We start from the raw sequence: 55,650 nt of genomic DNA, 5'->3' as shown, positions 1-55,650 counted from the left end.
AGGAGATCAGGGACAAGGTCGACCAGCTGCTCGGTGATGATGGGATCAGAGCGAGGGCACTGTCTTTGAAGAGAGCAGCGTGCGAGAGCATCACAGATGGAGGGTCCTCGCATCAGGATCTGCTCAAGTTTGTAAACCTGCTGAGAGAACAATAATCTTTAGCTTGTCAGATTTTTTTTTTTGGTCATTCAGAGGTCATTTGGTTAGATAAATATTGTCTGCAGTCGCATTCAAAGTTGGATCGACAGACATGGCGAAAAAGATCCGCCGTCAGTGTTACTAGCAAATGAATTGTCACCTCATGGGCCACATACTGATGAAAGTGACACCTGTATATCTTAAGAAATTGCCTTTTGTATATATCAATCTAGAAAGTTTTTAAAACAATCTCTAGGTGTGCAAAGTGCCTATGGAAGTTGCAAAGTATAACGGATTACTAAATTAAGCAGAGGAATGCTGAATGCCTGCCGCCGAGCCACCAAAACTGAGCCAGCAGAGCACTACAAGTTTTTTTGAATTTCAGAGCACTACAATTAGAAGTCGACCTTGACAAATGTTCACCAGACTACCAGGAACGTTCATGATTCAGAGTCACTATCTCAAATAACTAATTATTATTAGGTAAGGAATTACACAGCCGGATAGATGCACGCTTACCTAAAATAATGGAGATGTTCCATGAGACAAGGCCATGGCATTGAAGTTATTTCCAAGACACAATCTGACTGTTACTATTTCAGCAGAGTATGCAAATCAGCGTGAGCTTTCTGCACAAGTAGATGAACACTAAACATCAAAACAAGAAAAAGTTTCCAAACAGAATGTAATAGGTTAACCATGATTGTGATTACCTTTTGGACATAATGGCGTTTCAGACATATGCTGATTTGAACTTTGAAGTTATAGCCAATATCCAAGAAATAGCTGTTCTAAAAAAAATCTTATTTTTCAGATGTTGCCATGTCATCACCTTAGTTGGTGAAATTCCAAGGGAGAATTGTAATTTCCTTTATATGGAAGGCCAATATCTTTTTATGCATATAACGGATAGGCACAACCAAAACTAGTAGAAGAGTTCGGCAGCAGGCATCTCAGCCACGTGCATATAAGCGAATATATGGCGGTTATTTTGCTTGCCCAGCAAGATAGACAAAAACAAAGTGGTCAACCGTGGACTGAATGATTGTGAAGATAACCTTTTCTTTGGAAAAGATGACCTATATTCAGCAGGCTACAAATTTGCTGATGTATGGTCTGATGTAACAACGATGATTTTGGCACCCTTTATATGCACACTCGATGGACCAATCTGGTTATACTACCCACAAGGAGCAGCAAGCATTGACCCCACAAACTGTTTGTAGCCACAACAGAAACAAGAAACAAGCTTCATGGCTTTTGCTGCTCCTAAACCTCATGTCATGGTGCTACCCTTCCCTGCACAAGGTCATGTCATTCCACTCATGGAGTTGTCCCATAGGCTAGTTGATTACGGATTCAAGATTGACTTCATAAACACCGAGTTCAACCACGATCGTATCTTCAAGTCCATGCAAAACAAAGGAGCAATCCCTGAGGGTTTACACATGCTCTCAATTCCAGATGGTATGGACCCTGATGATGATCACACAGACATTGGCAAGATGGTCGGGGGCTTATCGGCTGCCATGCTCAGCCCCCTTGAGGAGATGATCAGAAGCAAGAAGATAAAATGGGTGATAGCAGATGTGTCTATGAGCTGGGTGCTAGAACTGACAAATACAGTGGGAGTACGTATTGCTTTGTTCTCAACTTACTCAGCATCTGTGTTTGCACTAAGGATGAAACTGCCCAAACTGATCGAGGATGGTGTTATTGATGAAAGCGGTAAGAAAGAATCAAATCATCTTTAGCATAAATTATTCCATACTGTCATGTTCCTCTTTACATCCTATGTCTTAGTGACCAATCCAAGAACATTTTGAATTTAATGCAGGGAATGTGAAAGTGCATGAGATGATCCAACTGATGCCACCCATTGATTCAACTGAGATCCCCTGGGTCAGCCTGGGCAGCACCCCAGAAAGACGCAGAGTGAACATACAGAACGTGATTAGGACTAACAGATTGATAGTGCTTGCTGAGGCCATCATCTGCAACACATTCAGAGAAGTAGAACCTGAAGCGTTGGCTCTCATCCCCAATGCATTACCCGTAGGTCCACTGGTAGTGCCGATGTCAAAGCCGACTGGTCATTTTTTGTCTGAAGATCTGACTTGCCTCACCTGGCTTGACAAGCAAGCCCCTAGCTCTGTCATTTACGTGGCATTTGGGAGCTCTACTGTCTTTGACGTGACAAGATTCCATGAACTCGCCACTGGACTTGTGTTATCGGGCTGGCCGTTCGTATGGGTGGTTCGGCCAAACTTCACCAAAGAAATCAATGAGGACTGGTTCAACCAATTCAAGCAAAGTGTCAATGGGAAGGGACTGATCGTTACTTGGGCTCCCCAGCAAAGGGTACTGTCACACCCCTCAGTCGCTTGCTTCATGACACACTGTGGGTGGAACTCGACGATGGAAGCTGTGCTGCATGGTGTCCCATTCTTGTGCTGCCCCTACTTTGCTGACCAGTTCTGCAACCAGAGCTACGTGTGCAATGTGTGGAAGACAGGCCTGAAGCTTTGTTCCAATGAGCAAGGGGTCGTCACAAGGGAGGAGATCAAGGAAAAGGTTGTGCAGCTGCTTAGAGATGAGGATATCAAGGCGAGGGCAGTTATGTGGAAGAACATGGCATGTGCAAGCATCAGAGAGGGAGGATCCTCTCATGCTAACTTGCTCAGACTTGTGAATTTGCTACGAGAAGGATGATGTTCCACAATTTAGACTCAGTTTCCTCATACAGTTTAGTGCAATAATTCAGAGTTTGGTTCTGTGATTAATCGTTTGCTATGTCAGTATCTATATATATGTGTAACCCATAAAGCCCTTCTTTCAATAATTTGGAGGCAACCAGTCCAGTCCAATAAAATGCAGTCATCCTGTGCATGCTATTCATTATTCAATAGAAATTCCACAGGTTGTGGAGTTGTTGATATGTTTAATTAACATGGTAATAGCAATTCGTAAAAAATGAAACAGGACACGATGACAGGCAGTTGAGATCTGAGTGTCGTAGCCAATTCATGGGATTAAACATTGGAGGCAGACACGCTATGTAAAACCTCTAGGTGTTCGGAGATTATTGTAGATGCTGAACTGCGCTAGTTATTGAAAGTTGGCATTTCTCCCAGCACGGGTTCGTCCCAAATTTCATTATCGAAGCAACGAAATTACAAATTTCAACCAAGTACATTTGAACCAATAAAACAACTATTATTACGAACTAGGTTATCCTTTCACTGATTAAAAAAAACTACAAAAACTGCGGCACACAGCGTTGCTAGACAAACTTCACCCAAACAGTTACTGAAAGTGACACTGGAAAACAACTTGGTAAACTGCGGTTTTTTACGTCTCTCGATTTCCCCAATGCCAAATTGCCAATACCTTTCCAAACAAAACAAATCTCGAGAATACTAATGCAGCAGCGCATGCCATAGCGTACCTGTCTGCTCGCTGCCGGTGAACGGGAGGTGTTCGATGGAAAATGCCGAACCCCGATGACAAACACAGACAGGGGGCAGCGCCATCCTATGCAGGTCATGGGTCACGAGATCCTTACCGTTCCGACCACCGGCGTGCGGTCCGCGGCGGCGGCGGCGTGCTCGCTGCCCCCATCGGCCCATCCTGTCTCGACTGCATCGGCGGATGATGCAGGCGGGGGTGGTATGGTATGACCCCGTACGCCGGCGCCGGTCCGCCGCACCCCAAGTTAGAGTTGGGCCGTCGAGCGGGGATGGTTCGATATCGGATCGGCCCAGGGTATGAAAGGGAAGTTTGGACCAGGTTGGGCTTCAATTAGATTTGGGGCTCTGTGGGGCCTGGTCAATGGTCATTTCCTCGGTCAGATCAAATCATTGACGACGCTCCAATGAAAAGATGAAGCAGTCTGATGATCTCGCGCATAGTTCACGGACTCACGGAGGACGGTTCGGAGGATGTCTCTGATGTTTGTTCTTTGATTTGAGAGACACTCGGCAGTCGGCACTAACCAATCACTACTTCGTTGACACGCTTGCTAATCTGACCGAACCCAACAGCAAGCAGTTCTCGATCCCTCTACCCGTCCGTCCACCCGCACCGCACCCAGTACGTGCCAAACTACCAGCAACCGGCCAGGCAGATGCGGTCCATCGGCACGCCACGCGTAAATAATTGGAAAGACGCGTCGTCGATCGGCAGCCAGCCCGGCGCCGGCGAAGCGCGCGCCGCACGTTGGAAAGTCAAAATCCTCGCGTGGGGGTGGGGGTGGATGAGGTGTTCTTGGGTTCGTTCCGTGCCCCTCCTGCCCGGCTCGATTCCCGTGCACGCACGCGGCCGCGCGGTGGCCTCCCCTGGATGGCTGGACCGCATCGATAGGTCCATCGACCAGCTCACCCGGCGTCGCTCGCGACGCTACACGCCGCCCATCGCCCACGCAGGGCGCTGATCTCGTCGCCGTCGCTGTCGCGCTCCCGTCAAAGGGGTCGGCCGTCTCGGACGTGACGTGATCGTGGGCTGGAGGTTTCAGGTGGTGCCGATCGATGCGGTAGTGCCGTGCCCGGATCGCCGGATCGGAGCCGCGGCTGCTGCGAGGCAGCTTCCGACGGCCAGCCTGCAGCGTCAGCCAGCCTATGCGCTGCCCGCCTTGGCCTCGAGGCTTGTGGTCACTTCCTATGCTTCTCATCTCAGCACATGCACAAAAACACACGTTCGTTCAAATCGTGGTGCTACTACTGGTGTCCGTATTCATCTCATCTAATCATGCTGTGCACGTAGGTACACATGCTCGCCTAACCTTTTGTCGTTGCAAGGTCTGGTTCCCCGTCCCCATGCCCGACAATTGCTTGTTTCTTGGCTACATCCAGGTCATGTGATTCAGAACCCCCTTTTCAAACAGCAAATACTCTAGTTTCCAAGGCCTTGTATAATACTAGCAGCAAAGGAATTGGATACGCCGCGTGGTGCGGGTCCTTGAACAACATATAGCGGAGTGCGGTGCAGCTCTAGTCAGCGAAGGCCAACGACAGTTCAGAGAGTGGCAAGGTAGCCGTACCACGCGTTCCGTTCGGCGTCGGTGCAACAAATCGCGTTCCGCTCCAGCAACTTCGACGTCTCCTTCGCTGTTGCAAACCTGCAGTCCACCGGAGAAGGTGGGGGCTGGGGGGCCCAAAAAAATCCAAAAAAAAGGACATGCCCTTTTGCAGCAAGTATGATGCTCCCCTTCCCTCCCTGCCGGGGCCCGCGGGTAGGTGAGCCTTTCACACAGCACCAGCACGCCCACGTGTTCACGAGCAACCTGGTAACGTGCCCAAAGCGGGCACACGCCATGTTCGCCATCATAGGGGACGGGAGAAAGGCCCAGGAAAAGAAAGAAAAAACAGAAGAGCGAGTAGCCTCGGCTGTCGGTTGATGCGTCATGCCATCCATGCCTGCCCTTTGGCCGCCTAACCGATTTGTGCGTTTGGACGAATGAATCGACGCCCGCTCCTAACTCTGCCGAACCGGGCGTACCGGAGGACAGACAACGAGAAGACTTGCTGGATTCGCACGACAGCTGCGCGAACCTCCCGGCTCTTAGACGGAATGGCTCCGGCCGTGCGTCTCGGCTCCAGTCACGGCAGCCGGCAGGTCGTCGTCGTCTTCGGGTCCAATTTTAGGTAGGCTGCGGTTCGTTCTTGATGGGGGTGTGCACGTATTACCAAACATTCTGGTCCCAGGAGACAAGCCCTGTTCGCTCAACTTTTCAGTCTAGCACTCTAGCTTATCAAACATGATATAGTATTTTTTTTATAATAAATTAGCTTCAGTTGGCTTACCAGCTGTAAAACCCATGAGCCGAAGAAGCTTGTAGGAAATGTGAGTCAGAGTTTGGTGCAACGCAGTGGCGGATCTACGTTATAGCGTCGGGGTCGGCCGACCTTGCGCTAACGTCCCTATCCTGCGATCTTTCACCGCTTATGACACCGGTCAAAAATATTCCTGACCCCGGCAGCCCGATAGCCCATCAAATCACAAGTTAACGATGTCAAAAACGCATGCAGCAGGCCCAGTAGTAGTCCAATTTGTTCCCCTTCCCTTCTACTCTGATCGTTGTCCAACGCTCCGAGTCGGCCTTGCCTTGACATGTAGTGATGTCGTTCTTGCCTTCTCTGCTTCTCGCGTCTGTGCGCCTAGCTTTGGGTCCGTGAATGCCTGTGGTGGCTTGGACTTTTGACGGAAAATGCTGAATAGGAAACAGAAAGCGACAGAGGCATAGGGATAGACTTAAGCGCCAAGATTTCTGGGATGTTCTTTCTAAAAGAAAAATATTTTAATTACTCCTATTTATTTATTGCATGCATTCTTAAAAGACAAAAATCAAGAGTTATGTTTTATTTGAATCTTACCTCGTAGGTGAAACGGGAGTACAAAAATCAAGAGTAATATATAATCGTAGGCAAACATGTCATTTTGTTGCTTGTATTGGATTAAAAAACTTTCTCCTACTTCTTATTCCAGCAAAACGTTAAAGTAATAAATTTAGCGATTTTTTATGTATGGCTGCTTGCAAATTCTCAATGTAAAAAAAGATTATTAGACCACCGACTAATTTAATAAGCAACCAAAGTACATTATGATTTGTCATGAAATGTCCTTTGTTATTTTATCGATTATTAGGGTTGTGTTATGCATGTTATTTTATTATACTATTATCGCAATAGATCCCGTTTGACAGAGTTCTAGGCTCCAGCTTTGTGCAGCTTCCTGCAAGGAGTTTAGAGGAACCGGAGCCGTTTTTTTAAGGAGCTAGAGGCGAAAAAAGTGGATTCTCTTCGCAAACGGTGTGTTCAGTTCAGCTCTGAAACGACACGGGCTAGTAGCACTGTAGCAGCCGGCGTCTATTGCTACTCTCCGATCCATCTGCACCAAGGGACATTCCCCCAGTGTCACACATGCAGATGGAGAGTCCTTTTGGTCCACTGACACTTCAGCACTTGACTTCGATCTGTGGAATGCTTCTCTGTTTCGCAAGAACCATATGATTCGCATGGGCGTGGGTTTCTCCGTTTCACCTTTTTTCCCCTTCTCGCCATGTGACCGTGCTTGTTTCTTCTGGCGATCGTTAGAGTTTGGTAGGAGGCGCCAATGCAAGGCGGAGGGACCTTTTACGTGGCCACGTGGTTAACAGTTACCACTGGATTCACAGGGCCAATGTAGCATCGTTAATTTACCACGCCTTGTTCAAATATGAACCATGCTGAAGACCTTGTATGTGGTTCTGTTTGCTTCGCTCAGAAGACAGGCTGAAAAGTACCGTTCGCTGATTTATTATGATGAAAAAATATTACATCATGGGTGATAAGCCAGGCAAAGTTCAAACGAACAGGATAAAAGTGGAAAAGGTAGTATATGTTATGCTTGGGATATATAAAAAAACATGAACTACGAGGGGTAAAACAGCCTTAAGCATTGAGAAGGAAAACTCTCTCACACAAAAGAAAAAAAACCTTTAAACCCATGTTCCACCCATACACGGTGGAGCCGTTGTTTATACGAGACTAGACCAGTCCTTAGAACCATGTTTTGGCACTCACGCCATGCAGAATCGAAACAACCCCGAACTCTTGTCCCACTCATACATAGTGGCACCATTGTTCATATGAGATTGGATAACTCTTTAGACCTATGCTTTGACGTACGACAAATGAGAGAACTCACGACCCCTCCATCTGCCTCAGCCACATGCCGCACGAGGACTCACGACCACTCCACCGTTCCGGCCCTTGAGAGGAATGGGGAAAGATCGAGTCTAGCCAAGCGTGCCTCCTCAGGCAGGAGCAGGCACGCCGCACTGACCCGCAAGAGCGGTCACCTCGGTCCGGTCAGACGCCATCCCTGCGCCACACAGCAGAGAAAAGATAGCACCGCCAATCGGTGACGGCAGGTACGGAGAACTACTGTCCAAACATGGCCCGACAAGACGTATGTACGATTCCACCCACCACGGGATGGGTGTTGACACCAAAAATTGGCTCGAGATAAGAAGGCCTTAAAGACAGAAATTGTCGAGGAAACCCAAAATATTCAACCAAATTGGCTAACCATATTGCCAGCAAGATCAACTAAAAGATGATGTCACCAGTCCAAGGGAGTAGTGTTGACGCAGAAATTTGGTTTAAGATAGGAAGTCCCTGATTATCAAGGAAGGCCGAGGCCCCCAATCAAATTAGATTGCCAGATCAGCTAACGAGATGACGACACCAAGGGAATGAGCCCTACCAGGCAGAAGCAGCAGGACACAAAACGAGAAGACGTGCTGGACTCCATAGAATGGAAAGATTGGAGCCCAAGTTATCCTAAATTAGGAAATTATGTTTCTTTTCTAAATTATGTGGTTAGTCTTGTTCGACCAGGACTCGTAGTCAGGTCTTAGGTATAAATATCGAACCTCGGCCATTGTAATGGACATCTTCAACGATCAACACAAACAAGTACCTTTACTTTTCGGCTCACGCCACCCCTTAGGAGTAGGAGTAGAGTAGATTTCGACGAGTTCTCCGACAAGCAGGGCTGCCCTTGGTTAGGTCCGATCTACGGTTTGTCTGTGAGTATCCGTCATGACTTATATTATGTTTGTAAGGCTGTCCTTGGTTAAGTCTGATCTCTTGCAAGCTTGGTATAAGTTAGTTATCGTTAGTTAATTGTAAGGCTGCCCTCGGTTAGGTCTGATCTCTTGCAATTGCTGATAGTTATCCTCGATTTTTATCAAAATCCACACGGCTGTCCTCGGTTAAGTCTAATCTTGTACGAATTTTGATACGAATCCCCTGCCCGGTTAAGATTGAGATAGATCGACTTTTATATCTTTTTTGAATCGTCATCTCGTCACACTATACTGTTTACATCCTGCTTTGACGATGGTTTTTGCTAGTCTAGCCGTTCTAATCCGATCTTGATCGAAGATAGCATGTGGTCAGGGCATGTTTAGCCCTAGGTAAGGCTTGCTAGTTGATGAGATCCTGGTCTAGAAGTGCTTTTATGGCTGTATCAGTTAGGTCTGACCCCACTGCTAGCATCATAGATTGGAAATCATCAGGTAGTAAGCCTTGCTTATGGCCAAGCATAGTCTTCGGCTGCATGCTATGCCTGCATTAGCTATTTAGCCCATTGCATGAGCTTTCACGATCATAGTATGTTCCCGTGATCTCGTTAAGCATTTATAGATTTATATGCTTTGAAGGTCTAATGTGTTATCCTTATTATGACTGCATCGGTTAGATCTGACCCTCACTGATAAAGATAGTAGATTGGATATGATAGGTGTACGGGTTTATACACGTTTAATGGTTGAGTGGTTGCATGTTATGACCCTTCTTTTGCTAGAATTGGCTATTTAGCCAATAGCCTGTCTTTTGAGAATATATATTGGTTATTTACATGCTCTTTACTTGTTTTTGTCTTGGTTAAAAGCTAGTATGTTTCTCAATCAAATCATATGCTTTCACGTCTATCTTTGTACATCTTTTGCATGCTTTCATGGTAATCGACAGGTTAGATCTATGTAATTGAGTAACTAATGATTGCCGATATGCTTGTTATACTTATCATACATCATGAACATAATGGATATCGACTATCTAGTCGATAGCCTTGTCTCACTAGCCACTTGGCCACACATTTGAAACTGTCTGGACAAATGACCGACATCTTCCACCTTAAATTACTGATCAATCTTACTCCCTTATTAATTGCAGGTCAAATTGACTGGCACGCCCCCAAGGTCACGACCGTCTGATCTGGTGGTGCCCTTCCTAAGCCCGAAGAGAGCTCAGGATCTGCTCCGCACGGTCTCTCCCAGGTGTTGATCACCGTGTTCCCAGCGTCGATTTTTGGTGTCGACAATGGGATCCACGACGATGGCCTTGATTTATAGGCCATCCAAGCCAGCGCAGGCCATGACCCTGGAGCTCAGAATCGTGGCCACCAACTCCATATGCAGCAAGACGATCGATGACCCAGGGCTGCTACCTACTCTTGTACGATGCCCCTAGACAATTAGGAGGCGATGACAAAGACCATACCAAGACGACGTCACGCAGGACGACTGGTAGAACACCATCGTGCCCACAGTACCGCCATGACAGGCACTGTGGCACCACGTCATGCCATACCATGACGTGAGCACAAGACCATGACGACAACTATGCCAAGGTGTACACCACAAGATGGCGTTACTTGCAAGCCAAGTTAGCTAGGCCTCTTAAAGGTCCTAATGGCTAGAGGGGGGGTGAATAGCCTATTAAAAATTTCTACAACAATACTTAACAAACCGGTTAGATAATTATGAGACAAAACAAGTGTTGCGCTAGCCTACTAAAATAGCAAGCCACCTATCATAATTCTAGTTTATATAGTTTCTATCCACACAAAAGCTATGACACTACACTAAGTTAATGTGCTCTCAAAGGCTAACTAAAGAGCCACACTAACCAAACTAACAAGCTCTCACAACTAGCTACACTAAAGAGCTTGACAACTAGTTTGCGGTAAAGTAAAGAGAGTGAGCAATTTGTTTATACCGCCGTGTCGAGGAAGGAGCCAATCAATCACAAGAATGAATACTAATGAAGACCAATCACCTTGGAATCAAATGATGAACACAATGATTTTTTTGCCGAGGTTCACTTGCTAGCCGGTAAGCTACTCCTCGTTGTAGCGATTCACTTACTTGGAGGTTCACGCGCTAATTGGCTTCACACGCCAAACCCTCAATAGGATGCCGCACAACCAACACAAGATGAAGATCACACAAGCTACAAACAATCCACTAGAGTATCTTTTGGCTCTCCGCCGGGAAAAGGTCAAGAACCCCTCACAATCACCACAATCGGAGCCAAAGACAATCACCACCCTCTACTCGACGATCCTCGCTGCTCCAAGCCATCTAGGTGGCGGCAACCATCAAGAGTAACAAGCGAATTCCGCAGCGAAACACGAACACCAAGTGCCTCTAGATGCAAATACTCAAGCAATGCACTTGGATTCTCTCCCAATCCCATAAAGATGTTGAATCTATGATGGAGATGAGTGGGAGGGCTTTGTCTAAGCTCACAAGGTTGCTATGTCAATATAAATGGTCAAGAGAGTGAGCTTGAGCTGACCATAGGGCTTAAATAGAAGCCCCCACGAAATAGAGTCGTTGTACCCCTTCACTAGGCACAACACGGAGTGACTGGATGCTCCGGTCATATTGACCGGACGCTAGACCTCAGTGTCCAGTCACACGATGCGTGCCATGTGTCCCCTCTCTTCAAATGTTGATCACCCGATCTCAACGGTCAAGTGATGACCGGACGCTGGACCCTAGCATCCGGTCATTTCTAGTAAGCATCTAGAGATGACTTTTCATGACCGAATGTGTCCAGTCATGCTTGACCGGACACAGCCAGCATCCGATTAGTCATCCTCAATACTGTGTGTTGCCACGTCAGTAGGACCAGACGCAGCCTTCCAGCGTCCGATCAGTTTGTGACCCAGCGTCCGGTCAGAGACTGATGCTGCGCTCCCTCTGCTGCCACTGATCGGACGCGCCGGTCCAACCAAGACCAGCGTCCGATCACTTACAGTGACCTCCGTCTTTTCTATCTAGGGTGCCGGTGGCATCATCGGACTGTCCATACTCTACGGGCTGACATTTCACCGGTGAAGTTCCTATCCCTTGCTCAAATATGACAACCACCAAGTGTATCACCTTGTGCACACATGTTAGCATATTTTCACAAACATTTTCAAGGGTATTAGCACTCCACTAGATCCTAAATACATATGCAATGAGTTAGAGCATCTAGTGGCACTTTGATAACCGCATTTCGATATGAGTTTCACCCCTCTTAATAGTACAACTATCAAACCTAAATGTGATCACACTCTCTAAGTGTCTTGATCACCAAAACAAAATAGCTCATACCATTTATACCTTTGCCTCGAGCCTTTTGTTTTTCTCTTTCTTTTTTTCAAGTCTAAGCACTTGATCATCACCATGGCATCACCATCATCATGTCATGATCTTCATTTGCTTCACCACTTGGAATGTGCTACCTATGTCATGATCACTTGATAAACTAGGTTAGCACTTAGGGTTTCATCAATTCACCAAAACCAAACTAGAGCTTTCATCCTCCTCCCTCAGACTCATGACCCTTCGGTCGGGAGAACCTCCTTCTTTGTAACCTGACTCCGGACTCTATATAAGGGCAGCTAGGGCCTCCTTTTGGGGCTCGAACACTATGATCGAATCATTCTCATTCTCATCGGGCTCTCAAAACTTTCCTTCGGGTGGCCCTTCTCCTAGCTCTAGCTCTTCTACCTCTTTCACTATTCTTGCACCACCCGATGTAAGAACTTCAGAGCATTTAAGCGAGGAACACGCACTTGATCATCACTGAGACTGGACGTAGGGCTCTGGCCTGAACCAGTATAAATCCTTGTATCTTTTGAATGCTACCATCGTCTTTCTAGAGCAGTGTGACATTCGTATAAATTTACTAGTTTGGTTTACAAAACATCGACAATAAGTTAAGCTAAATACATGTCACACTAAAAAGATAAATCTAAAAAATTCTAACTAGAGGTGCCTAATGGAGCATTTACACTAATCTTTATTAGACCAGCTAAGGAAAAAGATAAATATTTTTAACTCTCACGAAAATAATAAGTTCTGGTCATTAATTTGGTAGACTATAATAATAATAATCATTGAATCTATTCTATTTTCTAAATGGAGGTGGGATGATGCTAAGGAATGGATGAGTAATTACCACTTCTATCCTTTAAGATTTCATTAGAGTAAATAGTCATTGTAAAGCTTAGATTAATATCTTCTTGATATTAGCACCGCTACCCCATCCTATATCTCAACTTCAAGCTCTAGCATTGATCTTATGCGATGCGATGCAAGTTATAAATGATTATTTATGCCATCATAGTACTTAAGAGTGTAATTTATGACCAAAAATTATTATTTGTAGGAAGTACAAAAGGAGAGTTTATAATAGATATTATAAGCGCAAGAATTTCAACTTCATTTGAGAAAAATATGTAGGAATTAATAAGATTAAAATTAAAATTTAAAAAAAATTAGATTCATTATGTCATATAAGATATGGGCTACAACAAGAGTCGTTATAGTTTAAGCTAAGCTGCTGCAATTTCAACTAAATGCACATTAAAGTTACACAAACATTTAGTTAAAGATAAGTTTATCACAATTGGATAGGGACTATAGAGTATCTCCTATTGTATTAGAGAATAAACAAAAAAACACTAACTAATGTTGATTCTGGCATGGGTTGATGGACTAGTACGGATAATTGTGATGCCATGGCGATTTTTCCCTATAATTAAAGATATGAAGGCACGCCGAATCGGCGGCCTCCCAGGGTGTCTACGTACGTTTTTTATTTGGTGCATTAGATAGAGATTCTACGGCACAGATGAGGCGCGTCACAACCGGCCTTCATCCATGCGGTCCGCAGTAGATAGATGAAGCAACTGCACGCACTAAATGAAGTACGACTTCCTCTGATCCTAGGTGGCATGCAAATGGACGGTGGCGCGTAACAGAGAATGGTGGATTCTCGACATGCATGATCGGTGCCTAACTAGTGGGCGGCACGCATGCGTGCATGCATACTGCTGGGCCTTGTTTGCTTTGCAGAGCTGGGCTAGACCGTGGTCGTCACACGTAAAATGGTGCTCCTTCCCCTCCTCTCTCCTCTCCGCGCTCTCGCTCTCTCCCTCGCTCCTCATTGCCACCGCCGAGGCTCCCCGCACCCTATGCGTGGCGCAGTGGTGTCCCCCGACACGGCGCCATGGTGCTCCGTCCAACGCCTGTGGCCACGGCGGCGTTCGAGCCCCTGCTCTCCCCCGGCGCTGCTCCGGTGACTCCGTGGCCATATCCGTCGATCTACCCACCAGATTCGATGCCAGTGCCGGTGAGGTCATCGCTGGCAGCTAGGTTTGAACTTGCCCAGGTCAGGTATCACACCATCATCCTCGTTGTCCTTCTCTGCATCTTCACAATACATGTGCTTCAGTGATTTGGTTTTCTTTAATGTGACTGCGGTAGGCTGGCTGGCAGTGACGGCCTCACGTTCTGCAGTGGAAGGGCCGAGAGTCGCAACAGCTGAACCCTAGCCTCGACCTCTATCTCCCTCCGACCACAACTGTTCAGGTAGGAATCTCCTTTCCTCATCGTTCCTCGGGTGGTTCGTGCCCCACTGCCTTCTAGATTTGTTTTCTTGTGGGGTGTCATGTCGGGTTGCGTAGATGCGGATGCGGACGCGGATGCGTCGGGGGCTGATTTGCTGATTAATTCTTCCCTTCTTGCTTTGTTGGTAGGTCAACGGTGAAGGATGAGCAGGCACTAGAGCCGCATGATCTACGTCGGCAACCTCCCCGACGACATCTGGGAGAGGGAGGTGGAGGATCTGTTCTAGAAGGTGGGGAATTTTTTTAATTATTTGATTCCTTGCTACCCTATTAATCATTAGCAAAGAGCACAACCCGTCTTACCGTATTAGGCTAGGCTCACTTGCCGTGTGCTTCTTAGATTCAGTACCTTCGATGCTTATACTACTTTCCTAATGCAATAGGATGCGATGCACTGCCGTGCTCTTATGGCCTTACCCATAAATCATAGAAAACTGGTGGCTTGGATAACCTTGTGCTATCAGGGTCCACCAAGTTCCTCTGCTACATTCACTATGAACCTCAAGCTATGGCTTGCGCTTGAGAATGTTGCTTATAGTTGTTGTTCATTTGAAAGGTTGCATGGTTTTATACTAATAATGTCCAATTTTATAAAACTTGTGAACGCAGTATGGTAGAATTGTTGACATTGACCTGAAGGTCCTCCCAAGGCCACCTGGTTATGCTTTTGTTGAGGTAAGATTCATCTGAATGTGTTTGAATAACATGGTCATCTTTCCCCCTCAAAAGATTATCGTGTTTTGGTTGATGACTTTGGTCACGAACAACAAATTTAAGGTACTTTGCTAATCTTGTAGTTTGAAGATCCTTGTGATGCTGAGGATGCAATTGCTGGGCGGGATGGATACAACTTTGATGGACACCGTCTAAGGGTAAGCTAATCAGTGCTCTGATAAGCTACATGATTGCTCTCTTTCTCTTCAATCTGTTGATCCAATGCCTACTTCTGTGGTCAGGTGGAGGCTGCTCATGGTGGTAGAGGTAATACTTCCTTGTATGATCATTCAAGTGGCTTTGGTGGTGGTGGTGGTGGAGCACGTCGTGGTGTGTCGATACACTCAGAGTATCGTGGTATGGTTTCTATTCATGTTGAACATCAGTGATTTCTCTTCTCTTCTCTGTCTGCAACCTTTAACTTGAATCATGGCAATAGTTGTTGTCACTGGACTGCCTTCTTCTGCATCATGGCAGGATTTAAAGGTCTGAGGCAAAACTTTTCCCTCGTGTTCTTCCATAAGACTGTATCGTTTGTCTCGTTAGCACCAAATATATTCTTCCCAGGATCATATGTGGAAGGCTGGTGATGTTTGTTTCTCTAAAGTGTATCGCGAAGGCGGTGGTAAGTAGCATTTGGGTTAAAGCCGCTGCCTTTATTACAATTTGGAAATATTCAAGAGAAATATTTAGAAGCAGAGGTGCACAAATATTTTTGGGGTGCATTTTTTTCAAAAGCAATAAGGTTTGATCTTTCTGCCCCTTTGGTGTCATCGTCGTGACAAAACTAATGGCACATATCCTGTTACATACTGGGGATCCATATATGGCTATACGAGGTGCCCTATGTTCCATTTTATTTTTCTCTTAGTATTTTCATTTCTCAGAACAGGAAAACTATTAGCTCTTGATATTTTTAAATATTGATTGATAAAATACTAACTGTTTAGTTAAAGGTAATTTAGGAATGGTTGAAAAATGCTTGGGATTTCAAGAATGATACTGCCACAAGAAAGTTCAAGCTTGCTTGGGTACATAATAACCCAATGTACCACAACAACAATTTTAGCATGCTAGCACCACTTGAATGGATCAAATGTATTGGGACAATAACTAAAGCTCATAGCTATTATTGAAGTAATGTGCTTGCCATACTTAATCCCTATGATTCAAGCAGCTTGAGAACTGAATGCTTGAGGATATTGCGTTCAAAATTTGCAAATGGACTTATTTTGTTGGTGAAACTGTAAGCTGGCCACAATTTATAGGGACATTCACCACACATCCTATATTCTCAATCCCCATAAAAGACCATCGTTTCATCAATAATCTCTCTCCCCTTGATCTGGAATACGGACACATCCATTTTGATGACTTCTTATCAAGTTTTAGAAAGAGCACCTACTTAGCCTTCCCATATCTGATGTGTCCAAAAAAAGTACTCATCGTTGCTGTTTATTCTAGGATTTGGGCGCATATAAATGCCACATTACATGATTACTAGCATCTCTTATTATTTATTGTGAAGGTTTATTTCATTCGGTTGCTTGGTTTTCAACCTTATTTTCTTCAAGGAATATGATGTAAAGCTATCTATGTTGTTAACACTTCTTTTCTTTTTCAAGTTCTTATCATATATTTCTATTTTGTTACAGGCACCATAGGAATTGTGGACTACACAGATTATGATGATATGAAATATGCTATAAGTCCATAATACATTCCCTTCTGTCTTAGGGTGAATCATTTCATTCTATAGTTTTTTTCATGTATCTACTTTTGACCTTCTACAATCCCTAATCTTTGATTGCTTCCCTATCTGTCATTGTTAGTTCGATCTCTTCTACAATAGCCCTAAAAATGTGCTCTTAATGCTTTGAGCTATGCTCTTGTCATTGACAGCCCGTTGTAGATAAAGAAGCTAGATGATACTGAATTCAGGAACGCCTTTGGGCGAGCCTATATAAGGGTAAGCATCGCATCCTGTTGCTGGTTTAGTCCTGGGGATCATTTATGTAGTTCGTTGTTAATCATGCACCTTATTCTTTACAGGTGAAGGAATATGATGCCAAACATGGTTGCTCCTACTCACGTAGCCGAAGCCCAAGTCGTAGCTACAACAAAAGCAAGAGCCCGAGGTATGCTGCGGTACTGATATGTCATGGGTAACCTTGTTGATAACTAATACTAACACGAAATATACTTTGCAGCAAACCACCCAGGACTCGCCGTTCAGCATCTAGATCCCGGTCGAGGTCCGTTTGTTCTCGTTCAAGGTCTGCATCAAAAGGACGTTCTCCATCTAGGTAACATACACTGTTCCAGCTTTTGCGCTTTGAATCCTTATGTGTCAAGTTCTTTTCTACTGTTTTGTCAAAAGCACAATATATATGCATTAGTAGAATATCTGGCCAAATTACAAATATGCCTACCTGTTGCCTACTCTGGGCCCTTTTTCCCCCCAAAGATTGCTGCTGTTTTAGCCTAAAACAGTGGTTAACAATCTTTACCGAAGTATCATCTTTGTCCTGTAACCTTCATTGGTCTGAATATTTGGTATCTAATCATTCTCTAATAAGCAAATTAGTTAAGTTCAGGTTAACACAGTTACACTCCTAGGCATGTATCAATGATGATGGCTTGCTGTACAGTCTGATTTCTTTGGGGTTCCTTCTCAAGTGCTCAGACTCTCAATGAATGATATGAACTGCTTAGTCTGTTCTGTTTTGTTTTTGAAGGCTCAATTATCTCGCCCTTTTATCTGGGATTGTGCGGACATCTGGGGATTGCGCATTAGGATATTGAGGATGGGATTTCCACGATTTGCTACAGCTCAGTTGGTTTTGTAATGTGTGGTTATTAATTGAGAGCTTTTATGGAAAGCTAAAATCGTCCCATTATTTTACCTAGTGTCCTGTAACTGATTGACATCAGAGCTTGGGCATAACCGCATTGTTTGGAATACTGGACATAGGAGCGTTAAGGATTGGTGATCTGGATTATGGTGGTACAGTGACTAGGAATGTACTTGGAGTTCAATGCTTGGGGAATGAGTTTTCTTCCTACCTCGGGCACACTTTAGATGGTTGTTGTAGTTCATATATGCACTTTTGACATTATTATACAACAATGTTACATTTGCATGGAACTGAACGCTTCAATTTTCGTGAGCTTTGATTGCTTTCGTTCCACGCGGCGTCATGGCTTTTGGAACCAAGTTGTTCAAGATGCATTTTGGATATTGAATCAGTTATTTCTGGAACGTTTTGCAGATCACCAGCAAGATCCAAATCTCCTAATGCTTCTGTAAGTTCCCTTCATCATTTTGATAATATTTTTTGTTATTTTTGTTGGTTAATTTTATATCTGCTAAAATGTCTATATAGCCCGCAAATGGTGAAGCAGCAAGCCCCAAGAAGCAGAGTCCAAGCAGGAGCCCATCTGGCTCATGCTCTCCTGATGTAAAATGATTCTATTCGTATTTTCTGTACTTGTTAATAGCAAACACAGCTGAACTGACAACAATTTGATTAAATTTTGCAGGCGAAACCTGAATAAAATTGATATGCTGTCGAGGATTGCAGATGAAGTCCAGAGATCTTCTTTTCTGGACACTTGTCCTCCATATTGTTCTACTTCCATCTTTGTCTTAGCAACAGTACCAGATTCGATGATATTAACTATCAGTATCAACTTGTATCGATGGACCCCTGTGTTGTCACTGTTGTGTTGAATAGTGCGCTGACGTGCCCATTTACTTTTGCTTAATTTTATATTAGTGATTGTTGGATGCATGCTAAGTGGATTTGTGCTATTGTTGATAGAATCATGTTGTTCTGGACCTCATGCATGTTTTCTTCATTTCTGTAATTTACTTGGCAGTTGCTACAGATTATGCTTTTTGTAAAAATGTTGAAATAGGTTGGCATTTGGATAGGGGGCTTATGCGGGTGATTGGTGTTGAGTGTGGAGTGTATTGTTGTGAAGGGGGAGCCAGGGGGCTTTTCATAGGCGGTTGATGGCGGGTTTAGAGGGTGGGTGCACGCCATTATCATCGACACTGAGCAACACCGGGGCCTGAGGGAATCAGGTTTGTAGGGGACAACAGCGGCAGTATCGGGCCAATGGAGGTGACATCACGAGCGGTGTCGTGGGGCGGTGATGCAACGTGCAGTGGGTGGCGATGCAGAAGAGACAATGGCGTGACGCTGAGAGGACGGCACCAGTGTGCGAGAAAAGGAGCACGGGTGAGTGGCCACTGACGGTGCGCGCTGCTTTAATTTCTACGCGGTCTGTTGTGCACTTTGATTGTTGCATTGGTGTGGAGTAAATGTAGCTAACTCGGGCACACCCAAGCAACCAGGAAGTGCAGGCGGCGTGGAAGGAAAACACTGGCGGGTCACGAGGTAGGGAGAGCGTCGGCCATGGTGCGCTCTCTGCACGAGCTTGGGTGAAGGGAGGAAAAAGGAGGGGAGAGGGGTTCGCTCGACGAGGAGGTGTGCGAGCGGCCGTGCCCAAAAAGAAGAAAAGGGACGGGTCTGGTATGGGGGCGAGGGCGAGAGTCGAGAGCCGACAAAGTGCAAGAAAATGAGAGAAAATGAACTGTGCGGGTGAACAAGACGAGTGCGGCATAGCCAAACGAGAGCTAAATGCAAGTGGGTCCCGGTCTCGGCAGCGTCCATAGGTGTCGATGCGTGCGTAGCGTGGTCAAACCAGACATTGGGATTGGGACATGGCGTCAATTTAATCATTTCAATCACTCTAGACTACTCGAATACTAACTTTTCCTTGTTGCTCTTCTCTCTCTTCAGAAACTGTATTAACTCAGTTACTTCGAAAAAGCACTACTTCATCAACCCGTTGTGGATTTTCCGTTAGAACACAAGGATATTTTTTCAAAGGAGAATATTTTGTTGTGAGAGCGATACGGTGGTGTAACTTGGCAAAGGTGCCTGGTTAACCACCTCTATACCAGCGTGTGCCGAGCAGCCTCGCCATGTGGTAGCTGTTCCACAGGGGCCCTCTGTTTCGTCGCGGCACCATAAGCATTTAACTAGGCAACTTTACCAACTTATGCACGTCGGGTCGCTGTCACCGCGTGCCCCGTGCACGCCGTCGGTGTTGGGCCCATTAGCACCCTGTCCTCGCATGGCCACGACATCATGCCACACTCGTCGTCCTCGCGCATTGTGCGCCTCTACTTTTCTCGGCCTCCGGTCCGCTCTTGATACTCGCCCTCGTCCCCTTACCGGACCCCCTCCCTTCTTTCTTCTTTTGGGGACAAGGCTGCCTACACGCCTCCCTCATCGAGCGAACCCTCTCTCCTCTCCTTTATTCCCCCTTCGCTCGCTTGCGCAGGAAGCACGCCATGGCCGACTGTATCCCCACAGCGTGAAACAGTAGTGTACCCCATCCATGCTGTCTCCACTTCCGGTGCGCTGTGCCACATCTCCGTTCGCCACTATAAGATGCCCTTGGTCCTTGCTCTTCTCCTCCATCCTCATCCCTCTCGAATCCAAAGCAGAGCTACGAGATCTAGTCGTCATTGTGGAACTAGCTTCGTCTGACAGAGGTGATGGTGTAATCTGAGAAGAAGGGATCTAGTTTTCAAAGAAGTTCAAGTCTACCGTTGGTTAGTTTGGTCTTAGGGTTCACGATGTTTGACTTCTCAGTCTCATGTTTCTGGATCTGTTGGTCATACGTCATGTTTTGGATAATCATTATCTTGTTATTTCTCCATTGCCCTCGTCTATCTCGACTTCTGGAGTAAGCCTTAGTTGTACTAGGTTGCTCCTGACCATGTACCTTTAAATCCCGGTGTAATTTAGTGTTCGACGTCGTGTAATCTTTCGTGTGATTCGAGATTTACGAAATGTGTTGTAGTTTCGCCTAAGGGGAATGGATCCTAATTCACTCTTTTGTAAACCCTCGCATTATGAGACATACTTGTGTTGTAGTTTTTGCTCTTTCCACCTATAATATAATCCTAGCCAATGTTGTGCTTCGAATCTAAGTGTCTTGGTTGCTTGAGCCCAACTCCATCAAATACTTCTTTCCACTAACATGCCATTGATTTGCTGGCCTATAATAGGCACCATGTAATGACAACCAACCTCTATGTTCGTTTACAACATTGTAATGAAAAAAGGCATGTTACCTTTCCTTCCCATATTTATCTGTTTAATGTACCAAATAGACCAACCTTTTATACCAACGCGATGAGAAAACATATTAGACATATGAGCCACCTATACCAAGCACATCATCCGCAGCGAAGTGCAGGCAGCAGTGGCTAGTATTTATGAACTTGAGGGCCACTTCAATTTATTACAACTAGGAGAGGCCAAGGAGGAACCGGTAGAAGCTATAAATCAAAACATGGCCCAGACACCTTTTTATATCCCATTTGATAGACCTTTTAAAGAAATAGTTGGTAGATCTATTAGCAGACCTATTTAGGTTTCCACTGCTAGCTCTCGCCCATGGAGTAAGTACCAAAATCGATCATGCAATTACTTCAAACTAAGCACAAGTTTCATATTGACGTTTGAGGAGGTGACAGTATGAATTCCTTTTTGTGTATCAAAACATGAAAAAATATGTCCTTTAAAAAACATGTGAAATATACTCGTAAGCATCTTAAGTTAATGCATTGGATATATAAGTACATAACGGAACTAATGCACTCGAAATGTTTGATTCCTCCACATGTAAAGAGCAGGCTAGAAATTTCACCAAGATTACAACAGAGAAGATCTATAGATCTTGTATGTGATGACTCTAGAAAAATTGTTTGCGGTGTTCAAGATCCTTTTGCCAAATATCTTTGTTAAAACTGCACGCAACAAAAAGAAAATGGCGCTCTAAAAAAAGGCAAGTGATATGATACGTGGTAGTTACTCCTCTGTTCTCTCCGTTTAGCCCATAAATACTGAACTGAAACCAGATCAAATCTGGAGGAGAAACTGCGAAAGCTGGCTGAAGTTGACGTCGCTCCGATCCCCCATCAAGCCATCACATCAAGCAACCGGTAATGCAGAGATCTCACTTCTCCCCTCCTCGCTCGCTTGCTGCTCCGATCTGTACTCGTTGTCGCTCCCTCGTGCGCCCCTGCTTGTGGGTGGTTGCCATGGCCTGATTGCGGTTCTCGGTCTCGCGTGAGAGCCACTCAAAGTCGAATCACCAGCTTTCCTTGGGTTGGTTGGTTGCCTCCGTGGCGGTTGGAACCGATTTCGGGTGGGGGCGCGATGCCATCGTGATGGTACTGGCCGTGGCCAAGCGGGTCTGCGTGCCTTTTCCTCCGCTTCACTCCATTGTCGGTGGATTCCTGCGTAAACTATTGTTAGCGAGGAGCTCAGACCTCAGAGCTGCGATGCAGATCTGGTGTTCGTTGAAATGTCTCTCTGGGAGGCTCTTCGCGTTTCCTGTTGTTGGTGTGTGATCGCTGCTGCTGATGTTGGTAGCGGTGGTGGTTTTTTTTTAAATGCGAACTATTTAGTTTGTTGTCTTGTGTTTTTATTTAGGACGATGTCCTAGGTCTTGGGGAAAGTGATGTGTATAATGCAAATTATTTTATAATAAAATAGAAAATGTTTTTAATTTATTCAGCTAATATTTTTGTGAATATATTTTTGGCTTTGTGAGATGTGTGTTAGTAGGAGTACCTTGATAGCACATATGTGCCGACTTGTACTAGGTAGAATTTAAGTACGTATCAGTTAAGCGAGAAAACAGGGGCATTTGTTGACTTGGTAGCTTCAACATGTGCCAATCCATGACTTAGAACTGTGGAAATTGTTGAACTTTCTCACTAGGGGCGCGTTTAGTTCGGCAAAGTTTGCACCTGCCAATTTTGCATAGTGCACGGTTCTCTACTGTAGCATTTTATTTGTATTTATGAATTATTGTCCAAACATTGACTAATTAGGCTCAAAAGATTCGTCTCGCAAAGTTAAAGCAAACTGTGCAATTAGTTTTTGATTTCGTCTATATTTAGTATTTCATATGCATGTACCGCAAGTTTGATGTGATAGGAAATCTTCTTTTTGCATAGTGCACTTTTGGAGAACTAAATAAGGGCTAGAGTCTTTTCGTAAATGGTAGCTTAATTAATGAAGAAAAAGAAAGATGGAGTCTTTGTCAGTCTATTGCTAGCATTAATCAAATGACAGTGACTGCAGGCTAAGAAAAGTTCTCCCATTTCCTGCTTACACTCCGTCCGTCTCTGCATAAAGAACGCCTCTCCAATATTTTTTCCTTTTTATTTTTTCTTTTAACTTTTAGATGGCATCAACGCTGCCTCTGTTTGTTAACCAGCAAACAAAAACACACGTTTTGTTTGGTGGAGAGTAATCACTGGCAGAAGCATCAGCATCAGCTTCCTGGATCTGACTGTGTCCAGGCTATGAAAATTTCTACTGCCTGGGCTCCGTTGATCCGGCCTGCATTTCTCACGTCTCTGTCACCGATGCTGTAACTTTTGCGTCCTTGATTGGTACTCGTTCCATATTATATGGTTCAGAGCCCAATTATTCGTTTGCTGCCTTAGTTGACCGTGGATTAAGCCCGGTTCGTCTGGACTGTTTTGGTTTATATGTCAGAGTTAAGTACTATTAACTGATTTAGTGTGAAAGAAAAATATTATTTATTGACTGATAAGCTATGACTTATAAACCAAATACGACCAAACGAACAGGCTATAAATTACATCAACTCTTAGGTCATTCTTCAGACCATAGCCCTTTTCGCTTCACTGATAAGCCATAGCTAAAAATACCATTGACTGATTTATTATGAGAGAAAAATACTATTCATTGACTGAAAAAATACGATTTATAAGCCAAACGAATAGGACGCATGTTACTGAACTTGCTTCCAGTTCATGGGCTACATATACACACCCATCTTGCTGCCTGACCTTACCACTCTCTCTGTGCACTGAACAGAGAGAAGAGCCAGATCTGATCAGGGAGTAATCAGACTACTCAGTTAACGATCTATTCGTTTATTGGTTTCAGCCAGCCCAAATCAGACAGTCAATAGTGTTTTTCGATCATAATAAATCAGCACTAGCCAACCCAGATCAACTTAGAAACCAACCAACAAACAGACCGTAAAATTGCTCAATCAGCAACCGATGAGAAAAAGAAAAAGGGAGAAGCTTTATCAGCAGCACCTTTTGTTTATGCGCTTCATGGTGCTTGAGAATAATTTTCTTTTTCTGTGAGGAGGTTGAGGGCATATAGGGCAATGGTTTGGTGGAGTGTCATGGACTCATGTGAGAGCCTTTTGATTAATGCAAGTTTGGTGGCAGTGGCATGCATGATTAGCACTCGTCGTCTCGTCTCCTCTCCTCTCCTCTCCTCAGTTGCTTCTGGTTTCTGACCAGCCTTGACGCGGTTACTATTTTTTTTTCTACGGGACACGGCACGGTTATTTTTTGAAGGGGAGGGGTAGATCTGATTCCGTGGGTTTGCGGGGCGGGGTATTTAAGGACTCGTGGCCTCGCCTCTTCTCTGCACACACACAACTCGTAGGCAGCGCCAAGGAAGAGAGAGATCGCCGCTCCTCTTCTCTTCGTTGGTGGTGCGGGTGCCCGCCTTCCTCGACCGAGATCTTGCTGCAGTTCCTCGAGATCTGGTGAGACTCCGCGCCCTGATCCCACGCTGTTACTTCGATTTTTTTCCCTTTCTGATGAGTCCCCCGCCTGATCATGCTAGTTGAGGATCGTGATTTCATTCTGCGGCTAGTTTGTTCCTCGGCTTCGTTCTGCTGCAAGCGGTTCTCCTCGAGTTCGTTCTCTGAGGAAGACGCTGACTTCAGATCTGGAAGTTTCGTGGTTTGGATCTGATAGGAGTTACGGTTACGCGTTGTAGTGGCTGAAGAGGATTTGCGCCCCTAAATTCTGTTTCCTTGCTCCCCTATTGGATCAGAGTTTCAGATCTTTCTGGCTGATCGCAGTTTTAAACGCCGTGTGGGTGCTCATATACATGTAAATTCATTTTATAATTTTGGCGGTCATGGATCTGTATCCTGCCCTTCACTCTGTTTAGGTGGTGTTTGTGTCAGGTAACGGTAGTGCACTTAATGGGATTGGGATCACAGGTGTCTGGTGGTGTAATGGTGTTTACTTAATTGTCTGGTTCGTCTAAGGAAAGGTTTTAGAAACCATTAATTTCAGATGTATTCGGTGGAGAAGAGGGGCTAACCCAATCCTGATCAGCACAAAAACCTGAGATGTGTTGTGCCTGCTTTAACAAACATGAGATCTGAATGCGTCCTAACAGTTCCACCAAAAACAAACCTTTTTAGATGTGGTTTGACCTGGTAGGTAGATGTTGCCAATTGCTATACCTAGTATATCCGAACTCCAATTTATTCAGTTCACTTAAGTAACCTTCTCAGAACATGTTTAGCTATGCTCTGTTATTTCAGTCGTGCACTAGTAGTCTAGTGTTCAGGATCTGGTGCTTTTGCTTGTGAATCCTGATTGCTTCTGTTAACTTGGGAAACTTTGTTGACATGTCTCATCTGTCAGATACTCTCAGGGTATGTGCTCTATTTTACTATCCACTAATGAAGCACCTTTTGCAATTACAGGTCACAGACCTATCTGACAAGATGGTGAAGATCTGCTGCATCGGTGCTGGCTATGTCGGTGGCCCAACCATGGCCGTCATTGCCCTCAAGTGCCCAGACATTGAGGTTGTTGTTGTTGACATCTCCAAGCCCCGCATTGAGGCCTGGAACAGCGACACCCTCCCGATCTACGAGCCTGGTCTCGATGATGTTGTGAAGCAGTGCAGGGGCAAGAACCTCTTCTTCAGCACTGATGTTGAGAAGCACGTCGCTGAGGCTGACATTATCTTCGTCTCGGTGAACACCCCCACCAAGACCCGTGGGCTTGGAGCTGGCAAGGCTGCTGACCTCACCTACTGGGAGAGTGCTGCTCGTATGATCGCTGATGTCTCCAAGTCTGACAAGATTGTTGTTGAGAAGTCCACTGTTCCTGTCAAGACCGCTGAGGCTATTGAGAAGATCTTGACCCACAACAGCAAGGGCATCAACTACCAGATCCTTTCAAACCCAGAGTTCCTTGCGGAGGGCACTGCTATTGAGGACCTGTTCAAGCCTGACAGAGTGCTCATCGGTGGCCGGGAGACCCCTGAGGGCAGGAAGGCCGTCCAGGCTCTCAAGGATGTGTATGCTCACTGGGTTCCCGAGGACAGGATCCTCACCACCAACCTGTGGTCTGCTGAGCTCTCCAAGCTCGCTGCCAACGCGTTCTTGGCACAGAGGATCTCCTCTGTGAACGCCATCTCTGCCCTCTGCGAAGCCACAGGTGCCAATGTGTCTGAGGTGGCTCACGCTGTGGGCAAGGACACCAGGATTGGCCCCAAGTTCCTGAATGCCAGTGTTGGCTTCGGTGGCTCTTGCTTCCAGAAGGACATCCTGAACTTGGTGTACATCTGCGAGTGCAATGGCCTGCCCGAGGTGGCCAACTACTGGAAGCAGGTGATCAAGATCAACGACTACCAGAAGAGCCGGTTCGTCAACCGTGTCGTGTCCTCCATGTTCAACACCGTCGCCGGCAAGAAGATTGCTGTTCTTGGCTTCGCCTTCAAGAAGGACACCGGTGACACCAGGGAGACCCCGGCCATTGACGTCTGCAAGGGCCTGTTGGGCGACAAGGCCCAGATCAACATCTACGACCCCCAGGTGACGGAGGACCAGATCCAGCGGGACCTGGCCATGAACAAGTTCGACTGGGACCACCCGATGCACCTGCAGCCAACGAGCCCCACGGCCGTGAAGCAGGTGAGCTGCGTGTGGGACGCGTACGAGGCCACCAAGGGTGCCCACGGGCTGTGCATCCTGACCGAGTGGGACGAGTTCAAGACCCTGGACTACCAGAAGATCTTCGACAGCATGCAGAAGCCTGCCTTCGTCTTCGACGGCCGCAACATCGTCGACCCCGAGAAGCTGAGGGAGATCGGCTTCATCGTCTACTCCATCGGCAAGCCGCTCGACGCCTGGCTTAAGGACATGCCCGCGGTCGCTTAATTCCCCCTCCCTCATCCGAGGAGCTCCATGGATTGGATTCGGGGAAGGAAGAGGAACTGGTTGACCATTCTTTATTACAGTTTGTTTTTGCAGGCTACGCTACGATTTTCTCTCGTGTCAGGCATAAAAGTAAAAGTTGGACGGCGCTGCTAGTATCCCCTGTTTGGTGTATTTCATGTTGGAGGACGTCTTGTAGATGTAAAAATCCTCAGGCACTTGTGCTCTGCTTGAGGAAATTTCCTTGTACGGTTGTACCCTGGACCTGCTATAGCCGGTTGATTCTTCAATTGTATTCCTAAAAGTTATACGATCGATATGTTTCTTTTTTGCAGAATAACAATACTTGTCTCACGTTTCATCCTTTATCTTTGCACAAAGAAGTTTCATCCTTTATCTTTCCACAGAGAATGTTAGTACCCTAGCGCAGTAAAAATGCGCTGTGAACGAAATGCCTGCAGGTAGATTAAGGCACTAGTAGTAGTAGCGCATAGTGCATTCTCTTCTATGATATAGGTAATCTCTGTTTTCCTTTCACATCAACGATGAACGATTCACGTGTATTTGGTTTCCTACATGCCTGAGCTTGGCTGCGTACCAAAATTTGGCTTAAAGAGATTTTTTTTTCACCATATGTCACATTCTTCTGGTAAAAGTTGGACAAGCCCCGTTCACCAATTTGATGATCCTAATTGTAACATGCCAGTTTTTACTTGGCTACAACGTGCTTAGTAGGTGAAGACCTAACAGCCCCATGATCACCATTCAGATGTCACATGCATTACCTCTAAAACCAATGGACGCCCGTCCTCTAGGTAATCGCTACAACTCTACAAGCATCGGATTTGTGAGTAAATAATCACAAGGTGCAATGCAGCCCTGCAGCAATGAATTTGGCTCCCCATTTTCATAAACATTTTCACCGGCCTCACCAAAGTTCACGGATTTTGCTGGTGCTATTGACGACGCGGCTCGTGCTGGTGAATGACTTGTCCTCCTTCTGTTTTTATACCGTTGGCCTATGGTCCTGCTCTCAGAGCAAGGCTAATAATACAATACAGCCGGTTGCTGGCTGTATAAATTCTTATAGCCTACTTCTCAGCCCACCCATATAATAGTTACATCTTCACAACTAATACATGACTCACTTGTCTCTTTCACAGAGTTTCTTGGTTCTTATGTCCAAGCCGGCAACGGCGAAGCCAGTGTGTAATTGTCGGGGTCATGCGACCCCGATAACTTTGTACGAATCAGTGGAACCCCGCGTATTCCGGCCAGCTACGACCCCATCAAATTGAGTTCATGAATCTGTGCGACCCCGGTAGCAGTTTAGTCTAAATTCGCCGCTGCAAGCCGGTCGTAAACTTACGACCCGCTTCTCATCTCTCTCCTTCCCTCTCAGCATTCAGCCTGCTTATAGCCCCTTATTATACTTGCTCTTATGGCTTGCTTATAGTTTGGAACAGAGAGATTTAGAATAGAGGGAGTATTGAAAAAAAAAAGTACTGTGGAATTTAGTTTACAACTCAGCGCGTGTTTAGTTTCAGGAAGTTGGAATTTGGGGCTACTGTAGCACTTTCATTTTTATTTGTCAATTAGTGTTCAATCATGGACTAATTAGGCTCAAAACGTTCGTCTCGCAATTTCCCACCAAACTGTGTAATTAGTTTTTTTTTCGTCTATATTTAATGCTCCATGCACAGACCGTAAACATTTGATGTGACAGGTACTATAGCACTTTTTGGAAATTTAGGGTGAAAATAAACAAGGCGTCAGTTTTATGTGCATGAAGGCACCGGCAAGGAAAAAGAAACTACTCTCCACCAAACTGAAAACCTCTCCTAACCGATAACAAGTTAGAAACACCCAGGAAGGTGCAGCGTCGTCCTCATCTCTATTCTCTAGGTTAATCTTTAGATTGTTCAGAAGTTCTTCCGTCTTCTCCAAACTGAAAACATACACCAGCGGTCAAGAAAATAGTCAGGGTGTTGTCATGGTTTCCTGCTGGTGACAGCGAATCTGTCTCCAGATCTTGAATACTTGTTCGGATCTTATCCCAATTTAAACTCTCTCTCAACCAGCACCCTTGTGTGGCATTGGAGGACAAGATGAAGGGTGTCCCATACATGGACAAGGCACATCCATTGATGGCGCTGAAAGGCGACAACTGCATTGTTTGTGTGATCCATGCTGCGGCGGATCCAACAGTGGGGCTAGCAGAGCCAGAGGGTGGCCTCGAGAATCCTACCAACTCTGGTCCTAGGCAATGAAGCTCCTCTCCATTTTATGCGAAAGAGGAGGAAGAAAAATAGAGAGCAAGAAGGGAAGGAAAAGAGCCCCTCATGATATCTGGCTACCTCCACCAACGATAAATTTTTCTGGTTACACCTTGTATTTATTTTTGCAATAGAAGGATTTAAACAATGTCACTTGAGAGTATATTAGGATGGCACTTTGTAGAAGAAACTTTTACTGTCATGAAGTTGTAACATTTTTTTACTGAGCGGGGAAATATGTAGATCTACGGAAATTTTTGCTGTAGCTTCAGTAGAAAATCATTCTAGCTTTGAAAGAAAATTGTCGTTATAGCTTTTCATGGAACATGTTTTAGTTTCAGAAATCACAAGAAAATATCTTAGTTCCGACCTAATCCGCTTGACGCAACCCAACGTCCGTGCAACTTCAAAGGCCGGCGGTTGCGCCTTCTCGCGTGAAGAATCCAAAGAAGAGTGAGAGGAGCCGAAGCGCACGGGTAACGCCGCACCGGCCCGTTTAGCGACCGAATTCGCACGGTGGGCGTCTGGCGAGTGACGATTCGGCCCGGCTGCAGCCTGCTGGTGTAACGGGGGGAACAACCGAGGACATGAGCCCGTGCCACGCCGGTGCCGCCGTGTCAGTGGACTTGCAGCTGCAGACGCTGAGTCGACGACCGGGCATATCCATCCGACCGGCAACCGGCATGCGATGTGTGCCACTACACTACGCTTTATGCGCCGACGAGTACGAGTACGAAGATACACATTGGTCGTGAAAAGTGGAGCGGCACATGCATGTATCTATTGTTTATTGCAAGTCAGCGGTTGAAATATATCTTTTCATTATTTTGTAATTATATAATACTACTATTAGATATTGCTCTTTGCTCCATAGAAAATGTCGTTCTCACTTTGCAGGAAGTTAAACATTTTAATTTTGACTATATATAAATATTAGTATTTTATACATAACTAGTGTCATTAGATAGGATAATTAAATATTATTTTTAGAAATAAAATTATTTAGATATATAAATACTCTGTATTATTAATATAATTAAACTTAAGAAAGCTTGGCCAAGTGCATCACAAATAACTCTTCTTATGTGAGATGGAGGAAGTATACAAGGAATACTCCACCTGTCCCAAAATATCTGTCGTTCTCGCTTTCCAAAAAATAATTTTGATTAATTTTATATTAAAATATTAATATTTATTACACATAATTAATATCATTACATAGATCTTTAAATCTATTTTTATAATAAACTTATTTAGAGATATAAATGTTGCATTTATTTTTTATAAATCTAGTCGAGCTTAATATAGGACCACGGAGGGAGTATATTGGACTACACAAGCAGTCAAGCAGGCCAGGTCAAGCGAGCCAAGTGGCGCACGAACGGCGACCAGCACTTGAGCACGGCACATATGTACCTTCCCCAGGCCGGAGACGGCAGGGGGGTGGACAGTGGAGCAGCTAGCTGCTTTCCGCGAACTTTCCCACCGACGCGTAGTTCCGTTCCCGACGACACACGGCTGACATCCGTCGCTTCATTCGTCCACCTCTGTTTCACACGGCGGCGCGTACACTTTTCTTGGCAGAAGCCAGCCGGCGAGCACCAGCACCGAAAAACAACCATCACGATCCATCAACACGATGGGCACGATCGAGAAGCATAATGGCGTAGCGCCACCGCCCGTTGCGCGGACGAAGCGCAAGCTAGGATACGATGGCGAGGTCTCCACGCGAAAGGAGGATACGGCTCGCTCGCGGACGTCCTTTTCTGTAGGACAGGGCCAGGCTAGTAAAGGTGCCGCCCTCTGCATCTAGGCTATCTGCATCCATGCATGTGAAACTCGGGGACACCTCACGTAGTAGTGGCGGTAGCAGTCGAAGCAGACGGAGATGCATGGTCGATCGAAAGGGGACATTCCATCCACACCAAATTAATTCCATGTAGGGTTAGTTACAGAGGATATAAGTATAATAAAGTTAGCAGGAGTAGATATGGTTGGCATATGGTGTGCACAGCCACTTTATCCAGCTATATTCTAGGGAAAGTAATAATAAAGTCTGAGCATTATTTCTCTATTAATTCTAATTTCAGTGTTGAAGTTGTAGTAGGTACAACAGTAACAATTAGAAAAACATACGTGCATAGGCAGATATCTACACAAGCAACATAGAAATTCATTCGTTTCAAAAAAAAAACCGTAGAAATGCATAGTACTCACTCCGTTCTAAGGTTTTTTTGATTTTTTTTCATACACGACTTTTATTATGTATAATATAGATATATTGTATATCTAGGTGTGCATAACAAAAACTATATATCTAGAAAAGTTAAAATAACTTATAATTTTGGACAGAGAGTGGTAATAACGAAGGACTAACATAGTAGGCCGTCCTCGTGCCTGTTGGTTTCCAAAAAAAAATATTGAAGAGCTAGCTTAATTAAGCCATTGACCATAAGCACCATGTAATAACCAGATATAAGTTAATTTGGCATAAAAATTCGCCATGAAAAGTACAAGTACTGTTATACATCCACCTGCAGGTCCAATGGAGATCAGTGCCATTAATTGACCATAAGCAAATCTGGATAAATGAGCTGAGTATATATACATATTCTCTAGCTATAAGATCGATAATCCACATGCATTATCGTAATAGATAAATTTAACTATTGATGAATCCAGCAGGAGAAAACCCTAGCTAGCTGGTTGATCACTTGATCTCTGCCTTCCAGCTGGTAGTGCCGACGACCTCCGAGAGGTGACTTCAGATAGATACGTCTGAAAAATGTAAGTGAGCTAGGCCTTTAGTTTTTGGGTGTAAAGTTTTGGGGTGTCACATCAGGTATCACGTAGAGGTGTCGCATGGGGTGTTCGGATATTAATAAAAAAAATAAATTACAGAATCCATCAGTAAACCGCGAGACGAAATTATTAAGCCTAAATAATTCGTCACCAGCACATGGGTTACTGTAGCACTTTATTGTCAAATCATGGGCTAATTAGGCTTAAAAGATTCATCTCGCAGAGTAGTCGTAATCTGTGCAACTAGTTATTTTTTAGTCTATATTTAATACTCTATGCATCTGTCCAAATATTTGATGGAATAGGGTGTAAACTTTTGAGGAAGAACTAAATAAGCCCTTACGTTAGATCAGATCGACTCCACAGGTCAAGTCAAGTCAAGTCACTTTATATGCTGAAGAACAAAAGCAAATAAATGGTCCTACATGTGCACAAGTATGAACGCAAAACACACGCGTCTTTCCTTTCTGATATACTATACGCCGATGGGTGTTTATATATATTTTGTAGAGGATTCCAACCAAGTAGTTGAAAGGAATATATAAGGCGTTACTTATGTCTGCACTGCATTTTGCATTCCCCTAATGTGTCATGTGTATGTGTGCTGGTAGCTTTCAGCCATGGACATTTGGGAGAGGGAACTGACAGCCAGGGCAATTGGAAATGCAATAGAAACATTAAAAAAAAGGTAGAGAAAATAACTTGTATACAATTATATATTCCCTAAGAAATCTAAACTTGGGAGTATCACATATGTATGTATGCATGCATATGCTCGATCTGTACTTTAGTCTGCCAACTACTCTAGTACTTGTGCACTACATACAGTTTAATTATATGTCCTTCAAAAAGATTCTAATCCATTGTTGAGTCCCCTCAGAGTCACATGTGCACTAGCAGACATGAATACGTTCATATATATGCGCCATGCATGAAGTGCCAATTGCTCCTAGCTACAACGTACTACGTACACACCAATATTCCACAGCTTATATCTTACCGTGCATTTTATCCATGAATCAATTATAAGGTATAGCTAGGCATCCAGCTATACATATATATGCAACCACCAGGGAATTACTGCCTAGCTACTGATGGTATGAATATCGATTTTATTGTAAACCTGGTAATGTAGATTTAGTATCTCGCTACATATACTTTCATTAAAATAAAGGTTACATAAATTGCAAAGATGCTTAGCCTACTAGTCCGTTTATGCAAAAAAAAGTATGAAAAACAATCATGAAGTGGTCCAATATCAAATTAAAGTTGAGGTTAGCTATTAAGCATATATATCAAATATTAGTTAGGAAAGCATACAATAATAACAAACAAATTTATGCCACTTCAGTTAAATAGGATCTTGGCCAAAATATATACTATGCCATGAAGAAATTAAAACAACATGAAACTTTAAGTATATACGGAAGCATCATTTGATATGAGGCTCCGACCACGCATCACTCTACAAATAAAAACCAGCATGAAGTCGATATCATATTCTAGCTCAGTTTCTTACCATATTGGCATCATCATGGCGTTCCATGCCTTACACCATGGGGCACCATATCGTCCAGTAGCCCCGCCTTCTCAACTGAAATGGCAGCCGGCGGAGGCACTGATGATGGTGTTGACGGCGACTGCGCCATGGACACCATCGAGCTGTAGCTAGCCCGCCGCAGCTCGCCGCCGTCGTTAACATGCTGAAAAGATGTCGTAGTCGTCGCCCAGCTGACGACGGTCTCTGAGGACAGGGAGCTCTGTGGGTGCAACGGCGGCAAGCTGTAGAGGTGCCGCGCTGGGATGAACGACGACGACGTCGAAGACATTTGCTCCGCAAGCGCAACCGCCGCCGCGCTGTGGTAGCGCGCCGCGGCTGCGCCGCCGCCGCCTCCGCCGCTGCCGCGATGGAATGGACCAATGTGGTGGCAGTGCTGGCCCTCGTAGGTGGTGATGACCACGGAGGGATCGTTGGAGGACCGCTCCACGCGCTTCTTCACCGTGCATTTGCTGTTGGTGCATCTGTAGTAACTCCTGCTCAAGAAATTTAGCCCAATTTGATTTGACTCGCTCGTGTGTTAGTTATAATTAATCGCATGCCATGATGCAAAAAAATACCTATGTTCATGTATGCGTTAAAAGTATTATGTAGATTTCCTAACTTCATATATTCTTGGTAAAAATTAAAAGTCATGGTATGTAGCGAACTAGCAAAACCACAAACAGCGGGGGGGCATTTTAATTAAGCATGAACAATGAGTGATTTGCCTGTTGAAAGAAGAATTGAAACACAATGCAGTAGCATTTGGATGAGAGAGGAAAACAGTGAAAAACAAGGTAAGCCATGTTGGCTCTGTTCGCTTCTCTAATAATCCATACTTTTGAGCTTGTTTTTTCAACCGAAACAATATTTTACTCTCACAACAAATTAGCCGAAATAGTGTTTCGGCTTGTTTTTTTAGCAAAGCGAACGGGCAACGCGTATGTGTGCACATAAAATTAGCTAGAGAATGCAAGACGTAGTTAATAAAGTACTAGCAGTGTAGCACACTCAAGTTCATCTATAAAGCTGGCAATGCAATCAACCTTGGGAAAGGGCTGTTCTTGACAGCTTTCTGGCCATACTTCCTCCATCTGTAGCCGTCCTCGAGGTGATCGATCTCGCTCTTTGTCATGAACGCGAACCGCGGCTGCCGCGGCCGCTTCTGCCCCTTCTTCGCCGTCGCCGCCGCCGGCTTCCTACCCCTGCATACGCAAATCCAACAACTAGCTATATCAGATACGACTTATATGTTTTTTGTTCCTTCAAAAAAGTACTAAATCTGCTAATGAAAATGTACTAGTATAAATAAGACAAGGAAATTGGTCGGTACTAAGCATGTACTCCTACGTATAAATAAGCCCCCGCTGTTTGTAGTGACAATCAGTACTAAGCATGTAGGCGTACTCCTACGTATAAATAAGCATGTCGTGTATTGGCGGCAGTTCATATATAGTGACAGTGGGCAGATCTATGAGCAGCTATGACAGGAACAGTGTGTTTCGATCCATCCATGCCTGCAAGCAGTTAATGCTGCGTAGGCTGGAGTGCAAGATTCAATGCGCACTGAACATGGCAAAGGCAGGTAAGACAAGGAAATTGGTCGGCCGATCATGGCAGGACCAGGACCAGGGACGGCGGACGACGTGGCCACGCCGGCCACACCCCGGCCCAGCCCACCGGATGCCGCTCGCCGCCAACGTTGCTGATGGCAGCATGCAGATCAGCGAGGAAAAAAGGTGGGAGCGAGCATGGAATGCAGAAACACACACAACCCCACCCATCCATCGCCGCTAGAACATAGACACATAGACATACATGATACATGTATATCATGTATGTACACTTTTCCCTTTTCTTCGATGAACAACTTTCTATCCATTAGTTTGACCACATGCAACTTTGAAATGAAACCGTACGTTTGGATCTATTTGACACCAAGATGCACAAGCACAAACTGCATCCCAACAACAACAAAAAATTAAATAATCTCGTGCATATGCATACGAACACGTGAACAGTATACGAAAATACCGACCGACGATAATCTACGGAAATGCAGCATACGGGGGTATATATTAAAAAAGGGGGAGTAGATAGACGAGGAAAAAACAAAGGAAACCGCGTGAAACTTGGAACAATCCGCGCACGCAAATCGCGGATCTGAGTGGTTGTCCAAAGAGTTTACCAAAAGTACTAAAGTCATTCCATCAAATCTTACGATACGTGTATAAAACATTAAATATAGATGAAAAAAACTAATTACACAGTTTAGTTAAAAATTACTAGACAAACATTTTATACCTAATTAGTCTATAATTGAACATTAATTACCAAATAAAAACAAAAATACTACGATAGCTAAATTTTCAAAATTCGCGAACTAAACCCGCACTGAGTGCACCTAGTAGAAACGCGTCGCGGAGCCTCGCTTTCGTGCGGTGCTCCGAAATTACAGCCCTGCCACTCGCCGGCGAACCAAGCCAAGCGCCGGCCAAGTGTCGGCGTCTATGCATGCATGCACTTACGCTGCCTCGACGGCCGGCGCCGCCTTCCGATCGTCGTCGTCGTTCCCCGGCGCGGCGCCGTCGCCGTCGCCGTCCCCGCTCGAGCTCGACGACGGGCCGGCGTCGCCCGACCGAGCGGGTGCCGGGTCCTCCGACCGCTCCATGGACAGCTGCGACGGCAGCGGTGCTGCTGCCTCGGGCAGATCCAGCACCGGGAGCTCCCCGCCGGCTAGCAGGCCGCCCGGCCAGCCGAGCTCCGCGAAAACGGACGAGTACTCCGTGAAGGCGTCGGCGGCGCCACCGAACGGCCAGTCGGCGCCGACGTCCTCCGATCTGTCGCCGGCGGCGCCGGCCATGGGCAGCTAGCACCGATGCGATCCGATCGATCGATCTCTTGGCTCTGTAGCTTGCTTCCTAGCTAGCTGCGGCGGCGCGATCGAGCGAGTACTCTTTGTCACTTGTGTGTCACTGGCTTGGATAGCAAGCTCGCTAGAGGCCGGCCGCCCGGCCTGAGCAAGGGTTTGCGCTTTGCTTGTGCTCTCCTGCCTTTGTAGCGGCGTGCTGCTGCTGCTGGGGACTGGGGAGTGGTGGATTTTTAGTGTGGTGCCGCGCGCCGCGTTGTTTTATTCGGGTCGGGCGCGGGGTAGCGTAATTAATTTATTAAGGCCGTGTTTAGATCCAAAGTTTTTTCAACCTGATGAATAGTACTACTTTCGTTTTATTTGGTAAATATTATCCAATCGTGGACCAACTAGGCTCAAAAGATTCATCTCGTGATTTTCAACTAAACTGTGTAATTAGTTATTTTTTTTACCTATATTTAATACTCCATACAAGCGTCCAAAAATTGATGTGATGGAGAGAGAGTGAAAAAACTTGGAATTTTGATGTAAGCCCTTGTTTAGTTGGACCCCAAAGTCCAAAAAGTTGCTACAGTACCTGTCACATCGAATGTTTGCGGCCTGTGCATGGAACATTAAATGTAGACGAAAATAAAAACTAATTGCACAGTTTGGTGGGAAATTGCGAGACGAACGTTTTAAGCCTAATTAGTCAATGTTTGGATACTATTTACCAAATAAAAACGAAGGTGCTACAGTGGCCCCAAATTTCAAATTTCGCGAACTAAACAAGGGCTAAACTAAACAAGGCCTAATTAACGAGACGTTGCTGTCGAGATTTTTATCGGTGTTCGGGGCAGACGCGTCGGAGCGCTAGGCTAGGTATTTTTGGAACTTTCTCGCGGTCACGGTCGCGTCTTCAGTTAGTGAGGGGCAAAACTGACATTTAATACAGTCAGAGAACTCTTCCAACGGAAGAAGGAAAGGCTCTTCCAAGAGAAGGAAGGCCCAGTTAGAGCTAGAATATTCAATTTTTGGCAGGGAAGATAAGAAAAAGGAAAAAAAAAACACTACCTAGTAATGTTCATTGAATGACCATTTGAGTTATTTTAAGTCAACCCTTAAACTCTACTCACATTGCATTTTTATGCGTTGAATTTGGAATTTTGATAATGTTATTTATCTCAAAATGTGGCTTCTCAAAACTATATTCTTGATTTATTTCAAAAACATTTTCTAACAAAAGGAACTAGTTAAAGCTGTGTCTTTGGGCGACCATCCTAAAGTCTCATCTATTTTTTTTAGCAGTGGAAGTAAATAGTAGATAGAAAAATACATTGACAGATAAGTACTCCTCTATTGTGAAATACGAGATATCCTAATGACATATAACTATTTCTGGTTACCATATTTTGATAAGTAATAGAAATCAATGGTAGATATGCATGTAAATGTTGTCTTTTTAAATTTAGTTGAAAGATTAATTCACTTGGAATTTCTTATAATCGAGGACAAATTTTAAACCTTTGGATACCTTATATTTTAGAAACTTCCTTCGTCATAAAAACCAAACGAAAAACACTCTATTTTTTGTCTTAAGTTAAATCATTTTAAATTAAATTTAATTTCGTTTGCAAAGAATTGTAAGAGTACTTATGACAATAAGTCGGTATAGTAGGAAAATATATTGCTACTTTTAAGTATCATGAATATTAATATTTTTTTTAATTTGGTCAAATTTTAAGATTGATTACTTACGAGTTACGACCAAGTAGAGTGACTTTTGTTTGGAAAACGGCAGCAGGAAAGAGTAGATAATTTTTTTGTTAGCAAGGTAGAGTGTGGTCGTGTGGATAGGGCCATGTTTAGTTCACCCTAAATTCAAACTTTGGCACTATGTAAAAAGAAGATTTTCCGTCACATCAAATTTACGGTACATGCATGAAGTACTAAATGTTGACGAAATCAAAAACTAATTGCATAGTTTGGTTGTACTTTGCGAGACGAACGTTTTGAGCCTAATTAGTCAACGATTGAACAATTATTATCAAATATAAACGAAATGCTACAGTGCTCTACAGTGTCTACAGGGGATCCGGCGGCGCCAATTCCGTGGGCAACTAAACATGGCCTAGGATGTTTAAAGAATGCATGCGTATGCGTATCCATGCTTTGACTAATCGCTTACGCGAGATTGGACATCATTAAATAAGCTACGTGGTATTACGTAGTACAGATTTTATAACTCACCATCCATTAGAGCAAGTATAATAGCAGGCTGTAAGCCGACTAAATACTGAGGTGGAGGAGAGAGGGGAAAAGAGAGAAGAAGCGGGCTGTAAGCTTACAGCCGGTTTGGGCACAAAAAGCAAGAAAGTCTGTGAGAGAGACAAGTGGGCTATGTATTAACTGTAAAGAGCCAACTACTATATGAGTGGGCTACAAGAAACCTTACAGCCAGCAAGTCGGCTGTATTATTAGTCTTGCTCTTAGCTATACTCCATGGTCCGTTCTTACACTGTGGGTGAACTGAAAGGTTCATTATGACCCACAGCGAGCTTTCAGCTGTAAGACTGTCTTCAACAACAACAGTTATCCAAAATATCAGACTTATTTCATGTTTAGGTAACGCTATAGGCAAATGATTCGAGGCCTAGTTTGATCTTCTCCAACAACAAGACCCAAAAGAAAATCATTTCTGCAAATGAGTCTTCACGAGAGAGGATACTCAAATTTAGGTTATACCTCTCCTGACAACTAAAATAGGTCTTCCATATAAGTACTGTTTGAGGCTATAGGTATTCTGTTGGAGACCCATTTTAAGTTTAGGTCTCCTAATGAGTCTCCTATTGAAGACAACCTGTTGGGTTCATAAACCCAGGGTCCCTAATAAGCCTGCTTCCCAGCAAAAGCTCGGCCCAGCAGACGGTATTACAAACGATGCGTAACTCCTGGGCCGGCCTAGATACCTAACGACAGGCCGAAAGAGTGATCCAATCTCCGACCGAAAGGCCGGGCCAAGGAGAGGGACGACGCTCGCGTTCGACTCCGACCCGCTTCTCCGATCGGAAGGTCTAGCCAAGGAGGGGACGACGCTCGTTTCCGACTCCGACCCGCCTCTCCGACCAGAAGGCCTAGCCAAGGAGGGGACGACGCTCGCTTCCGACTTCGACCCGCTTCTCCGACCGGGAATACACCGAACCTCTGCTTACGGCTCTTCTCCGACCGGCGCGGTCGGAGCCAACTGGGAACGACCGGCCGAGGACGCCCGCTCAGTGAGGAACATTGCTCTGCCGAATCCTTCTTTTCCTCTCAGTGTTTCCAAAATGTACCAAGCGCACAACCCTATGTCATTGAGTGCTAGGCCACATCCGATCATAACGTAGGGCAAAACGACAAATATTTACTTGTTGGTCACTTTTTGCACCGACACAACCAAAGCACGTCGTCTGGCTTCATACTCGGTACATCAAAGTCCATCTCGAAAAGGAGAAAATGAACTACTGAAGAAAAGACACTCTGAAACAAGGGTGGATCTGCCAGGGGGGCTGGGAGGGCTTAAGCCCCCCCCCCCCCCTACCATGGCTGAGCCTGTGGAGCCCCCCTCAGCCCCTCCTAAATTTTTCTGCCATTGGATAATGGAAATGAGAAGCTTGAGGGTTGAGCTAAGGTTGAAGACGATGCTGGAGCGTTGAGCTGAGCTTGATGCTTTTGTCCCCCTGTGAACTTAAGCCCCCCTAGATTTTGATCCTAGATCCGCCACTGCTCTGAAAAATAAATTAAATTAGGAAAACAATGGTTTTTTCCCCATAAGCGAGCTTCCAGATAACAAACGTATACCGTGCCGTCTTGCCCGGCCGGGGTTTAAGAACAAATCATTCACGTTCAGAATCGTGGAAGAATTCAATTTCTGATGGAGTCATGGGTTTCATAAGCAAAATGGTATCGTCACAAGGAATTTTATACTTATGTTTCTCTCGGTAGGCAGGCTAATCTGGCGCCACATTCCACGTGATGAAATGATGAGCGAAGCCTCCTGTATAACACAAACAGTGCTACGAGGTTGGTCGATCCACCTGTGTCTTCCACTCTGGTCATGCTTGTTTTGGCCCGTGTCTATTTTTCCTACTCAGCCAAAACAACTTAGAATTTAAAATGGAGAAAGTATCTCACAAAAGTTGTATACTCCCTCCATTCCAAATTATAACTCGCTATATTATAAGTCGCTTTGACTTTTTTTTATATAAATTTTGCTATGTAATTCAGACATATATTACATCTAGATACATTGCTCATCTAGATACATTGCAAAATTGATGTACCAAAAAGAGTGAAAGCGAATTATAATTTAAAAAGAAGAAAGTATTTAGAAAAGTCAAATTGACTTATCACGTGAAACGAGGAGAGTATATTTCATTATTAATCTTTACATATATTATTAAGAGTTATTAACACAAAAAATATATAAATTATAAGGCTCTTGGTAATTTTCTCTGGAAGGGTGGCAAAACTTTACCGCAACATTTAATAGAAGAATGAAAAAAAATACCATTAGCTTTGCGCTTACTAAATCGGTCGGTGGCCCAAAGCCACAGCGGCACAACGGGCTACCCACAGCTTTCGTGTCTCCCCCCTATCCCACACCTCATCTGCTTTAAAATACCGCGCAACGCATTCTTAAGTCAATTCTATCCTTGATCCTATCTAATCACCCGCGTATATCCCTTTCGTCTCACCATAGAGATCGTGATCTCGCACGACGAAGAGATCACGCATTCACGCTACACGATCCCACCAATCACCTCCCCGCGGATGGTGGAGAATCTGGTAACGTCACAATAGCACTAGCGGCCCCCGTACTTTCCCGCCCTTTTCGTTACGAAAGACCATTAGAATACAGAACCCAGGAAGCTCCAGGAGGCAATGGACTACACTGCACGTCACCAGATCACCAGCGAGCCATGGTGTTCCTGCAATCCTGCCTCAGCCTTTATTAGCGGATACACACACCAAAAACCAGATTCGAAAGGCAAGGTACTGAACAGCGCTGCGAATATTACAACAGATGGGACTATATACCATGTATAGTCTCATCATTTATCCACGCCTACCTCATCTTGCCTGATTTTGTCTACACAAAACTGAGGTGACCAGCGCTTCCTGCTAAGGGGCTGAGGCAAGTTCATGTTGTCACCAATTGTTCCTTCATCCTAAGGGTTGACAGAAATGTAGGTAAAAGAACCTGATATCCACCTGCCTAGGGAAGGATGACAGGGCTGATATCCCAGATATCCTTGGCATACTCATGAATCGTCCTATCGCTGCTGAACTTGGATGAGCCAGCTGTGTTGAGGATAGACATCCTCGTCCATAACTGCAAGTTAAATATATGAGTAGAAAGAAATGACAAGAAATATCCACTGATGGGCAACGACATAAAAACATAGTTACTGCACTTGACATAGCTAAATGTAAATGACAAGCCACCTGGAGACATCCCAAGTACCGAAAGCAAAATATGTAGAATCGATACTCTGATCACTCTTCAGAAACATTGTCAAGAAGAACAAACAATGCAGAAAACGAGGGCCTGGCAAAGCACAGTTTTTTTAATTGTCCAGAAAAAAAATGCAGAAAGGAGGGCCTGGCGGGCACTGTTTTTTAATTATCCAGGAAATTTTTTTGCAGAATCCTAAGGTACACTGGTTACTAGCATGAGAAATCATTAGGTCATTTACAGTTCTAATTGTTTCCTTGAGCTACTCTTGGAATCTATACTAAGACATTATGGAGCAATGGTCTAGCTAGTTCATGAAAGCTTGCTCTAAGTGTAGGCTTATTAGCAATACAGCATAACGTGCAGCAGTGTTCTTCGAGTGCTCCTATGATTTAGTGAGGAGACGCTATAATTATACAATACGTATGAGTCATCAGAATATAAGAAGTCTGCATAATCATCATGTGCAGGGAATCCAGAAAATAAACAGCAACAGTAAGAGAACGTACTTTCTGATCTCGGTACGCTTTATCAACTTTTTCTTGGCATTCGATATAACTGGGGAAATCCTTGCCAACAAGGAAATAATCTGCACGCCCGTAACCTTCATTTCCTTCCAAAGAACCCATCAATTCATCATAGTTGTAAGTCCCAAAGACACCACTGCGGACAAATTCCTTAACCTCCTCAAATCTTGGGTCAGGCACAAACTACAAGTGGAGAACAAAGTGACAAGATTATAAATCTGACTGATGCACTATGTGGGGCTTGTGGGCGCACATAGACAGATCTTTACTAGCTTGACAAAAAGCAACAGCGATAAGATTATACAAACAAGTGAAATACCTTTCCCTGAGCTCTCTCTTTCCGCAAACCAGCAATTTCATGTGCCTCTGCACCAAAAAGGAAAAAGTTTTCCTCTCCAACCTCCTCTCTGATTTCCACATTCGCACCATCTAAAGTTCCAATAAGAATGCAACCATTCATTGCAAACTTCATGTTACTGGTCCCACTAGCTTCCATTCCAGCAGTACTGAACAGATAATACGACGTTAACAAAAGCAAATATCCTATCGAGACAAAAAAAAACAGTGGCAGCTACATTGTTACCTGATATGCTGTGACAATTCACTGGCAGGAATGAGCGCCTCGGCAACACTAACATTATAGTCTGGAACAAATACGACCTGGACAACAAACAAAAAATCCTCAGAAGTTTTAATAGTCAACCCTATGATCATTGGTTGTCTGATTGAGGGAGTGTGTACAATTCAAGAGCTTTACAAGCATGAACATAACAATAGGTGTTACTTTTTGGTAGCAGCAAGATAATTAGCTGAAGCCATATTGCCGTTACCGCTTACCAGATGATGGAAATTAAATATGGAAAGCGGTATTAAGAAGAGATGAAATTACCTTCAACAGATCTCCAATGTCTGAATCATGGTTTACGGTAGCTGCGACATCTGTAATAAATTTAACAATCCTTTTTGCTTGTATATATGTGGCAAATGCTTTCCCACCGAATATGCATACCCTTGGAACAAAGCTCTTTACTCTTTCTTCTGCGCTCATTTCTTTCATCTTCTTGTAGCGGTAGACAATTCCAAGGATATTTAGCAGTTGCCGCTTATATTCATGTATCCTTTTCACCTAAGGGATCCAGATGAGAAATCCTAAGTCCATCAACAAATGGCATATGTTTTCTGATAAGAATGAGCAAACCTATAAGGAACTAGCTATTTTTCATTGCAAATTCAGTCTTCAACCACTGCCCTGATGTAGTGATGTTCTGTTACAAAATATACCTGCACATCAAACATTGCATCTGGACTGACAATATATCCTGTCTTCTCCCTTATAAGAGAGACGACCTTCATTTTGTTAGCCTTTTTAGCAGCGCGCCACTCTGAATGCAGATCTTCATTATCGGCAAACTGTTACATGATGAACTGATGTTAGTATAAAAATAAAGCATATGTAACAATAAAACTTAAAGAGTAAAATGTATGTTAGTAACAAACTGAAAAAAAAACTACCAGAAGGGAAATACCTTCTTCAGTTCTGCAAGTTTGTCTGTATTAAGCACCCAGTCGTCAGAACCAATCCACTTTGAAATTAATGCACTTAATTCAGGATTACAAAACCGGATCCAACGCCTGGGAGTCACTCCATTTGTTTTATTCTGGAATTTAGTTGGCCACATCTGCCAAAGAAACAGAGCAGATGATGAATGACATTTGCCCAAATCATTATAAGAACAATAGAGACATAAGATTCAGATTCTCGTATTAATGCCTCATAAAAGCTGTTGAACACATCCTGTTTCACAATTTCACTGTGAATTTCAGCTACACCATTTACTGAATGTCCACCAACAACACAGAGGTTGGCCATTCGGACAACTCTTGGTAACTTAGGATCAGACTTTACAAATGGATCTAACTCATCATCAGAACTTTCTTCTTCTGCCTCTACTTCTTCAGATTCAAGTTTTTCCTCCTCTATCTCAGATAGAACTTCTGCCTCCTCTTCTTCCAACTCAGTTTTTTCCTCAACCTCAGCAATAGTCTCCAAAGATTTAACAAGTAATTTTTGCTTCGACTTGGCAGGAGATTCCTTCTTTTCTTTAGGTTTAACAAATAGTTGGGAAATAGAAGCTGGAAGGTCAACATTATCCAGAATCCTCATTTCTTTCAACTTCTTTTTTAAAAGTTCAGTATCTGTTGTTCCATACTTTGAGACTATGATGTTCATCTGCTGCTTCAATCAAGGATAGAGAAAAATGTACGTCAACTCATAGAGCAAGAAATACATTGCATAAGCACTTTCTGCACATTTAATACCTCTTCATCAATTGTTTCTATGATCTCAACATGTCGAGGTAAAAGTTTCTGCATTATGTCCAAGCTCCACTTCTCTAGAGCTTCAGGAAGCACGGTATGGTTAGTGTATGCCACGGTTCTGGAAATGGTTAGGAAATTAGCATGGATTGGATGACAAATGAGGAAATAAAATAATAAGTTAATTATAACAGAAAGAACATTGCACAAATTATATTATGATCTTAATTACACTTCAAGGTAGATGTTTCGGCACAGCAAATACCTTTCTGTAATACTCCATGCCTCACTCCAGCTTAATCCCTTAACATCCATCAGTATTCTCATTAACTCGGGAATGCATAGTGTTGGATGAGTGTCATTCATCTGCACTGCAACTTTGGAGGGGAAGTCCTCCCAGTTGAGAGACTCACCAGCTCTACTCTCAAAACGAGCAATGATGTCCTGTAGTGAGGCTGAACATAATGTATACTGTTGCTTCAAGCGGAGAACTTTCCCCTCTAGTGATTCATCCCCTGGATACAATATGTGGCATATCTAGCATGATAAGAAAAGCAGTAAATCAGACATAATTTAGGAATAATAACTCCTGTTGTAAGTCCTATCATGTCACAACTGTGTATATTACCACAACATATGAATTATAAACTAAAAATATTATACAAAAGTTACCAGAGATGCAAGGACAAGTCTAATAACCCAAGTATAAAGACAGAAAACATAGGTTATCAATTACTGGAATCAGGAATCATATCTTTCCAGGTGTTTTGGATTTATGCAGATGAGCAATACTGACAGATTCAGTCTTAGACCTTTTCAGCGTTTAGATGAGCTTCATATGCCTTGGTATGATCTCCAGAATTAAAAGCTCCCAAGTCGAAATCTTGTGCTGGTACTGTTGTTGACCAAAGACGTAGATTATTAGTAGTTCTAGTTTTGTAGCCAGGAATAGGGACATCATGTGCCACGGCCTTGATATTTTCTCCTCCAATCCAGTGCTTCCTACCATCAGTGCCTTCGATCACTTTACCAAAGAATTTCACAGGATAAGAGATATCATTTCTTACAACCTCCCAAGGATACCCCATCTGGAAAATTTAAATGCAAGCATGATTGGCATAAGAAGATAACAGGCATATTGTTAATAGTTGCCTACTTGCCTGGTAGCAAAATAAGAAGGCATCTTGGTACCTCAAGCCAATTCTCAGCAATCTCCTCCTGACCATCCTTTGTTATGATCTGCTTAAAGAGGCCATATTTGTAGCGAAGTCCATATCCCCATGCTGGATAATTTAATGTTGCCAAAGAATCCAAAAAACAAGAAGCCAAGCGGCCTAAACCACCATTGCCCAGGGCAGCATCTGGTTCCTGTTTCATAACAAGTACAGCATCATCCAAACCTTAGGATTTCTAACTTCAGAGCAGTTTAGGCATCATAAAGTTTTATAGCCAAAATTTCATAGATTAACCCGTGGCGAAAGTTACATGAACAACACAAACTAAATGATAGAAAATGGGATTTGATCATAAATTTTTTTTTCTTAGGTATCTGGAATGATGAAAGTGTGTGGCAAAGTTTTGGTACGAAGAACCAACTCTCTTAAAGAAACCATACCTGGCTAGCAACATCCTCTAGGTTTTGTCCAAGTTGTTTTAATGCTTCTGCATATTCACCAGTTATCTCTAGATTGCCAATAGCATTTGTGAGAGCCCTTCCCTACATTATAGAAAACAGCAAGTACCAATTAACATCAGGACGCAATTAGCAAAATGTGAATAGTGACGTTAGAGAAGAAGGTTGTGTCACCTGTAAAAACTCCATGGACAGGTAATATGCTTGTTTTACATTCATTTTGTTGTAATAATCATATGTCGCATTCCAGTTTATCAGCAGCGCATCAAGGACACTTTTAGCAGTTGCATGGTAAGCCTTCAGGGGAGAAAAGTACTCTGGAGAGAACAAGGGAGTGAACTCTGCATGGTGCTTGATGTTTGATGCAATGGCAGATGAGCCAATGGAGTTTAGCACACTTGGAAGCCCTGTATTGCAAGACATAATTTTAGGTTCTTAAATTTTTACCTACATGGTATGTAATTTACATTCTCAACTAAAGGAAAAGCCATAGAAGCAGTTGTAATTGCGTGAAAATCATTGCACAGACACCTGCATATGGCACATACATTTCTATCACCTATTTACCTGCAACAATATATGTATAGTTGAAATTTAAGGGCAAGGTAGTTATATCTACAGAGTATCACAAAATATTCTGCACAACTGCACCAACCGGTTGATCCTTTTTTTTATGGTCTGATTCACTAGTCCTAGAATCACATCAGTGTCTCAAATACCTTCAGAAGAAAGGAAGCCTAATGGCCTAAATATATGGATACAACTCTGCTAGTTACCATATTCCACAATTCCACAAACAAATTAGAGTTCTCAATTCACCACATAAATAATTCTTCGAACTTGCATTATACACATGGTGTGGGACTGTTCAGTGCAAGGCCGTTAGAAAAGCCCCAGTTTTACTGAATTCTGAGAAAAACATTTTTAAGTTTATTTGCAAATTCAGCAAACCCATTAAAAAAAGGGTTAATTGGATTCATGTCATTATAATTTTCGATGTTTGGAGAAACGTCATTACTATTCACCTATTTTGAAGCATGCCATTACAATTATTCGTTTGCACAAAAATGTCACTGAATACGTATGAATACAGCCTGAGACTAGCTGCAGGCGTATACGAAGACGCATACTTCATCTCCCTGTCAAAGACACGTGGGTCCCACATGTCATCTTCTTCTTCCTCTCCTCATCTCTCCGCTCTCTCTCTCCATCCCGACACGGCCACCGCGGGCGCTGCCGGCGGCGGCGGCTGCGGGCTCGCGGCCTGACCGACGAGGCGCTGTCGTGACTCCGCGCGCCGCGGGCGAGCAGCCGGCGACGGGAGCGCCACAGCCGAGCAGCAAGACGCGGCCGGTGCGGAGCTCACCGCCCGGGCGGCGCGCCGAGGACGCGGCCAGCGCGGAGCTCGCCGCCTGACCGACGTGCTGCTGCTCGCCCGCAGCGTGCTGCTGCTGCTGCTGCTGGCCGTGGCCGTGGCCGCGTCGGGATGGGGAGGGGAGGAAGAAGAAGATGACATGTGGAGCCCGCGTGTCAGTGGCAGGCGTGATGAAGTATGGGCCTTCGTATACGTCTATAGCTGAGCGCCGGCTGTGTCCGTACGTATTCATACGTATTCGGCGGTATTTTTGTCGGCAATTCACGAGCGTTCCGCTTCCGCAACACGGAGCCCACCAGCGCACGCACCGCACGGCACAAGGATCACACACCCGCATGGCATCATTCAACAGCGTTTCGAACCGCATTGCTACCCAAACTTCACCCAAGGCGCCGGGACCAGCAGGGGGACGCAGCCACGTACCTTCCGCGGGCGAGACGGAGCCCTGCACGTCCCGATCGCTCGCCACGCTGCGCGCCGAGACCCGCCGCTGCATCCCCCCTCGACCCCGACCCGGCGCGACCCCACCTCCGGAACCGCCCGCGAGGAGAACCCCGCCCACGCCGCCACCGCCGGAGGAGGAGGCGTGCGGGCGGGAGGCGGTGGCGAGCTGCAGCGGCGGCGAGGCGGTCGTCGCCATTGCTGCGCGTGCAGTGGAGTGGAGTGTTTGCGTGATGCGTGCGATGCGACGAGTGATGACGATAAAATCTCTATCCTCACACTCTCCTCTCCTCTCCTCTCCTCTCCGTTACCGTGCCACCGCCGCTGTAAAGTGCGTGAAGTGTGTTCGTGGCTCCGTGCGACGGTGGCCAGTGCACGTGTTGTGGCACTGGTCGGTGGGCCCACGTCAGCGCCTGATGGCCCTGTGGGCCGTGGGGGCGCGTGGTTCATTTGTCGTTTTATCAGTTTGTATCCTTCTCCCTCATTTCAACGGCTGAGAATCGTCCTTCTTTTCTGAAGCGATTGTCGTATTCTTCGACGGCTGGAAATGAGTCCCCATGTTTAGTGAAAGCTTCTTCTCCTAAAGCTCATTTCCCCCGTTTCCAACAGCATTTTGTTTTATATGCTTTTGTTGTTTTCGTTTTCGAAGTCCCTTTCGAGAGTAGACGGAAACAAAAGAAAAAGGACCTGGGACAAACATGGTTCAGTTTGTTGCAGTTTGCCTGTTCTCTAGCGATCCCTTGAGACTACGGTGAATCGATTTGAGTGATGAACACTGCACACTCAGCAGCAGGACCACCTCGAGATGCGAGGCCCATCGCCTTTATCTATGTAGATCATCTTCTTCTCTGATGAAACTAGGGTGGCAAGAATAGCAAATAGCAATGTCATTGGAGGGAGGGGGTGTTTGGAGAATGATCCCCGATTATGTAATCCAAATATGGTGATAGAATTACTATGGACAAGTTAATAGTTATGGTAGTGGAGAGTGACAACCGACAATTGATGACCCAACAACGGTTGTGTCATTGGAGTTGAGAAGGGAGATATTCGCGGCCAACGAGTTAGGAGCAAAGCGAATTATATTGGGCATGGTGTGGAACCAAAGTAGAGAGGGGTGGTGGGTGGTGATCAACCTCATAGAGTTAGTTTGGAAACTCAAATCCTCTTAGTATCTCAGACTTTTTATAGGCTGAGTAATTCATGAGAATGTCATTTGAATAAGCCATTTAGTTCTCTATGGCGACATTTCACCCCAGGTTTTACCTCCCTTTGTTTCCAAATTAGGCCATAAACTCCCCGACGGAGCCAGGGCCTAGGCATGTACCAAAATTAGTGATGTGTCGATGGTAAAAGAAGGTAACTTGTAACACCTTTGGTGTTACGAGCTTGCTTAGCACCTAGGTTAATGCCTAAGAGAAATTAGCAAAACAAGTTTTTGGGTTTAAAAATTTAAAGCCCACATGGAATTATAAATGAATCTTGTGCGACTCGCTTTTGTGAATAAACAAACAAATAAGTGTCGCTAGTCAATTTGTCTCGGTGCTTAACAACTTTAAATAATCTTGTGGACAAAGTTGTTTAGGACTTGTTTTGGAAAAGTATGAAGAAAGTGCTTAAAATATCTGATAGCAAATAAATAGCGAATGGTTTTGTTTATTTGATTAAGCATGAAAAACAATTTTTATAAACAAAAATAAAATATACTTGTAATTGGGTACTTACATAAAATTTGAAGTGCAAGTTTAGCAGATGAAAATACAAGTTGTTGATTTGATGAATAGATGTTGTTCCACGGTATTTTTGATAGCTCAAGAATTAAAAGTGGAATATAATTATCAGTCTTCTAGAATAAACGATTTAAGCCTGGGAAACCTAACGACGATGTCCGTTTTGGCATTAAAATTTGATTAAATTTCTTAAACATTAGGTCTATGTTTTCGTAGTGTTGGTTGCATCTAAGTGAGTACTTTAGCTTGGTGAAGTCCAACGGTTGGGTTGGAGTTGTCATGGAGTCGCAGAATTTGCCCAAAATTTAGTCGAAACGCGGTTGTAGTTATGCCGTTGACGCTCTGTTCGTGGACTGTCGTTCGACGCAACAAACCTATCTTGACGTCACTCTAACTTCCTCTCCGATTATCCTTGGGTCGTAAGAGTTGCTTTTCGCCAGTTAGGTGTTAGTACCGACTTTAGGTTAGTGGAACCGATTGAACTTGAGTCGAGTTGATAAGTGGCTTTTGGTTTCGCTTTAAATCAGTGCACTCCTTACAGCAACTGTTCGGCGCGTGTTCGCGACCACTGCATACACAGAGCACTAGGCGCCGGGGGTCACGTTGTGGCCAGTTGCGCTACCCAGCCGTCCGTCAGCACAGGCCAGTGCCACGCTGAGCTCAGGCCTTGCGTGGCCGGGCGGCCGACGGTGGTTCGGTCTCACCCACCGCGGCGCACGTGCATCAAGGTCTAGTCGACGAGCCGTGCGCGGGCCATGGTAGAGTTGCGGGTATCCTCGCCCTACAGCTCGTGGCGCTCGCTCCAACCCGTTGTCTTATCATACCGCGCCGTGCCTCGACACATGCCACTGCTGGCCATGATGATAGTTGGTCCTGGGTACAGTGGCGATATGACGCTCCACTGCCTTAACCCTCTCCTGCTAGCCGATGCCGTGAGCCGCTCGGATTTTTATCGCTCCATGTCAAGCGCGCCGCGCTAAATTTCTGTGGGCCATCACCGTGTGCACGGGTTCTTGCTACCGCTTTCGCATGGAGCCGCCCCATCTTAAGCCACTCCGCTCTCACGCAGGTGACACGCTCCTTGGCTACGGCCAGAGCTCCCCTTTTCGCTTCCAATTCACCTAGCTCTGGCTTCGTAGTCTAATTCCTCGCACCTGCGGGTAGTTTAGAGGTTAGCTAGGTGCTCCTTTTCCTATCTAGCTCAGTCGCGGTCCGACAACGGCCAATTTTGGTTTCCAATTGCCGTCGACTATGTCGCCGCCGTGACCGAGAATGGGGAAGAAAGGTAGGATTGTTGCAGTAATAGCTCAATGCTCATGGCTCTGAGCTCATCTCGACTCCTTACAAGTTGATGCTCACGTCGTTTGGGTCAAGGGTGCTCACCACTGGCACGGTGACGTGACGGTGCCAACGCTTGGAGAACCGCCAACCTCGCTGTGCGCACATGGCCAAGTCACCCCGGCCTTGCTCTGCGTCAACCATTGGCCTCAGCTAGGGTTGTGGTAAGTCCGTTGTGCTCTGGCGCCAGCCGGTTGGTTTCTTTAGAGGCGCTAGCTACCGGTTTGGTTATGTCACCATCGCACCGCGGACGGCCGCGCACCGTGGCCATGCTCGCATCGCGAGCCCCCGTTGTCCCCCATCGCCACGTAGAGCCTGAGTTTATGTTAGTGATGGTGCTCGACCGATTAGATGGGCCCGATGCGAGCCCTGCTCGTCGACGTAGCCACCCAGTGCCACTGCCCGTCGGCATCGCCGCGCGCCATGACTCGGTAGGGTGCGCGTGAAAATTTGGGGAAACGTCAGGGGGTTAAGTGAAGAGGGCTGAGAGAGGGAGGAATAGGGTTTGGGGTCGTGGTGTAGATCGGGAAAAGCCCGGGGGCGTTTTTGCTTAAACCGGCCTACGCGTGCCCGCCGCGGGCTTCCCTGTCTTGGGCCATTGCTGGGCCTACTGCTGCGCGCGACCACGCTGGGCTACTGGGCCGAATTTGTGCCGCCGGCTTTTTCCTTTGTCCTAAGTGTTTCTAATTTAGGTTCTAAAGCAAATTTGTAAAATCAATATAAATTTGTGTAGTTTGTCCAAAAAATTATGAAACCAATTTTGTTAGGCTCCTAAAATCATGTTCTATCTATTAGCGTATTTGGTTCATCTAGTTTTAAAATGTTTCTAGGGTTGCTCTAGTTATTTTAAAATGTTTAACATTGTTTAAAATGTGAAACTTGTGGGGAATTTTTGTGAGAAAATGTTGATAGTGTTGACTCTGAAAAGTTTACCATAAACTCCTAATATTATTAGCATACTCACTTGTAATTTTTGTAGCTCCAGAATAATTAATTTTGCTAGATAGATAATGATGCCCTATTTCGAATAAAGATTAAATCGATAGAATAGGGATAAAGAAACAACTTGGATTTGTATAACTAAAAATTATTGGTAAATAACACCTTATTCGACAACATAGATATGTAACCTAAGTACGGTCGTCGTTAGAACTAGCTCGTTAGCTTGAGAGGTGGTAAATCATATTTACGAGTCATGGTTGTAGTTGATTAATTACGTCTCTGCATTGCATCCACGCATATCATAATAGGAACGACGATGGATCGCGAGTCATCTGAAGTAGCGAAAAAAGATGGTGCCCTCGATAATCGTGTCATCATGATGGGATGCTAACTGTGATTGTATCTTACCCAAGCAAGCCCGATGCATAACCTCTATTATTCTGCACTTTATATATGTTTGTGCATTAAGTTTTAAAGGAGTTTGAATGAAATCCACTTGCAATATATATCTTTATCATATGAGTCTTACTAGTATGACAGGATCGTGTAGATTGCTATGCTACAGGACTCCGGTAGAAGTCGAGTGATGGCCTATCACTTAATGAGATATGAAATAGATTATTGTTGTTATTATATTATTATAACCTAGAATATATATGAATGATAATTGGAGACCGGGTGGAATGATACTTTGGATCTTGACATGATTGGGCATTCGAGCGAGGCTCGATTGCATTTGTTCCGCCTATATCGGTTAAGGACCGCCGTTGCATTGGGTTCTAGGTCGGTCAAAGACTTATTATGCCTGAACACATACTTATGTATGGACGTGGAAAGGGCTCATTGCTCTCTTGTCATGGGGTTTCAGCCTCTTTCTGGACCGACTGATTGGAGCCAGGAATGGTGGTGGGTCTAAGCACCGTACTAGTCTGGGACTTAGGAGCGGAGGCTTGGAGTCCAAGTTTTGGACGGGGGACCTGAACCCCATGACAGGAGGGTAGTGGGTTGATCTTGCTTGTGCCTAGGGTACAAGCGAAGTGTGTGTTTTATCAAGGTACCCAGCTAGGATACTTGGTTCATGAATCACCGGGCGATCCGATACGACTTGTCTATAGCCTAGCATCGTAGTAAGAACTGGAGGATGAAAGATGGTAAATGATTCTGATTGCTTACCACCCTGCTTGAAAGTAGCACAGGTGCTTACTGTAACACCCCGGTGTTATGCCTGCATTTAGGCATTGCTAATCATACATATCGTGCATCATCAAGCATCCTAATCATACATGCGTAATCTTGCATATAACAACTAAAACATTACTTCGAAACATACGAAACATGTTTGTTGAAAAGTAAATGATGCATACACTTATTAGAGTTGTTTTGCTTTGATTCTTGCTTGCTAGTTGAGTAGAAACTGTTGGTTATGCTTGTAAATCATCTAGAATTGTTTAGCACAATTTTTGGAGCAAGGTTTGTATTCAAATTAATTCAAAATTTGCTTCCAAAGTAATTTCCCAAAATTAGGGTTTTGAGTTAAAATTTAACTTTGATTCTATAATTTAAAATCTAGATAGAATTAGACTTTGGTCATAAAAGCAAAGTTGTAGGGAATTAAATTCTAAGCAACTTTCATTTTTGGTACATTTTCAAAAGAGGTCATTTTCTTGCTCAAAATAATGTTTGAAAGTTGGCATTTAAAAATATCTTGGAAAATATAAATTGAAAATCTTCATTTCCTTTTCCTGGGCCGCCGCCTCGTTCTCGGCCCACGGCCGAAGTCGGCCCAGTGAAGCCCCGCGCCGCGCCAGCTCGCCTCGCCCTGGCCCAGCCCAGCGTGCTGGCCTGCCTCCGCGCTCGCTCGCCCACTGGCGCGCCGCGTCGTGTCCCGACCGCGTTAGGGCGTGCTCGCCGCGTGGCCGCCCTGCGCTGGCAACGCCCGCCCGCGCTGGCAGCCACGGCCTGACTCCACCTCCATGCGCGCGCCTTCTTTCTGCCCGCAGCGCTGCCTCCTCCTCATTCCTCCTCCCGCTCTCTCAGCCACAGAGCAACAGCAGCAGCTCACGCCCGCGCGCACCACGAGCTCGCCACCGCCGCCGCCGCTGCCATCGACAGCAGCATACCCCTCCCACGCCTCATTCCCCGATTCACGCCGCCAGCAGCTCCGCCTAGCCTCCCTGCTTCACTTGCGTTCGCTTGCAGCCGCCGTCGTCGAGGTAAGAACCAAGCGCGGCCGCCTCCTTCCTCTCCGGCGAGCGCACTGCCGTGGCCAGGTGGCTCGTCAACGCCCGCCGGGCCACCTCCACCATCCCAGCCATGCGGCTCGGCATGGCGTACACGCTGGCACCACCCGCGCCACCGGGAGGGCTTGCCGCGGTGAGCACCGGCTGGCGGAGCGCCCTCCCCTGCTCTCGGTCGCTGACCAGCAGGGCCCAGCCGTAGTGGCCTTGGCCTTTGCTCGATCGAGCTGGGGCAGGCTGGCTTGGGCCGAGCCCCGAGCCAGCCGCCGCTCGCCCCTATCTCTCGGACTGAGCAGGCGATTGTGGCCGTGGGCCAGTTCGTTTCCACAGGCTGGCCCAGTAACGTTTAAATGATTTGATTTCCATTTATTCTTTATTATTTGAAATCTGAAATGGTTTGAAAAATGTTTGGATGATCAAACTTGCTCCAAATTTGTTGAAACAAATTTTGCTAGGTTCCTTATCATCAGATCTACTTGGGAAAATTATTGCATGTCATTTTTGGGATACTTTTCTGTAGGATTTATTTAATCATGAATATTGCTGATAACTTGAAAAATATGTAGAAAAATCTATAGGCTTCATAAAAATATGATTCCAAGTTTGTTAATCTTATTATGTAATGTACTTCCTAGGAAAAATATGTTTCATGCATGTGCTGTGGGAAAATTTTGAGGTGTAGTTCAAGTACCATTAATGGCTGAATTTTGTTATTTTTGCTAGAGAGCAAACTTTGTATAAAACATGCATGTGAAATTTTTGGACAGTCATTATATACCATGAAGAACCTAGGAAAAATAGTAATTCTGTTGTTTGACACTTTTTATAGTACAAAGTAATTTCATGCTCATTTTTATGCTATAGCTTGTCATTTTTGTGTAGGATAGTTTACTTATCCAAATGCCATGAAATTTTTATGGTAGTCTGTTTAGGGTAGTAGTATGCTACTATAAGTTTCTCAGATTTTTAGAAGCATCAGAAATGTATGTTGTTATTCAACC

The 55,650-nt window shown here is 44.8% G+C and overlaps 5 protein-coding genes, 1 long non-coding RNA gene and 1 pseudogene across 7 annotated transcripts in view; 4 read left to right on the top strand and 3 right to left on the bottom strand.

Moving 5' to 3' along the window:
- The window catches only part of LOC136517542 (UDP-glycosyltransferase 83A1-like), a 2,030-nt gene extending 1,643 nt beyond the window's left edge, over positions 1–387 (top strand). Inside the window, exon 2 of the mRNA XM_066511135.1 lies at positions 1–387. This exon is cut by the window's left edge and continues 714 nt beyond it. Within this exon, the coding sequence (XP_066367232.1) occupies positions 1–155 (155 nt within the window). The 3' untranslated portion in view covers positions 156–387.
- On the bottom strand, positions 11–1,278 carry LOC136517560 (uncharacterized). Its single transcript, XR_010774304.1, has 3 exons — positions 852–1,278; positions 658–767; positions 11–140 (listed from the first exon to the last, which is right to left on the bottom strand). It is a non-coding gene; the product is annotated as an uncharacterized lncRNA (long non-coding RNA).
- Positions 1,279–1,348: 70 nt separating this feature from the next.
- LOC136517553 (UDP-glycosyltransferase 83A1-like) lies at positions 1,349–3,099 on the top strand. The gene is made up of 2 exons (XM_066511152.1): positions 1,349–1,866; positions 1,976–3,099. The coding sequence occupies exons 1-2, from the start codon at positions 1,392–1,394 to the stop codon at positions 2,848–2,850; spliced, it is 1,350 nt and encodes a 449-aa protein (XP_066367249.1). The 5' UTR covers positions 1,349–1,391; the 3' UTR covers positions 2,851–3,099.
- Positions 3,100–14,516: 11,417 nt separating this feature from the next.
- On the top strand, positions 14,517–18,790 carry LOC136537980 (serine/arginine-rich-splicing factor SR34-like; annotated as a pseudogene).
- Positions 18,791–24,521: 5,731 nt separating this feature from the next.
- On the top strand, positions 24,522–27,511 carry LOC136517526 (UDP-glucose 6-dehydrogenase 5-like). Its single transcript, XM_066511117.1, has 2 exons — positions 24,522–24,726; positions 25,687–27,511. The coding sequence occupies exon 2, from the start codon at positions 25,708–25,710 to the stop codon at positions 27,148–27,150; it is 1,443 nt and encodes a 480-aa protein (XP_066367214.1). The 5' UTR covers positions 24,522–24,726; positions 25,687–25,707; the 3' UTR covers positions 27,151–27,511.
- A 4,266-nt stretch (positions 27,512–31,777) lies between these two features.
- Positions 31,778–36,840, bottom strand: LOC136517489 (probable WRKY transcription factor 48). The gene is made up of 4 exons (XM_066511060.1): positions 36,294–36,840; positions 34,812–34,970; positions 33,745–34,259; positions 31,778–32,201 (listed from the first exon to the last, which is right to left on the bottom strand). Exons 1-3 carry the CDS (start codon positions 36,626–36,628, stop codon positions 33,758–33,760), a joined length of 996 nt encoding a protein of 331 aa, XP_066367157.1. The 5' UTR covers positions 36,629–36,840; the 3' UTR covers positions 31,778–32,201; positions 33,745–33,757.
- A 4,590-nt stretch (positions 36,841–41,430) lies between these two features.
- On the bottom strand, positions 41,431–48,711 carry LOC136517422 (alpha-1,4 glucan phosphorylase L isozyme, chloroplastic/amyloplastic-like). 2 transcript variants are annotated; one of them, XM_066510988.1, is made up of 15 exons: positions 48,385–48,711; positions 46,761–46,993; positions 46,569–46,670; positions 46,145–46,321; positions 45,766–46,041; positions 45,219–45,490; positions 44,957–45,074; positions 44,409–44,870; positions 44,164–44,316; positions 43,919–44,047; positions 43,527–43,763; positions 43,221–43,297; positions 42,957–43,143; positions 42,620–42,820; positions 41,431–41,987 (listed from the first exon to the last, which is right to left on the bottom strand). In XM_066510988.1, exons 1-15 carry the CDS (start codon positions 48,599–48,601, stop codon positions 41,871–41,873), a joined length of 2,958 nt encoding a protein of 985 aa, XP_066367085.1. In that variant the 5' UTR covers positions 48,602–48,711; the 3' UTR covers positions 41,431–41,870. The 2 variants fall into 2 exon arrangements, with proteins under 2 accessions (XP_066367085.1, XP_066367078.1); XM_066510981.1 differs by lacking the exon at positions 44,409–44,870 and having other exon boundaries at positions 41,460–41,987.
- Between the last annotated feature and the right edge of the window lie 6,939 nt (positions 48,712–55,650).

Source organism: Miscanthus floridulus, chromosome 2, assembly GCF_019320115.1.
Source record: "Miscanthus floridulus cultivar M001 chromosome 2, ASM1932011v1, whole genome shotgun sequence".
Lineage (NCBI taxonomy): Eukaryota > Viridiplantae > Streptophyta > Magnoliopsida > Poales > Poaceae > Miscanthus > Miscanthus floridulus.
This window is presented reverse-complemented; position numbering and strand designations above follow the sequence as displayed.

Excerpts from the sequence above, each read along its gene's own strand:
- LOC136517553 (XM_066511152.1), top strand. The coding sequence starts at position 1,392 with ATGGCTTTTGCTGCTCCTAAACCTCATGTCATGGTGCTACCCTTCCCT. Across the intron at positions 1,867-1,975 it reads TGGTGTTATTGATGAAAGCG|GGAATGTGAAAGTGCATGAG; the intron begins GTAAGAAAGAAT and ends AATTTAATGCAG.
- LOC136517422 (XM_066510988.1), bottom strand. The coding sequence starts at position 48,601 with ATGGCGACGACCGCCTCGCCGCCGCTGCAGCTCGCCACCGCCTCCCGC. Across the intron at positions 46,671-46,760 it reads TGTCCATGGAGTTTTTACAG|GGAAGGGCTCTCACAAATGC; the intron begins GTGACACAACCT and ends TCTATAATGTAG. Across the intron at positions 44,048-44,163 it reads AACTTGCAGAACTGAAGAAG|TTTGCCGATAATGAAGATCT; the intron begins GTATTTCCCTTC and ends ATCATGTAACAG.
- LOC136517526 (XM_066511117.1), top strand. The coding sequence starts at position 25,708 with ATGGTGAAGATCTGCTGCATCGGTGCTGGCTATGTCGGTGGCCCAACC.
- LOC136517489 (XM_066511060.1), bottom strand. The coding sequence starts at position 36,628 with ATGGCCGGCGCCGCCGGCGACAGATCGGAGGACGTCGGCGCCGACTGG. Across the intron at positions 34,971-36,293 it reads GCGCCGGCCGTCGAGGCAGC|GGGTAGGAAGCCGGCGGCGG; the intron begins GTAAGTGCATGC and ends TTGCGTATGCAG. Across the intron at positions 34,260-34,811 it reads AAGAACAGCCCTTTCCCAAG|GAGTTACTACAGATGCACCA; the intron begins GTTGATTGCATT and ends TTTCTTGAGCAG.